Genomic DNA, 72,089 nt, shown 5'->3' on the forward strand with positions numbered 1-72,089 from the left:
TCGGTGTTGCATAACACTGAGGCTTTGGAAGCGGTAGATAATAATGACTCCTCGGATCATTTAAAAGTTACATCTGTTAAAGCTGTTGAGGTGAAGTCTGCTCTGACGGAGCGTGCTCAAGTGGAGCAGACCACGGTAGAGCAGAAGTCTGGGAATTCCTTTGCCCCTTTGGTGACGGCAGAGCAATCAAGCGAGATGGTTGACCATACAGTTTACGGGCCGGATACGGATGTTTTGAAGCAGATTATTCAGCCAGCTAATAGTGACGAGGAGGTGGACGAGGATCTTGAGATGGAGACCCCGTCTGGGAAGAATGTTAAGGACTCTCCTACTCCAGATTTTGCAAGTCGTATTAATCGGTTAGAGGAGCAGGTTAGCCAGGGAATACAATTACTTGTTGATCAAGCACCGACTAAACGACGGGGATGTCCTCCAAAGGGTATGGAACGCCCGCGCGTCCCACAACCTTTGGAAGATAGCATAAAGAATCGACTCCGTCATGCGGAGGAAATGGGTTATAAGCCGAGGGAGTTTGTTTTCAATAAAAGCAGAAGTGATAGTATCTGTGTTATGAATAATATCTCCAAAGGACGTTGGTCGGATGAAATGGAGATGGACGACTTCTGCAACAATATGGATCATTGTTGAGATTGAGTTTCTGTACGCTGAAGTTTTAGGCTTTCTGCGTTTCCTATTTTGGTTTTTTTCTTTCTTTTGACGAGCTCCTTCTCGAGCCTCGGGGCCCTTGTTTGCGTACTTGTGCTTTCACTGGTTTTTCCTTTATCTTTTTAATAAAACTTCAATTTAATAATGATAGTATAATTTCAGTTAGTAATCAACCAATGTGTCAGTGTGTGACATTATTTTCACTACTAAAGTAATTTAATTTCTTTTATGTTTGGTTTTATTTTGATATATTATCCTTTAGTATATTTTTATTGAGTTATCGATCGATGTGCTCAACGTATAACATTATTCTCACAATTACAGTCATTTATTTATATTTTAAATTTTTTATTTTAATTTGACTAATTTGTTTGATTTTTTCATTAACTTGTACTTTTATGAAATAATTAGAGAATGTGAATGATGTATGATATTATTCTAACCATTTTTGTTATTCATTCATATTTTAGTAGTACTTTTTATTTAATTGCTCATAATTTTTTGACTTATTAACTTATAATTATTTTAGTATTTATTAATTTAAACAAATAATTAATCAATTCAATAAAAATGAATCCACATGTTATTATCTTAAAAACATTCGCAAATATTCTCTTGTAATGTAACAACTTTATGCTTTTCTTCTATACATAAATCATACTTGATCCATATATAATACTCCATCCGTCTCACATAAATATGAACATTTTGCCGTTTTGGGGTGTCTCACAAAAACATGAATATTTCTATTTTTGTACACTACCATACCAGAACCCTTTACTTTTCATCTCTACTTTTTATAAAGTGTGACTCATTTTTCACTCACAATATATTTTTATCTAACGGTTTTTAAAACTTGTGTCATTTGCAAATGTTCATATTTTTGTGAGACGGAGGGAGCACTATTATTAGCAATACATTGTTATTGAGTTTTCAATTGATGTGCTGAACCTGTGACATTATTCTCATAGTTATAGTCATTCATTTATATTTTAAAATTCTTATTTCAAATTCACTAATATATTATTGTTTCATGAACCTACTCTTTTATGAAATAATCATATAATGTAGGTAATATATGATATTATTTTAACTATTATAACAATTCCTTCCAATTTATATTTTTTAGTTTCAAGTTCATTAATTTATTATAATATAATGTCCTGTAGTATAATTTTATTGAGTAATTGATTGATGTGCTCAACATATAGTATAATTTTCATAATTATAGTCTTTTTTTAAAGTTATTTCATATTCACTAATTTATTAGTATAATATATTATCATGTTGTATATTTTTATTGAGTTATCGATCATTGTGCTCAACATATGACATTATTTCCACAGTTATAATAATTCATATATACTTCGTAATTAAAAAAATCACTAATTTATTTTACTTTTTTCATTAACGTATAGTTTTATGAAATAATCAAAGAATGTTGTTAATGTATGATATTATTCTAATCATTGTAGCAATTCATTCCTATTTTATATTTTTAATTTAAATTCACTAATTGAATACAATATAATGTCCTTTAGCTATAAGAATAATTGCGTTCTTCATTGTACTACAAATGTTACCGTCGGACAAGGTGGCAATCGGCAAATGACTATTTTAAAATTTGGGAGGTTGAGTATTCAAACTTCTTATTATTTTTTTTATCTTTTCAATTTTTTACTTTATTGCAGTATATTTTCATTAATATTGATATATTTGAATTTTATTTTGTTATTGTTTTTAATGTTTTTCTTCTTCTTCTTAAGAGATTCTATATATTTGAATTGCCGCATCACTGGACATCAGGTGGAAAAGTGTACAAAGCTTAAGCGGAAGGACATCCAGGACAGTAAAGAAGCTCTGATCGAGTCTGCTACTGATTATGAAAAAAAATAGCAAGAAGGTTAAGCCTAAAGCTCAACTAGCTGCTAAACCTGCTGCGGCTTGGTCAAAGGTTACCGAACAGGCGGTAAAAAAACAGATTGTTGTTCAGGTTCTTGAGAAAGAGGCTGTTGAGACGCGGAACGCATTTCAGGCTCTTGACTTGGAGAATAATGCGGAGACTGTTTTGGATATGGGCGTTGATCCTATTTCTGGAACGTCTTTCGGGGTTCATTTATCTGGCCCGGATTTGTTGGATAAAATCCTGGTTCCGGTTCAGGGGGTTAAAGATGTGATTATTAAAGATAGTGACTTAGTCATTAACGAGGAGGACTCGGATGTGGAGGAAACTTTGGAGATGGAGGCTCCGAATGGCGCGGGTTTGAACAGCCCGATTATGGACGACACAGTTGTTGATCTCGAACGTGACCCAACTTTGGACAAAAGAGGGGGTGTTTCGCATGAAGGTAACAAGGATTTGTCCGCTCTTGGCCCGGACAATATTGCTAGTCGCATTAGTCGGTTAGAAGAGCAGGTTAATCAGGGGATGCAAATGCTCTCGGACAAGACGACCAAGCGGGGACGTGGCCGCCCAAAGGGCACGGGAAAGGGCATGGGAAAGGAGCCGATGCAAGCGGTTCCGGAAGGTAGCATAAAAGGTCGTCTCAGGAATGCGGGTGAAATGAGCTACAAGCCGAGGGACTTTGTAGTTGATTGTAGCAATAGTGATAGCATGAGGGCAATGAATAATATAGTAAATAGACGTTGGTCAGATGAGATGGACGACTATCCTGAGTTATGGGATTGCTAGTGTCTTCAGGATTCTCAGCTTAACGATCTCTTTTCGAGTTTCGTGCCCTTAGTCTGCGTTTTGTGCTCTCAAGGGATTTTTTTCTTTTTCTTTTATAATAAACCTCAATTTAATAATATATATTTGATGTTAAGAAGATGTTTGCCAACGCCTCATAATATTAATATATTTGAACTTTTTATACATCTGTTTGAGAGAAAATATGATTATCACTTAAAATAATAAAAAAAAACATTCAAGGGATTTTTTATAAAGCATTTGAATTTTTTTATACATCTTTTTGAGAGAAAGTATGATTATCACTTATAATAATAATAATAATAATAATAATAATACTAAAAAAGCATTCCCATAGATAAAGTCTTATGAGAAAAAACTGGTACGAAAATTTTGACTGAAGTAGAAATTTTATAAAAAATGAAAAAAGAGGATCAAGAGAAAAAACAAAAACAAGCGAAAGCACTCGCGAGAAACCACGGACAACTGAAAAAAGAAACCAAGGGTATGAAAATTTTGGCACAATTATAGAATGAAATAGATTTATTACATGAAAAGTAATTAGAACGAAGAAGAACTACTATATAATCGATGCTAATTTATATTTCCACAATTATAGCAATTCATTTATATTTTCTAATTTTTATTTCACTGTCACTAATTTATTATGATTTTTTAATTAACCTATATTTTTATAAAATAATCAAAAAATGTAGCTAACGTTTGATAATATTCTAACCATTTTAGTTGTTTCTTCCTATTTTTTATTTTAAGTTCACTAATTTAGTACCATATTTTGATACTTATATAGAATTAGTGTAATTTCACTGAGTAATCAATGAGTAATCGATCAATGTGAATGTATGATATTATTTTCACAATAATAGTAAAAATATAGTAGTACATTTTATGATATATTATTTCGAGTTCAATGGTTTACTATGATATATTATCATGTAGTACATTTTTATTGAGTTATTGATCGATGATCTCAGTATATTACATTGTTCTCACAATTATAGTCACTCGGATACTGGAGAGTGTGATTTTTTTGGTCAAGGGGCGGCCTCTAGCTTTTGAAAAAGCACAAGCTTTTTGTCCCCCACGCCAAACTTTGGCAGCACGCCGATCCAGGTCCGGCCTTCGCTTCACGCCTCCAGGCCCTCAGGCGACCGGTGACCAGCGACCTGCACAGCGCGGCCGAGAGCACGCCGCGACTCCAGGTCTGCCGCTTGCCGATCCAGACAAGAGAGAAATATATGGGATTTGGAACGAGAACAAGAGAGTGAAGAAAAGCTGGCAGCACGCAGCGACTTTGGCAGCACGCCGAGTTGGACGGCTCCACCGCTTCTCCAGCTCCCCACCGCTTCTCCGGCCGGCCGCGCTCCAGGACGGTCTCTCATCTGCTCGGATTCTCGATCCGGTGGACGACGCTGATAGCACGACGGGCCTGCCGATCCAGAGGGCTCTCACCGCGAGGGCTCTTCTCCGATCCAGACTCCAGACTCTCCTCCGTCGAGGGCTCTTCACCGATCCAGACTCCAGACTCTCCCACCGCGAGGGCTCTTCTCCGGCCGGCCGCGAATCCAGACTCTCCACCGGCGCTCCTGCCGGTGATGGATTCGAGTTCGCCGGAAGTCCATCGTGACAAGGGGGGCCTCAATCTTCCCCTGGTCTCTTCTAATTTTGACAGGTCTCGATCTAATTCCCCTGCCAATGTTCCGTCTCAGCACCCGCCTCTCGTAAAGCCGGGTTATTCTTTCGGCGCAGTGGCTGTTGGGCAGCGCTCGTCGGGTTTTTCACCGGCGCAGAGTTTGATCGGTGAGCCTCACCAGGCCATCCCTGGTTTGATACAGCCGCTGCCGACTTCAGTAGCGCAGGTGCCGGGTTCTGCTCCGGCTGTTTCTTTCGCTGCCAAAGTAGCTGATAAAGTCCAACCCAAATCCCTTAAGAAGCCGGATGTTGCAGCATATGGCCTCCGAGGCCTTCAAATACAGCGACAAGGAGAGGTTGTCACCCTTTCAGTGCCCAAATCGGAATATCAAACAAAGTTGGAAGAGTTTCAATTTGCACTAATCGGTAGACTTATCCAACGTAAAGGGGACAGGCCACGCACGTTCGCCGACCTCTCTCATGAACTTCGAACCATATGGCAGTGCGCCGACTGTCAACTGGTGCCCATGGCTAAGGGATTCTTCGTTGTTAAATTTTTGACGATGGAAGCGAAAAAGAAAGCTAAGGGGAGTTCTTTTCTCCAACTGTCAATCGGCCACGTACGCTTCCGTGAATGGACTAGGTATTTCGATCCGTATAAGGAAGTGTCATCTCTGGCTCAGGTATGGGTTCGGATATATTATCTCCCTGTGGAGTTATGGACTCGGGTGATTATTGCTGGTATAGGTCGTGTGCTTGGTCATCCTATGCGAATTGATAATGCCTCCGCAACTGGTCATGTGGGACACTTTGCGCGGGTTTTGGTGGAACTTGACATGGCTTTGCCTATTCTCAACTCGATGTACATTGATGACGGCGATAGATCGTTCTACATTGAGTTTGGTTTTGAATCTATGCCCCTTTTTTGCTCGCGTTGTAAACTTACAGGTCATTCAACGGATAAATGCCGGAGAGCTGAGAGAGCCACGAGCAAGCAAAAGATCACTGAGCCTCCTGTTGTGGTTGTGAAGAATCTTGATAAGGAAGAGGGTCCGACTCCTGCATGGCAGCCCAAAGTTGATATTCTTAAACCTCTATCAGGTCCTGATCTTCTAGACGCGGCACCTTTTAAGAAAAATGATCTCCCTCTGGCGGGGGATGCTTACCGATATCAAGCGCTAGATGAGGATGAGGAAGAGGAAGTGGAGGAGACTATCATTGCGGACTCCAATTATGAAGCAGAGCCTTTACATGAGGAAGAAAATGTTGGGTCGCCTCACACGGACAAGGCTAGTGATAAGGAGGGCTCGAATGTAGAGGGAACTTTGGAGTTGGATTCTGGAACGAATAGTGGAGCTGTGGCAGAGCAACAACCGGTAGTTGGGGCAGAAGATTCAGCGAGCCAGCGGGTTAATTCGCCGATTAAGGAAGTTGATTTTGATAATAAATCCATTTCTTCTCCGGATGACATGGCGAGTCGTATTATTAGGTTAGAGGAGCAAGTTAATCAGGGGATGCAGTTGCTCTCGGAGCAGAAGCGCGGACGTGGTCGTCCAAAGGGCTCGGTAAAGGGACGAGACCCTATACATGCAATTCCAGAAGGTTGTATTAAAAGTCGTCTCAGGAATGCGGAAGAAATGGGTAACAAACCGATGGAGTTTGTGGTTGACGTTACCAATAGGCCTAGTATGATTGCAATGAATAATGTCGTCCATAGGCGTTGGTCGGATGATTTGGATAATGATCCTGACTTTCCTTTTTGAGTTCTTCTCCTTCGCTTTTTAAGTTTTTGTACCCTTAGTCTGCATTTTGTGCTTTCAAGGAATGTTTTTTCTTTTTCACTTTTTAATAAACCTCCATTTAATAAAAAATAATAATAAATAGTCACTCGGATACTTTCAAAATTTTATTTTAATTTTACTAATTTATTATAATATTTTCATCAACCTATACTTTTAGGAAATAATCCAAGATCGTAGCTAACATATGATAATATTCCAATCATTATAGTTATTCCTTCATATTTTTTATTTTTTATTCCAAGTTCACTAATTTATTATAATATAATATCCCAATCGATGTGTTTAGCGCATGACATTATTCCCATAATTAGTCAATTTCACGAATTTGTTATAAATTTTTTTATTAACATATTATACCTTTATGAAATATTCAAAAAATGCATATTATTCTAATCATTTTATCTGTTCCTTCCTATTTGAGTATATATTTTTTTCTTTATATTTATGATATCGTATAACTATAAGAGTAATTGTGTTATTCATTATTGCAAATGCTATTATCAAACAAGGCGTTTGAAACCTTGAAAGGTTGTGTATTAAAATCTCTTTTTAAAAACCCCTAAAAAATGAAAAAATATCCTTTTAAAAATATTACTAATTAAATCGTTATTCTTTTTTTAAATCTTTTTTGCTTTAATTTTTTTTATTGTGATTTATTTTCATCAGAGATATCATATTTTATCTTGTTAATATCTTTTTTTAATGTTTCTTTTTTCTTCCGATATTCTACATATTTGATATTAATTACGATTCCTACAAATCAAGTTTTACGAGGAAAAAAAAGAATGATAGAAAAATTGTTACAGTAATAAAAAAAAAGCTTTTGAATGAAAATGGTAAAGCCATGTAAAGCACAATATCATGTAAAACACAATATTATCAATGATTCAATTCTAAATTATTTGTAGTGCTTGCTATGGATAACACGACAATGTTTTCGGATTTATGGAATTGGTTCGTATTGAAGGAAATAAATTTTTTAATTATTAAGGAAAGATTATGAATAATCCTTTCCTTAATAATTAGCATGGGGTAATTATGTAAATTGTAAATTTAATTAAAATAAACTTAATTTATAATTTATAAAAATATATAAAATGACAAAAAAGTCCAATTATGTGTGCACATATTATGTGCATTTATCATTATTCATTACTTATTCACTTTAGTACCAAATACACTTAGAATACTAATTTTTTAAATCTCGTTTTAAAAAGAAGTTGCTCAATTTAGATGAAGCGGAGCAAGTAGATAAATTGACATCTCGTGATCATTTATTATAGTCTCTTTACTAAGGGGGGTGTATTCGTTGTGGATTTCCACAGACTTTAAAAAGTCCATGGATTTTAAATTCCATGGAATTCCAGACGACTTTCAAAGAATTCGTGGTTGGATTTCACCCCGATTTTCACTGATTTTCGAAGAATTTGGGGGATAATTCTGGAATTGAAATCCATGATGCCAACGCCCGCTGAAACCCAGCACCGCTGGAAACCCAGCGAGCGCTGGGACGAAATTACTGCTATATAAAGGGCCAGCGAGCGCTGGTGCCCTAATTTCATTCTCTCCTCTCCAGCGCCGCTCCAGAACACCCCCTCCAAAAAATCACCTTCAACTACAATTTTTCCATACCACTACCCTCTAAAATCACCTTCAACAATATAATGGTCCGAACGAAGAATGTAAACGTCGGTAGAGAGGAGCTTACTTTGAGCCAAAGGTATGAATGTCCATTTGAATTGCAAAGTGAATTAGAGGGAGAAATATTTAAGAAATTTAACGAGAACTATATTACTCCTCCGCATTACTTGGATTGGGAGTTAATTACTGATTTGAATCTTGAGGAGCAAGTTGAGTTGTATTTGCAAAATCTAGGGATGAAAGAATATGCTAAAAATATTGCTTTTTCTGGGTATGATCCTCTATGTTATGAGTTCATGACTACTGTGGAAATGGCTGGTGATATGAAATGGATTAAAGCTAGGATGTATGAGCGAGAGTATCGCATTAGTTTGGCTAGAATGAAAGCTGTTTTTGGTTTCAGTATTGGTGGATTATCTGATAAAACTCGGGGATGGAATGTTAATCAAGCGTGGAATCGATTGACTGACTGTGATAATTGGGATAGTTCGGGTATGCCTAGTGAGTACATTAAGGATCTGGCATTGGCTATTGTTCATAAATTTCTTGCATATAATGTGTCTGGAAAGGAGCAGGCGAATAAGGTTAATGCAGTTGAGGTATTTTTGCTGGAGTGTGCTTTAGATGGCACAAAAGTGTGCATCTCAAAGTTTATTTGGGCTGCTATGATTCGGGCGAAGAAGCGCACTACTGCCCATGCTTATTTCGCTGCTATTATCACTGGTTTGGCACACAAGAATGGAGTTCTTGCTGCGACAGAAGGGTCTATCCATGGTCAGGATGAGCTGGATGCTGAGTACATTGTTTATAATGAGCTCAGAGCAGCTCAATTGATTTCTGACCAATACACGCTGGTTCCTCATGAGAAGAGGACTTGTGTAGTTAACTACATACACTCCGAGATTGCAGCAGGCCGTCGTCCCCGCATTGATCCTGGTGCTGGTCCATCTGGGACCGCCGGTGATGATGAAGAAGAGGAGAACGAAGAAGAAGCTGAAGAGGAAGCCGAAGAGGCAGAGGAAGAAGACGAGGAGAATGGAGAGCGAGCAGCTGGTTGTTCAATGTCGAGAGACTACCATCAGCAGGTTCAGAATGATCTCACATCATTCCGTGCACACTTTGATTCATCCATGGGAGCATTCCGAGCTCATTTTGACTCATCGATGACATCAATGAGGAATGATATGAATGCTCGCTTTGATGCACAAGACCAGCAGATTGCCGAGCTGCAGCGCCAGTGGAATTCTTGGAGACCACGTTTCTGAGTTTTTATATTAATGTTGACATTGTTTTATGAGTTTGGATAATTTTATCTTTTGAACAATGATTAATGTTTGTTTTCATGAATTATGTTTGCATTTGATTCATGAGTTTCATGTTTTCATTACATTTTAATCATGTCAAAGAATTTTTATGATCATACAATTTTACATGAATATAACGTATGATGAACTGAAAATTAAAAAAAATACACAAATTCTTAACATAAGCAACCCAAAAAAATATGAATTCCACGGAATTGAGCATAAATCAGGGGGTATTTGTTTGGGATTTGATTAAAATCCACAGAATTCGAGCATTCTGAATTAGGGGTCCAGCGGCCGCTGGAAGGCAGAACACGCTGGGAACCCAGCGAGCGCTGGGAACCCAGCGTGTTCTGCCTTCCAGCGGCCGCTGGAGCTCCTATTCAGAATGCACGAATTCTGGGATTTTACTCAAATCCCAAACAAATACCCCCTAATTCATGCTCAATTCCGTGGAATTCATCAAATCCCCAACTAATACACCCTTAATTATATAATTCATGCTCAATAAAATCAACCAATATCCATTAAAAAAAAACAAAATAACGTCAACATCCATAAAAATTCCAAATTGAAAAAAAAAGCATTAATTCAACGACATCCATCAAAACACCTCCCTAACTATTATCTTCGGTCTCCGCTTGTGTGTCTTGATCGGTTTCAGTTATGTGTCTATCTTCCCACATAGCATTAGCAATACTTGCTCTCCATGCATTAGCTTCATTCCTCTGAGACAGCTGGCTTTGAGAAAGATAATCCAAAATGTCCGCATCGTTCTCAACATCTGCTGCAACATTTCCTTCTTCAATATCGACTGGAAATTCATCAGAACGACACTCATTTCGGAGAAAGTTATGCAATCCAGCACAAGCCAAAACTAACTCTGCTTGTGTCTGAAAAGGGAACGGAGGAGCTGTTTTGAAAATTGTGAAACGTGATTTGAAGATTCCAAAAATGCGTTCAATCACGTTTCGCAATGATGCGTGTCGAAGATTGAACAACTCATCTGCATTTCTTGGATTACGACCATCACCACCGAAATCTTTGAGATGATATCGAACGCCACGTAATGGAGCCAAAAACTGACGACGATTAGCAAATCCACAATCTACTAGAAAATATTTACCTTGAGGCACGTGGAGTCCATTTGGTCTAGACAACGCATCACTTAAAATTTTGGAATCATGGGCTGAGCCTTCCCATCCACTAAGCACATAGATGAATTGCAAATCAAAGTTGCAAGCTGCCAAAACATTTTGCGAATTCACCCCATGACGGTTACGATAACAGCTCACGTCTTTACCTATTATCGTGGCCGGGATATGAGTGCCATCTATAGCCCCGATACAATCCTAAGATAATAGGTGAATGTGTTATACAAAAACCAAAAATATTTAATATAATACAAGAGCAGAAATATTATACCTTGAAGTAAGGATAAAATCTGGTACTTTCCCGAATTTTAGCGGGTATTGCGCCAGTCGGCTTAACCATCATGTCCGGTGCTATGGTGTTCAATGCTCTCAAGATTTTGTTGAAGTTCTGACTAGTAGCAAAATGCGAACGACCAAACCTTTCACGAACGTTACAATAACGATCGTTGTGCCCTACAATGATGAGGAATGTTGCCAACATTTCTTCAACAGTTGTATATCGTGTATCATCCACATGGGCTTTCTCCCTAATGATCTGGCATAATTTGATGAAGACGTCAGGATACATTCTATACAACTGTCGAAACTGGCTCGGATCTCCATCCATCATTCTCGTAATAAAACGAAATCCTTCCCTAGTCTTTGGTCGTCGCATCAGAGCGTTGTCAGCAGTCGGATGTAGCGTCATAATATTTCCCAATAGAGTGATAACTACCTTAGCTGCTTCCATCAGTTGCCTAACAAGATCATAAAGTACAATCTCCATCTCTGTTTCGATTTCATCCTCAAGTTCTTCATCTATGTCTTCTTCAATTGCAATGTTAATTTTATCTTCATAATTCATGCTGCCATTTAAAACAATGAAACAATAATTGAAATAAGAATAAAAGGGACTCACAAAAAATAGCCTTTTAAAAATACTCATAAAAAACCATTCATTAATCAACAGAATAAAGTATTAAAACATAAAACCAACAAAACAATGTACTCATAAAAAGATGGTGAAACAAAAATAAAAACATAGTTCAAAAAACATGACTAAACTACCCTCTATTTCCTAGTCTTGAATTCTATCCATCTTTTGCGTTGAGGAACAGTCATTTTCATAAATCCATCTTTTTGTGACTTTGTAACAAGCAAGTCAAATGCTGTGTATTGGTCATCTTCACTCAAATCAGGAATTTCTAAGATAGCATCCCAAGTTGTAAAACTTTTTTCCTTTTCTCTTTTCTCCATCATAGTATCTCGTTTCACGAAGAGGCTTTCAACTCGATCCATTGTGCCAGTGACTTTTTTAATTTCTACCATGAGCTCCTGATGCGAACTATTTTCAGTGTGGCCTGAATTTGTCTCAAACTGGCCTCTGCTTCTTTTGGCGGGAGCTCTTCTCTGAGTGGACTCCACAGGCACTTCAGTGGGCTCCAAAGGTGATTTGGAGGCGGATAACGGTGGATCATCTTCACCCAGTACTACAAACGCCTCAGTAGCAGTATCGTAATTCAACTCCTCTATGAGCGGACCTCTACTTTCATCAACTCCTATTGTCCTAGCATCAGTAGCACTGCCCACTCCAATTGCGTTTCTTCCTACAGCTACACCGTTCCCAACAGCAAGCCTCAATTCATCATAATCCGAAAAACTCCCAGTGCGTAAGTATGCATCTTTTGGGTGAGCCTAAAAACATAAATAAGAAAATTATTAAATAACAATATTATTTAAATTAAATTGTGTTTAAAAAATAATTGATAACAAATTTACCTCTATATACGCATCCCATACTTCATCTGGGGCCGTGAATTTTTTGGTGTCGTTGTCATAACCAAAACCAGAGTTAAACTTCAACAGTGTTGAATACGCATTCCAACGGCTCTTAAACCATTTGATACGACTTTGGTAGTGATTATAATTTTTATTGGACCTAAGTTTTTCATTGAGAACAGGCAATATCCTTTCCTCTACTGTTGCTTTGCTAAATATACCACTATTATCGCGCCATCCCCTAATTGCAGATTCAGCCAGAATTCGTAACAAGGCATCACTTTGTTCCTGCGTCCATGCTTCATACACTGCCCTTTTTTTGGAATCTTGTGGTTGAGAGTCTCCCATAATAATATTACTAGACACCGAACAGTACTATATGAATAAATAAAAATAAAAAATAAAAAACATCAACAAAAAACTAAAATCAACTCACATGCAATAGAAACACAGCATACAGTTGCTAACAATTTATAAAGGTACAAGATTCATGCTATAGAAAAATTGCATAATTAAAATACTATGAAGATATAAAATTTATGAAAAAATACCTGGCTAAAAGCTAATATAGAACCCTGAACTGAACTTGTCTTCTTTTTTTGAGGGGTGGTAGGCGTCTGGCGAATGTGAGAGGTTAAAAAAATCGAAGAGGGGTATTTAAAGGCGTTGCTGGGCTGGGCTGCCTGGGCCCAGCGACCGCTGCAACCCAGCGCACGCTCAAACCCAGCGAGCGCTGGCCTTTCTCAACGTGTGCTGAGTTCAGGCGCTCGCTGGCTTCTTGGCCGCGGGCGCTGGAACTCAGCGCACGCTCAAAACTCCGTGGATTTCAATTCTCGTGGTTCTTGGCCGGATTTCGTCGTGTGTATTTTTTGGATGAAATCCATGAAAGTCATTACGGATTTGAAGTCAATGGAATAACGAATACACCTAGATTTGTATGGATTTTAAAAAGTCTGAAACGAATACACCCAGATTTATATGGACTTTTAAAAGTCTGGAACGAATACACCTAGATTTCTGCAGACTTTTAAAAGTTTGGAACGAATACACCCAGATTTTTAAAATCCATAGAAATCTATTAAACTCCACAACTAATACACCCCCTAAGACCAGTTAATTTGGAATTTTGGATAACAAAATTATTTTTTTTTAATTGCTACTTGCTGTTGTGGTAACATTCGCATGAAAAATGTATACAGTTGATTTAACATCTATAGTTAGATTCTATTTAAATTTTGTGATACAAGAATTTCACGTGTTGGTCAATGGATGTTTGTCGGGCTAAAATGTCACGCTTCCTAACCAAAACCCCACAATTCCCATACCTTTCCTCCATTTTCTCTCACACCTTTCTACCCGCGCTTACATTCCTCTATTTATTTTTGAGATATTATTGGGTATAATTAAGTGTATTGTATAACTGAATTGATTCGTATTCAGATCCTAACACATATTTTGATTCGAATACACATTCTGATTTAAATTGTATAAATGATACTATTCGATTATACAAATGATATTGTCTGTGATTGATACTATTCTGTTATACAAATTACAGTGCGCATAAATGACACTGTGTCTAATTGACAGTATTAGAAAATATAAATGATATACTTCTTGTAATTGATACTGTAAGATTGTAAATGACATTATAATATTTTAAATAACACTATAAAATTGAGAATGACACTATAACATTTTAAAATGTTATAGTATCGTTTATATAATTGAATAGTGTTAATTATAGGCAGTGTCATTTTTATAATCGAATAGTGTCATTTACACGATTTGAGTTAGGATACGAGTTCAGATCAGAATGCGGGTCAGAGTCTGGGTGCGAGTCAATCTGATTGTATGGTACACCTAATTGTACCTAAATTTTTGTGTTTATTTTTTCATTTCATTTTTCAATTTCTGATTTATCTTACTCCTAAATGCAGTAAGTAAATAAATATCGATATATTTACACACATATATAATACTCCATCCGTCTCACTCCAATAGACTCACTTCTTTTGGGCACAAAGATTAAGAAAACTTACTTTTTAATTGGAAAATGGTAGTAAAGTGATGTGGTCTACACCAATTAAGTATAATTTTTTTTACCCAAAAAGAAAAATGAGTCTATTGAAATGAGACATTTCAAAAAGAAAAATGAGCCTATTAGAGTGGGACGGAGGGAATAATATTGTAGTGACATATTCCTACAACGTTTAAATTTTTCTTTATTCATTGGCGCGGATGCACGAGACTAGGGGTGGCACGGTACGGTATACCTTATTAAATCGACCATACCTTATACCTTACCTTTACCTCCGGTATGGAGAAAATTCATACCTTTACCTTACCTTTACCTACGGTATACCTTAGTTCGGTATACCTTAAGTACGGTATGGAGAATATACAAAACCTTTACCGTACCTTTATTTCGGTATACCTTACCGAATTTCGGTATACCGTACTTTCACGGTATACCGCACTTTAATGGTATACCAAAATAATCGGTATTATCAAAATCGAAAAAATTCAATTGGTATACCGTACTTTATATTCACATACTTGTATGCATTCATGTAATATATAATAAATTATATAAATGTTATAAGTTACATATAATTTATATGTTAGAAGTAATATTATTTATAATATAATACTAATATTATAACTATGCTATTATATATGTAACTATTATAAGTTAGATGTATAATTTATTGTAAAACAATAATTTTAGTTATATATTATAACTATACTATAATATCAAAATAAATAATTTTATTTTATTGTATAACTTATACTATATACTATATTTTATTTGTTTTTGTATCATTTGATGATATTTATAAATTTATAAGTTATATAGTATATAGTATATACTATATAGATGTTATAAATTATATGAGATTTATAAGTTAGATGTAATCTAAGTTATAATATAATATCAATATTAATTATAGCTATGCTATTATATACATAGATATTACACGTCAGATGTATAATTTATTGTAGAACAATAATCTTAGTTATATAATATAGAATATTATATTATAACTGTACAATAATCTTAGTTATATAATATATAATATTATATTATAACTGTGTTATGATATCAATATAAATAATTCAGTTATATTAAATTATATAACTTACATACTATATTATATTTTATTCACTTTTGTATCATTTGATGATATTTATATTCGCATACTTGTATGCATTCATGTAATATATAGTAAATTATGTAGATGTTATAAGTTACATATAATTTATATGTTAGACGTAATATTATTTATAATATAATACTAATATTATAACTATGCTATTATATATGTAACTATTATAAGTTAGATGTATAATCTATTGTAAAACAATAATTTTAGTTATATATTATAACTATACTATAATATCAAAATAAATAATTTTATTTTATTGTATGACTTATACTATATACTATATTTTATTTATTTTTGTATCATTTGATGATATTTATAAATTCATGTACAATTGTATATATTCACATAATATAGATTATATATATCATTTTATAAAATTTATAAATATTTTTTAAAATATAGACATAAAAATAAATATTATATATTTTAAAACTATAAATTTTGATACGATATATACCGCAATTTTCGGTATACCAATATATACGGACAACTGCGGCATATCAGAATAAGGTATTGTACCTTATTATCGGTATATACCGAATATTAAGGTATACCAGAATAAGGTATGATACCGCATCACCGGTATATGCAGTAATATTCGGTATACCAGTAATACGGTATCATACCGTATTCTGGTATATACCTTTAATACGATATTTATTGATTTTTTCGGTATATACCGCGGTATCGGTATACACCGGTATACCCCGGTATTTGGAAAACCCATACCTTTACCTTACCGTAAATATTCGGTACGGTATCATACCTTACCAAAAAAACCGGTATACCTTAAATTCGGTATTTTGCGGTAATTTACGGTACGGTATGGCCGGTATACCGAGTTTTCGGTATATTTTTCCAGCCCTACACGAGACTGGAGCTCCAACCAACCAATTTTTTTTTTAATTTTTTTTTGTTATACATTTATGCTACTCTTTGCTAATTTGTCCAAAAACTTAGGCGGTAACTCTCATCGCCATCGAATTGTTTAAGGCACGAAAAGGACACTGCCGACTAAAATTGAGTGTGAAATTAAACAATAATATAGTCTTCAACTATTTGTATTTGAGTTTCTTTTTCATTTATATATACTTAAGAGAAGAAATAGTCATAGATACACCTCCTTCGTTCCAACTAATTTCATTAATTTTTTTTAATTATTTTAATTAAGTTAATCATTTTTTTATATTAAATAATTTCTTTTTGTATTATCAAAGACACTAAATATTAAATATTAAAAATTAATTTCTTAAATTTTGTATCGAAAAAAACTTGATCAATTTAAGTGCAACGTAAGCGGTAAAAGATGAAGTTAGTAATTTAGAAAGTAATACTATGAAATACTCCCTCCGTTCCATGAATCTTGACACGTTTGATTTCAGCACGAGAATTAAGGAATTGTAGATTAATATTTTAAGTGTGGAATATAAAAGTGATAAAGTATAAGATAGAATGTAATAAAAGTGATAAAGTGAGAGAGAGAATATAATAAAAGTGATAAAATATGAGAGAGAAAATAATAATAATTATTCCCTCTGTTCCACTTTAATTGATACTTTGTGTGTAAAGAAGATAGGGACGATATATTATTTTTGGAAAGAGTCAATTGAAATGAAACAAAGGGACAAATATGTCAATATTCGTGGAAGGGAGGGAGTAATAACCAAAACCAAAAGCGTTTATTGAAGACAAAAGCATTAAATTGGAAATGGGAAAATTGCGGCGTGAGGTCCGAAATGTGCAAAACCGCTTTGCCACAATGTTTGTCTACTCTTTCGAAGTTGCCCCCATTAAATAATTAATCAAACTTATTCGATCCACTCCTTTGCACTTTGGTCCGCAATCATTTCTTAGACTCCCCTCTCTCTCTCTCTTTTCATCTCATTGCTTGTTCTCTTCTCTTCATAAGAGACAGACGCAGAGAACTACTGACCGTCCAATCAAAATCTGATCTGCAACACAACACCTCTCCGTGCAACAGCAAACCGATGAGAGAGAAAAAATGAGCCACATAGATTTTGTGAAGAAATTGAAGTTGTTGAAGCCTGAAGAGCCTACTCATGCAGTTCTTGGATGCTTCTTTTTCAGCCTCTGCTCAATCTCTTTCTTTCTCCTTCTGGATTACAGATTCCTTAGTGGGCAGTTGCTGTTTGTGAGCAGTTGGTTGAAGTCGAATGAATCGGCATCACCCAGAGTTGGATTTCTTGAAACCGATTGCGACATATTTCGAGGGAATTGGGTGTGGGATGAGACCTACCCTCTTTACCAGTCCCAAGATTGCATGTTTCTCGATGCTGGCTTTCGATGCAATGAAAATGGGAGGCCTGATCATTTCTACACCAAGTGGCGTTGGCAGCCCAAAGATTGCAATTTGCCCAGGTGTTGTTGATTCTTTCAACATTGATTTTCATGTTTTCCTTGTTTTAGATTGAATGAAAAATGTGTAACTGCCAGAATTTATGTGGGAAATTCAGTGTTTAAAATTTGTATTGTAATGCAGATTTGACGGAAGAATGATGCTGGAAAAGCTGCGAGATAGAAGGGTAGTGTTTGTTGGAGATTCAATTGGAAGAAACCAGTGGGAATCCCTTCTTTGCATGCTGTCTTCGGCCATTCCTAATAAAAGCTCAGTGTATGAAGTGAATGGGAGGCCCATCACCAAGCATTCGGGCTACTTGATCTTCAAGTTTCCCGATTTCAACTGCACCGTGGAGTACTACAGAGCCCCCTTCCTCGTCCTGCAGAGCCGCCCGCCTCCGGCCTCGCCCGAGAAGGTCAAGATGACCCTAAAGCTCGACCAGATGGATTGGAACTCCGCCCACTGGAAGGGAGCAGATGTGCTCGTTTTCAACACCGGCCATTGGTGGAACTACGAGAAGACCATCAGAGGGTCTGTGTAGTGTAGCTTCTCATCATTGAATATGAATATGAATATGATTATGATTGACAAGTGGTGTTTGTATCAGGGGATGTTACTTCCAAGAAGGGACGGAGATCAAGATGGAGATGAGCGTGCAGGAAGCCTTTGAGAGGTCCATCCGGACTGTGTCGGAGTGGATAAGCCGGGAAGTGAAGTCGTCCAACACTCATCTCATCTTCCGAGCCTACGCTCCCGTGCATTTCAGTAGGGGAGACTGGCAGCACGGCGGCACCTGCCATCTGGAGACGCTGCCGGATTTCACCACGCCGCCTTCATCCCAACACTACACGGAGCTCAAAACGGTAGTGGATGGCTTATCGGAGCATCTCGCAACTGGGAAAGTGGAGTTGCTCAATGTAACACTGATGACTTCTCAGAGAAAAGACGCCCATTGTTCCCTCTATTATTACGGCGGCGGACCGGCTCCCATCAACCGTCAAGACTGCAGCCATTGGTGTCTGCCCGGTGTTCCTGATTCCTGGAACCACCTCCTCTACGCTGCCTTCCTCAAACGACTCTACACCAATTCAACATAACAAAACCACATACTACTTTTTGCATACAAATATACGATACACGCGGGGAGGGAAAATTGTATTTAGGGCTCCAATTTTCAGCAAATTGTATAAATCAAAGCTCTGATTGTGTTCATTGTTATCGAGAGAGAGATAAAAGGTACCAAAATTACCCAATCATGACTGAGATAAGAGACGATTTTATTAAATTCAGATAATGATGAAAATCAATCATCGAAAGGGTACTGCTCATATCTGACAAGGCAATCGTAGAGCACACCGCGGGCGCCGATCCGGCCGTCGCAGCTGCCAAGCATGGCGGTTTTGGCTGCGGCGAGGCAGCCGCCGCAGTCGGAGCTCGTCAGAGTTTGGTTGCAGGCGGCGTGGCCGTAGGCGAAGGCGTTCGGGTAGGGGGAGATGTTGCGGAGATCGTAGCCGCGGCGCGACGGCGTAGCGCTCTCCAGTTCGGCGAGGACGTAGGCCAAGCTGATGGTGAAAGGGTCGCCCTTGGTGTAGGCGCCGGAGTTGCAGAGCACGCTTTTCACGGCGGTGTTGGGTTTGCCGGTGGAGATCCGGCAGAGGGCGAGCAGCAGAATTGATGCGAGAATTCGAATGATTGGTTTAGCCATTATTGCTTGCTGGTCTTGTTTGACTTGTTGTTTTTATCAAGGAGAGGCGTTTCTCCTGTGTTTGTCTTTGCTTGCTTTGGCTGGGCTTAGGTACACTATAATTATTGTCGCCGTCCAAGCATTTTTTTTCAAAGATAAAATAAATATTACTAATATAGATCGAGGAGTATAAGAGCACCTCCAACGCTGGGTGCGAAGGCCGTATCGAACCCGGCCTATCGCACCCGCCGGCGTTGCTGCACCCGGGTGCAATGGGTGTGGGGCGATGGAACGCACCAGCAGCCTGTGGGAGCGAAGGAAGGGGCGTGTTTACACGCGCCCCTTTTCAAACCAAAAAAAAAAATTTAAAATCGGCAGTAGCCGTTTTCTTCTATCCGTTGGCTTTTTTTTTTTTTTTAAATTCTTAGCACCTATATATATATCAACAAATACCTCAAACATTCATCATTCTCCTCATTTTCTTCTTCATCTTCTACTTATATTATTTCAACAAATAGCAATGGAAGGCGATTGGAGCAACTATTGGCGTGAACACCCTCAAAATCCATCCCCCGGCGAATCAAATGCTTCCAGGCAAGGATTCTCGCCGTTCACGCAAGAATCGAATGCCTTTCAAGCGGCGGCCACCAATTTGAACCCCCGCTTTACCGCCGTTGCCGACCCCGAGCCCGACGTGGAGGAGATTGCTTCTATGCCGGCGGCCACCAAACGTAGCAACTATTATCCGCCAGAAACGGTGCTAATTTTCCGTTTGTATCTCGAGCACACCCACGACTCTGTGGTGGGTGTCGACCAAAAAGGGGCGAAGTTTTGGGGCTCCCTCTGCACCCAATACAACGCTGAAAAGCCCCGAGGATCTATTTCATGCGACGTCACGCAAATCAAATCTCACTTTCAACTGGTGGCGAAGGATTCGAAGAGGTTTGAGGCCATGCACAAAAAATGTCACGATCAATGGAAATCAGGCATGAGTGATGGTCAAATCGTGGAGCAAGCAGAGGCAATGTGGCTAGCCGAGTACCGTGTTCCGTTCCGATATCCGCATGCATGGAAGATCTTGCGCGAGTCCAAGAAATTTGCAAGTCTCGGCGAGGATGTCCACTCCGATGTCCATTCGGACAAACGATCAAAGGGCTCCGGCGGTCTTCCCACAACGACTTCTAGCGACGCGAGTATCTCCACCCGGCCCCAAGGGCAAAAGGCGGCCAAGAGAGACAAACGGAAAGGCAAGAAAAATGCCGAAGAGACGTCGGAGGATAACCAAAAAGCTCTCGGGTACATGGCGAATATGGTGACTGCAATGGAAACGTTCTCCCAAGTTCAACGTGACCTCGCCGATAGCATGTTGATGAGCCGGGACACCTCTCAAATGAATCCCGACGAATTGACGTTTCACATGTGCAAGGTGGCGGAGATCAAGCAACGAAACAACATCCGCTAGATTTTTAGGATTTTTTATTTTATGTTTGTTTTAATTTAAGTAATTTAGGATTTTAATTTCTTGTATTGCAACTTTAATTCAATCAATGTAGGATTTGAATTTGAATTCAATGAAATTTTAATTTATCAATTATTGTAAATTTAAAATGGAAACTAGAATAAAACTATATCAAAAATAAAATAAAATCCATTGCACCCAAGTGAGTGCAATACCATTGCTGGAGTGGGTGCAATAGAAGTGGGACCACTTCTATTGCACCCACTATGGGTGCAAGGGTTGTTGATGCTCTAAGGGATACTCAAACTCATGAATGGAACATATAAATAATCATCGAGAGCTCAAGACCACTTCAACGGACAATAATAAAAGGGGTGGAATTAAATCTACTCACATCAATAAAATGTCTTGCAAAACTACTCACTTTGAAAGTCAAAGCCGAAAAGTACACTTGATGGTGATGGGTTGCTTGGTTTTTTGTAAAAGTTCTTACACTTTTCTTACACAAGTACAATTGTCTAAGAAAATGTGTAAGATAGGTAGTTAAAAATGCACAAAACCAGATAAATGTGCAATTATTGTAAGATGATTGACGTATAATGCCCTAAGTTTGAAAATAATGAAGGTAAGTTTGTGTATAATAAAACAGTAATACGAGGATGTAAAAAATTGTACTTTAAGTATATTTGGAAACAAAAAAAAAATTCTGAACCTAATGTATACATTATCCGCCAGTAAACAATAGCCTCTCTCAATAGCCGCCTGGTTTTTTATCCTGACGGCTATTTCTAGCGGCTATTTTTTACTGGCGGATAATATATACATTAGGTTCAGAATTTTGTTTTGTTTCCAAATATACTTAAAGTACAATTTTTTACATCCTCATATTACTTTTTTATTATACACAAACTTACCTTAATTTTGTATTCTTTTTTTAAAATATATTCTATGAAGTAGAAATACATAATAGGCTTGTATTTAGACAAATTTGGATCATAGTGGTGTAATAAGTCTCGAATTTTTGATTTTATTTTATTTAACATGAATTAATATAGCCTAACACATAAAATAATAGAAAATGTTGGATAAAAAAAATATATAATCATATATTATGAAATAGTAAAATATTATAGAGCCTATCACATACGTATCCGCCAGTAATTCGTATCCTCTAGAATTAGCCGCGTGAAAGAAACCCTAAGCGGCTACTTCTAGCGGATACTTTTTACTGGCGGATAATAGTACCATGTCATTTATAACTGGTTTTTATATCACAATATATATAAATTTTATTTATTAGAGTTCATATTAATGGTTGTTGTATTTTTTTCAATTTTGAAGAGCTAAAGCTAATTCAATTGTGATTGGACAATTCAACCGACAACTCTAGTATGGGAATCTATAGGCTTTGCAGAAAATTGTAATTCACGGGTATTGGAATAGAGCGGGCACGGCTTTTGTGGGATTTCTTTGACCACATTGAAGATTTGATATGGTCGAAATCTTGGGTAGGGCCCATTAGGGTAATTTTTTATGTTAAATTAGGGTAGAATTTTTGAGAAGCAGCCGCACCATCATTTGTTCAAGCGGATACTGAATTTTTTCGTGTGAGAGTGAGAAGCAGCCGCTGTTTCATTTTTTCAAACGAGGAGTTCATTCGGTCTTTCTTCAAATCCATTCACGCCATGGCTTCTTCTTCAAACCAAGTAAGTATACTACATTTTTAAGTATTATTTGGTATATGTTCGGCCAAGTAAGTTTATTTGTTATTTGTTTTGTATATGTTAGATATATTTATATGTTAAGAATCTATATGTTTTGTATATGTTTCGAATTTTGTATATTTTTAAGTAAGTATATGTTTTGTATGTTTCGAATTTTTATATGTTTTGTATATGGGTGAATTTTTATGTTAGAATTTATATGTTTTTATGTTAGAATTTATATGTTTCGAATTTTTATATGTTTTGTATAGTATTGAATTTTGATTTAGATATAGTATTTGTTAGATTTATTTATATGTTTCGTATATGTTAGATATAGTGTAGTTGAGTGCTGTTACAAGTTTGAGTATAGTTTCAGTGTTGTTAGAATTTTTATTTATATGTCAGATTTATTTATATGTTTCGTATATTTTTACTAGTAAGTTGTCGGGCTGACCAAAAGTTTGTCTCACATTTGAGAGGAACCACTTCCATGACTCATCATTCTCGATCGGCCCGACACCAAATGCCAACGGAAAAACTTGCTCGTTTGCGTCTTTTGTCACGGTGACGAACAAAATGCCATTGTTCTTCCCCTTCAAGTGTCTGCCGTCGACCACAATCACTGGCCGAAGCGAAAAGAAGAAAGGTGTGATGGAAGTCGCAAGAGCAAGAAACAGATGTTTGAACCGGTTGTTTTCGTCTACTTCCAAATCCATCACGGTGCCTGGATTCGCTTGACTTAGGGCATACAAATATTTGGGCAGAAGAAGGAACGAATCATCAATTCGACCGTATATCTTCTCTAAGCTGAGATTTCTTGCACGCAGCGCGACATCATATTTGATTCTGACGCCAAATTCACGTAACAACTCCGACATAATAGATTTCGGCTTAATGACCTCTCCGTCATCGTGTATTCTTTTTTCCACATAAGCTGCAACCACATTCGAATGTGCCTTTATTCGTTTCAAAATGCCCAACTCCCATTCGCAAGAGTGCTCTTTAAACTTATGCACTCCCCACATCCCTCCGCCGTGATAAGATGCACGCACATCGAACTTGCACTTATCAGAGTGCTTGCACTTGTAATAGAGGCGTCCCTGATCTGAGCGTACAACTTTTGCCTCAGCCCCTTGCTTCATATTCCAGAAGCCAACAGCAAGGACCAATTCTTCTTTACTGTTGTAAAAAGAGTTCTTCCCCAAATCAGCAACTCTGGACAGCTCACTCTCGCGAGCAACGAGCGAAGTCGTGGCGTCCACTGGAATCAACGGAACTATCCAATTAGATAGATCACCGGTCGAGTCCGTCGGATTTCCGTGACGGGTTCTACTTTGTCGGATCCAACCTGCTCGCTCGGTCGCCGTGAACTCTATCAGATCATCGTCTAATAAATCCTCAGAGGCGGCATAATCTGTGCCCGACTCGTTCGTTGGATCGTATTCTTCGTCTTCTTCATCAGAATCGTCATCAGGTTCTTCAGCTTCGTCTTTAGGTTGTACGGCTTCATCCGTCCGCACCTGGTTGAATCTCCCGCACATTTCATTCAGATTCCATGCGGATTCATCCAACGGTTGCCCATCCCATGAAAAGTACTGTGTTGGAGGCGCGCTCTCGCGAGCATGATACGACGTCTCATACTGACTAGATTGTGCTTCATCATCTCCGTATCCCGAAGCCTGGCCAAAATCAAAAGTAGGGATGTACGCTTCTTCGATCGGGTCGTTGTTGTGCTCAACGTACACCATGGGATATTCTGCAGTTTCCAACAAGCCTTGCACATCATCGTCGTCACTTATTACGCATTTCGTCTCCCTTCCAAATCGATTGGTCGCCAAATAATACAATTGATAGTTCGGGCTCAACGAATGCATTGTCAGCACATTGTTGATGCTGTATATCAGGCTCGCAACTGTTTCATTTAAGAGGGGAAGGACCTCCGTAGCCCCGCCAACATAGTGTATACCATCGACGACTCCGTTGTATCTCACATATATGTATCTCACGAATTCCATCTATAAAACCACATAAAGTATAGTATTAAAATACGCTTAAAAAGTTTAAAACATCACAATAAGCTCGAAAAATGAAGTATCCGCCAGAATATTGTTATCCGTCACCAGTAGCCGCTGACCTTGTGGGGTCGGCGGCTATTGTCGGCGGCTAATGAAATTCTGGCGGATACTTTATTTTTTTTGTTCAAAACATTCAATTATATTAGAAACAGGTTTAATATTTCCCTAACATGCTTTTAAAGTTCAGATAATAAAGAAATTCATTAAAATAACGTAAAACATGCTCTCAACGTTAAAAACAACATACGATTAAACATGCAAACTATAATTTATACAAACAATACATGAGAATCACCTTTTCGGGCTGAAATTCAACACAAATTGCCTGCTCTCGCACAAAACCACTCAAATCTTTAGGGTATGCCTGAATTTCTGAAATTCAAGGTGAGTATTTCAATTTGTGTTTTGGTCATTTACAAATGCAGCCTTATAAGGACTAAACTTGATTCCTTACAAAAAGTTCACGTGAAGTCTAGTGTTCATTCAATACGGCTTCAATCTATTATTGCATGTCACCTCACACATGCATAAAATTAGCATTAATGCCCCACTACAACCAAAATTTTTGCAGAGTCACCTTCTCAGTATGTACTTTTAATATTTTACTAAAAAATTAACAAAAAAAACAACAAATACAAAAGAGGAATGCGTATATATGTTATATTTAAACATTCATAACAAGCTGAAAAATTAAAACTTATACATATTTTGAGACAAAATAATATTTTCTGCCTCAAAGACCCAGTATCCGCCAGAAAATCGTACAAAGGACCCAGTAGCCGCCCTACCTTTTTTGTTAGCGGCTACTGATAAAGAAAATAATTTTATGGCGGATACTGTAGTTTTTGGCTATAGAATATTATTTCATTGCCGAATATATGAATTTCCAAATAATTGGTATATAATTTCTTATTATTTTATGTGCAAGTCTATTATTTTATGTGTAGTCAAATCATGCATAAAGTGAGTGTTATTACCCCCACTATAATCCAAATTTTGGCAGATTCACTATCTCTCATATTTCCCATCCATGTGTACTTCTTGTACTGTAAATATTTCACTATCTCTCATATTTCCCCTTGTAAAATTAAATAAAAATCTAAAAATATCGGTGCATATGTAACAATAAAAAATCACGAAGGATAAAAATTCACAATCATGTTAATTATGAACAAATTGTTTTTTTTGAAGCGAATAACACAAGTATTCGCCAGTAATTAGTAGCCGCTGAATAGTAGCCGCCGGTCACAAACTTCAGCGGCTACTGCGGCCGGCTACGAATTACTGGCGGATACGTGGTTTACTGGTTTCAAAAAAAAAAATTTGCTTAAGAATTGACATATTCGTGATTTTTTTGGCCTTCGTATTAGTGTTTGTAACACACAAACGTCCCCTAATTTATTCAAAATTTGCAAACTATTTAATCTTATAATGCATGAAAGTGACGTGAGTTCACATTTTCTCACATTTTGTACCAATTTTAACTGTTTTCTTACACAACTCTTACACAATTTCCATCATCATCAACTTTTACACAAAAAACCAAGCAACCCATCACCATCAAACTTGCTTTTCGGTCTTTGACTTTGAAAGTTGATAGTTTTGCAAGACATTTTATCAATGTGGGTAGATTCCCCTATTAACACATAATAAAAAGGATCCAAAAATCACTCGTGAAACGAGTAACATAAACTAGTTTGTTGGAGAAGAAAGTCATTAACCATCTAGCTCCACGTACAAATGATAATACCATAAACCGTTCTAGCAATATTAGAACTTCTATCTTTGAACACTCTTTTTATTTTTGACTTTCCAAATCTTCGAACATATACACTCTTTTGTTTCTGTCTTTCTCAACAGCCTCGTAACAATGGTCCAGATTCAGCGAAGAAGTAATGGGAAAAACTTGTAACCACTTACAAATACACTTTCACACTAAATAAAAAAAATGGCACAATAGAAGGATATGATAAATGTACTCCAATTAAGAAAATCGGATGGGGCAATTGTCGTCATTCTCGAATAAAATTATTCTCTCTTCACAAAATTGTGTCGCGTTGGGATTCTATTTTTTAAAAAAAAGTTAGGCAAAGGAGGAGACTTTACAAGGGACGCATTTTAAATGTCTTTGAAGATAATTGGGGTGTTGTCCATGAAGAAGAGAGCTTTATGAGTGAGTGAATACATCTCTTTTATTGAGAAGTTTCCGATGCTTAAGCCGTTCCACGAGGAGTCGTCTAGGGATAATTGCCTTATTCATCAGAGTTTGAGGGTTTTTTAGGACAGTAATTTAGATTGATTTGGAAATTAGGACAATAACTTTCGAACTTGTAAAAATAGGACACTAATTTTTTTTAGAGTAAAACAGGACACTAATTAATAAGTGTTGCATCCGCAGGACATTTTTTAGCCAATTATCGGCTGAGAAATGTCCTATTTTTACGACGCTTATTAATTAGTGTCCTATTTTACTCTAAAAAATAATTAGTGTCCTATTTTTACAAGTCCGAAAGTTATTGTCCTAATTTTCAAATCAATCTAAGTTAATGTCCTAAAACATCCCCCAACTCTTATTCATCATAAGCAGTTTTCTTTTTGAGACATATTTACCCTCAACCTGTACAATTCAATCTTATAATCATTCTTTATTTATCACACCTCTTAGTGCTTAACTTTTGTAATTAATTCTATATGCTGGGACCTTTTACTCACTAAAAATATATCTACCAACTATTTTTTAAAACACAATGTCATCCACAAAGTGCTACATTTAACTTATGATATGATACATAACTGTTCGTTTGTTCGGGCATAAAATCTAAACAAGAGTGTAATTTGGTTAATTTAATAATAACTAGTAAGTGACCTGTCGAAATTCGATGGAATCTATTAAAATATAAATTTATAAAATTATTATTGTATTTTTTTGTTTCATGAATTATTTTTCACAAAAATAGAGATTTAATAAAATTATTTTAAAATAAAAAAGTTATAATATTTATTTGAAATTGACCTAATTTAAATGTCTTATAAAATTTAGGGCAAATTGCATGAAAATATCCCAGTTTATACCAAAATCTGATTTTTTGACAATCTTTTTAATTGTAGCAAAAATTTTAACGACGTTTCAATTGATAGCAATGTCCGTCCGGAATAATTTCCCGGTCAAATTAAATCTGAGTTGACAGCCGGAATGCCAACGTGGCATCAAAAATGTCAAATCACACCACCCTCCCCCTCCCACGTCACTCTTCTCTCTTCCCCCTCCCCCTCCCCCTCTGCCCTTCGGCTCTCCCCTTTACTCCACCTCTGTCGGACGCTTCCCCTTCCCCCATCCCCCACTGTTGCACTTCCTCCGCCCCCGCGTCAGTTTTCAGATGTCGGAATTTTTTTCGGGACATAAATAACTAAACTTTGAAACGATGGGTATTTGTATGCACTTATCCTTAAGTTGGGACATTTTTGTTAAAACGCTTATACGATGGCCCGATGGGACAAAATTGAATATTTACCCTAGTTTGATTAAATAACAACTTGACTCATTCACAACTTTATAGGCTATTAATTACGTTATGGATATAAATAATTTTTTCTTAATTTTTGAAATATTAATATAATATTTTTTAGATATTTAATGGTTTTTATATATGGAAACTGCTTAAAATTTAGAAAAAGAAAAAGAGTGAATGAGAATTGAGGAAAATTAGAATGAAGTGATTATACGACGTCACATAGGATATAATTTATTTTGTTGAAATATTAATATAATGATTTTTAGATATTTAATAATTTTTAATATATCATAATATTTAGATATTTAATTATTTTTAGATATGGAAATTGATAAAAATTTAGAAAAAAAAGAGAATGAATTAGAATTGAGGAAAATTAGATTGGAGTAATTGGAATGAATGAGAATTTATAATCTGTCATCTTCATAAGTGAATATTAGCGGCTAGTGCATCGGAGGATAGAAATCACAACCAGAATCTGGCCGGACACCGACGGAAATATTCCGTCGGTAACCATCAAAATTCCGTCGGTAAATGGAGATACCGACGGATTTCACCCGTCGTTGAAACACTCGTCGGTAAATGATTTATCAACGGATTTTTTCTGTCCGTTGGTGGATACCGACGGATTACCGACAGAAATGTTCGTAGGTAAGTCTCCGATGCCGGCGTTGGCCGTGGTAGGTGGTGCGGTTACCGACGGAATATTTTTAATTATTAATTTTCAGAACAATTTATTTATTTATTTGGAAATATTATCGGGAGAAAGAAGGGCCAAATCCTTATATATATATACTATTATTCATCATCTGAGAGATTGTTTATTTTGAAGTATTAAAATTGATAGATAAAAATAGTAAATTTATTCCCTTGTTTATTTAGATAGATTGAAATTTTAAGATATCTCAAAGTCTTTGATAACTTCTATCATTTGAGCTAGTTTCATTAAAAGAGTGTGATTGAAACAATCCTATTAGAAAGGATATAAAAATACTCAATTATTCACCTTATCAATCATGCAAAGTAAACACTCTCATAATATTGAAAATATTAGAGAAATTGAAGCGAGTTTTTAAATTAATTAAACTCAACATATTTCATTTCTTAAAGTCATTTTTATTTTGAAATCAAAGAAAGAATTTAATTTATCAAAAATCAAAGAAAGGTACGTGATGACGGTTCATTCCAAATTTTAAAATTTATCGTACAAAAATATTTCTCGCAACTCTCGCTAAACTAGAAGTGATAGCATTTTCAATTTTCCAAACATTTTTTTTATTCTCTTTGACAGTAGGAAGCATAGGCTCCCAACTCTTTAATATTCACTTTACAATCAGACTCTAACCATCCATGCATAAAGTAAATGGAAGAGCCTATCCTATACCCAAAATTTCCCCTTCAAAGCGAATTGATAATGCCTATATATCCCTAGAGTTAATTATCATCCATGAAAATGGCATCATCTCCACACCGGTAGATCATAATAACAAATTAAAATTTAAAAATTACATAAGAGACAAACATTCCCATTTTTGGATTTATTCTCATATTTTCTCAAGTGGTGTAAAAATCCCATATATCGAGCTCTTGTAAATATTTCATATACGCTACATGTAATTTTAAATAAAAAATATATAATCTCTCTTATATCATCATTACTCGTTATATGTATTTCTTTAGTTTAGTATAATTATCTTGGAAGTAAGGCTTATATGTTAACAAAATTAATTTGTCAAGTATTTACATATATTATACATCCATTTTGGTGGCTCTAAAATTCGCAATCTCCCCCAATTCTTCCACTTTTGCTGCCAATATTTCAACCTTCTCCACAACTTCCAACAGCAAGAAATTCAAGGTGGAAATGGCAAGATTTTCATCAGTTTCGACAACTTCGATCTTGCAAGAGGAGAACCGAGGGGGGCTCAATTGTAATTTCATCGACTGCAGTTTTGGGTTTATTGAAAGCTTTGTTTGGCACTTCTCCATTTTCCCAATGCTCTCTCCAATCTCCTTCAATATCCACACCATTGATAACAAGAAATTTTCACATGCTTCCTTTAGGATCTGCCTTTTCAATGGTGGCGGCTGATTACAAATAAAATAAAATAAAATGATTAATTCATTTATTCGTATCTCTCGTGTTCGCACATATATATATATATATATATATATATATATATAGGGAGAGGTTTAGGAAAGAACCATAAATAAAAAAAGAACGGAGAACCATTTTCAGCCATTCGATCATCAAGATCTACGGTTGATACATCATCTTGTTGGATGAATGCAGATCCTGGGTTCGAATCCTGAAGGGAGCAATTTTTTTTATTTTTTTGAGTGCATTAATTTTAACAGCGAATGCATTGATTTTTACAGTGAATGCATTAGATTTGATGGTTCTCCCGTTCTCACAAATAATGTAGTTCTCTCTAGAACCACACCCTATATATATATATATATATATATATATATATATATATATAGGGAAAAGCTAAAATAAGAACGCTTCTTAAAATATAAATTAGGAACCATTTTCAGCTCTTAGATCATCAAGATCTACGGTTGATTCATCACCTTGTTGGATAAATTCATGGTCCTGAGTTCGAATCTCAAAGGTAGCAAAAAAATTATTTTTCGCAATTCATGATATCGACAGTTTTATGCAAGACAATTTTTCTATGAGACGGGTCAAGATTCAGATTCAAATTCATATCTGGTGGCATATTTATAATTACAAGTAGCAAATATATTACAAAATATGCCATTGAAATATGAATTTATAATTCCAAGTTTGAACCGTCTTATGATAAGGTACAATTGTGATTATACATGTATATATTAATACCTGTTTGGGGGATTGAAGACATCCTTTAAGAGAGATAATAGTTGCAGCAAGTTCTCTTAGATGCTCTCCAATTTCTAAATATTTATCCCATGGATAATACAGTCCGAATTTTCCATGCCAAGGCTCCCATTTTGCATGATTTGCCTGCAAATAATTCAATTTATTTAGTATTATTTTGTGAATATACAATTTTTAATTTAAATTAAGAAATAAAATCTTTAATTAGAATATGGTGAATTACCAGTGCTTCATCATTGGATTTGGAGTTGATAACTATCTTGCAAGCTTGAATAGATGCACTACCATCTCCCACTTTATCATGATTTTCCTTGTCATGACCCAATTTGAAATATTCATCAAAGCATCCTAAAATACCAAAAGATGTTGTTAGAACTCAAATTAAAATTTCAAAAACATATTATCACAATTAAATAATTAACAAAATAAAGCTACCACTCAACTTTAAATGATCATTTCCCTTTAATCAACTATGCATACGTGTGCCTAATTGTTTAATTTCTATCGAGTTTTTGAGAGACTCTAATTGTATTTAGTTAATTGAATAAAACTCTATCATACAATTCAATATTAAAAGTACGAAACTAGACGCATTCCTAAAGGACTCGGAAATCAATTAGTATGCTACCAAAATATTCTGAGCTACAAGAAGCACTAAGCATTGATGGAGAACCTGTAGCACTAAACAATATTGCATAATTAATTAGTAGAAAAAGAAAAAGACTCCGGGTGGGGATATAACTATATATTGACCATTAAAATGAATGAGAAAAACCTCTCTAACTAACCCAATTCCTAATATTGAATTCAATCACTCATAAATAACATAGCATAAAAAAAAATACTACATATGTCTCATTAATAATGACTCACTTTTCTTTTTTGTCGTCTATCTCATTAGTAATAGCTTAGTCCAGAAAAAGGAATATTATTTTATCTCACAAAATATTGTCGGCTCCACCACTTTCTATCACTTTTTATCCTTTAATAATTCTTCTTTTTAATAACCGTGGCAAACAGTTATGAGCCGTTATTAGTAGGACAGAGGAATTATGAAATACTTGCCTTGGATACTATTAGCAAGTTTATTAAACTTGGATGCCGTGGAGAAATGAAGTTCGTTACTAGCCCAAATGGGATATGCGAACAAGTTGACGAAGATGCAAAGTGTGAAGCCCATGCCGATGGCGGCGAGGCGGTCGCGCGCCACCTCCACCACTTTCTCCGCCCGAACGCCGGAGACCGCCACCAGATTGAAAGTTAGGATCGAAATCATGAATCCATAATCGTATCTCTTCTTGATTTTTGGCACCATTCTATAATATGTCGCAACAGTGCCTAAAATATAAATAAAATCCAAATTTATTTAATTAGTTTGGCTGAGATATTGAATAAACGAATAGGTTTTCTCAATTAATTGTGTGTATATAAATTAGTTAGGTCGATCGATGACGTACGGAACTGAAAGATTAGTTGCGAGATGGATTGAAGAATTTGCATGTAATCACTACATTTAATTATATATATTTAGGGTAATTAATTAAGATCAAAGCGCGATAACTATTATTACAAAAAGGATAACATATTATATGTATAATAGTGAAATTCAGATTAAATACTATTTGATCAAGAGTAAAACTTATTTATTGTGAAATAATAAAGGGAGTGTGAATTTTAATCAGAAAACCTTTTAAAATTACTCAATTGCAATCATTTTATAATTTTACTACCCAAATTCGGGTTTTTTTTTTTTAAAAAAACATTTTATTTTCGCGAACGTTCGATATTCCAATGACATTTTGAGATTTACTAAAAACAATAAAAAGTATATAATCTCAAAACCAAAAAAAAAAAAGGAAGAACAAATCTTCATATATACATTATTTTTTGTGAAGATATGGGACGTGTCAAAAGAACCTTAAACATTACTAACATAAAATATACATAAGAGATTAGATATGTCGTTGAAATTAAACAAATATGAAAAAGAAGGGAAATTAATTAAAAACGCACCATAGAGAAATAGTGAAGTAGCAATGGTTGTTGGTTTAGCAATCCCTTCATTTTCAGCCGCTAAAACTGCAGCCAAACACCCCATTCCTCCTCCTACCAACGTTCCAATCCCTCGGTTTATCCCTTTGCTCAATGTAGCTCCTGCAACAAATTACATCAAGATTTAAGATTTTAATGTCTCACGTCACTTACTAAAAACTAATTAATAGATAGTAATCTATTATTAATCGGGCTTCTACTATTTGACGTGAATAACAGTTTAATTAAGGGGAATTAAAAAGCCTTGTAATGCATGAAGCTACATCGTCTCAAACCCTGATTAAGCATCAAATTCATGGAGAGAGAGAGAGAGAGAGAGAGACCTGCATAGAGCTCGAACATGACGACAACGGTCATGATAGCCCACATGGCATTCTCTCCGATTTGTTTGAACATGGAATTGACCAAATACAAGAGCGACACAAGAACCAAAGCCACTCCTACTTTGATGCTGTGAATAATCCTCCTTTTGTCACTTTTATTACATATTTCCTTAATAATCGAAGCAAAACCTTCAAACCAAAATGACCATAAACATGATTCCTCATTTTTATCTCCCTTCTTACTTCCATTTGCAGCAGTAGTAGAACTCATGCTTGTACGTAACAACCAACAAAAGTAATAAAAATAAAAAATGCTTAGGATAATTTGATGACACTCATTCAGTTTCTTTGATGCCATTTGAGTTTGAGTTTCTAGTCTTATATATAGCACGTCATTTCTTAATTACCGCGGGGGTGGGGTGGGGTTGGGGGTGTTGTCTTTTTCATCACGTTTGGTTTGCCAAAACAAGAGGAATCATGGAAATAAATTGCAGAAGTAGTATTAATTAGGTATACATTTTGTCCATTCCTTCTTTTGTGGTTGGGGTCTTATATCGTGGATTTTATTTTTTATTGCATACTATATGTATGTGTGTGTTTATATGGTTTTGTGTATGCAACGTTTGTTAAGTGATAATATTAAAAAATTAAATAAAAATAAAATAATATTCAATTTATAACAAAAAACATATATTGTGAAAGTACTTTTTAGTTGGTGGCTTTAGTGGTACACGCTGCCTAGCACGATTGCATCAGACAAAACTGTGAAGGATGGGATTTTTTTCTAATTTATTATTTAAAAGTTTTAAAGTTAAATGTCGTGTAATGTACGGTGTGGAGGTGGATGCAAGAATTTAATTTGTTGGAGAAATTCCTAAATTTTCATGCAACTTTGATAAAAAAAAATATCCGACATGCACCTTAAAAATTATATTTATAACTTTTATCAGTATTTCGGGAGAAAGAATTAATAGTATAAAAAATCGAACGCGTAACCATTTTTAACTCGTTCTACATTGCTCGCCAGACTCCGCGTAGGCGCTGATGAGTCAACAATATTAAATACTCACTCCGTCCCTGAAATAAGTTCCTCTTTTTCCATTTTGGGACGTCCCCCAAATAAGTTCCTCTTTATTTTTTTCTATTTTTGGACAACTACCCCACCACTAATAATATTTTATTTATTCTTACTTTTCACTTTTTCACCACTCCCAATACTATTAAATTGCGATTTTATTGAAGAGGAAAAAAAGGAAAATAAAAACAGAAAACCCTTGAAAGCACAGGGACGCAGACTAAGGGCCGAGCCTCATTAAAACCTTCTTACAGAAAACCCTATGGGAAAAACCGTAAGAAGGAAAAAGAGTGCTCGTAAATAAAAGAAACCGAAAAAGAGAGCGGAAGAGAAGGTTTCAGGAACTCCGGCCTAACCATCGTCCCCAAACCAACCCGACTCAGGCAAACCAAAACTAAAGCAAACAGGAGGCCGGTGAGACGCCGTCGCCAACTGACTTCAGAAAAGCCCAGGAGCCTAGGGCCAGTGAGACGTCGTCACCCCAGACTCCACAGAAGAAACACGAGCAAAGGGCCGGTGATACGCCGTCGCCCCATGCCCAAAAAAAGAAGAAAAAAAAAACGGGAAGCTTATGGCCGGTTATACGCCATCGCCATAAAGAATTCCATGAACACCAAACACAGAAGATCCAAAATAGGCCGGTAATACGCCGTCGCCTATAGCGAATCAAACCAACAACAAGATCAACAGAAAAGAAGCAAAAAAGAAACTTCTAGATGAAGCCCAACATCAACGCATGCTCCAAAACATGGAGGATCAGCATCTTCCCAACACCGCCGCTCTCAAACTGGTGCTCTACCCAACGCGAATGCCTCGCTGCCGAAGGGAGGGAGCAGTTCCTGGTGCCCGATCTCTGCCTCACCGCTCACAAACTTCCCAAATTCGGACGCCCACCACCTGTTCGCCAAAAAGCGGGACCGCATCCCTCTAACAACCAACTTAAAATTTGCATCTAACATGGCTATGGACAGATAAATCTCGCACCACAGCATCTCGAATACAGTCTACTCCCAACGGCCACCATCCCTCCGGAGTGTGAGGACTAGCCATGATATCCGCCGGAACGTTTCCTTCTGAAGAATCGGCTCCCAATACTAATTATAACACTTTTCACCTTTTCACCACTCCCAATACTAATTATAACATATTTTTTTTTCCACTATCAATACACTTTACCATTTTCCTTAAAACCCGTGCCGTCCCCAAAGAGGAACTTATTTTGGGGACGGAGGGAGTATAAAAAACTCCATATTTTACTTTTATTAGATTTTAGATTAATTGCCCATAAAATACTGAACTTTCATCTAATTCTAGTTTTGCACCCAAACTTTGAATTGTGGCGTGATAATTACTAAACTTTTGATTTTATCTGATTTTGCTACTAATCCAAATTCCGGTCAAATACCAAGCTAATATGTAATATGGTGTACCAATTTTGACGTGGCGTATTTATTCTTGCGTGACAATTAATTGACAAAATAATATTTTTATTTAATTTCTTATCAATAAAAAAAGAACACAAAGCAAATAACTCAAATTGTCAATAATTTAATATATCAAATCAAATAATAGTATTTTTTTAGTTGAATTAATTAATTGAATAAATTCGATAATAGTAAGGGGATTCTTCGAATTTAGGTGTGTCAATCAAATAACATTTTAATTATCAATAGCTTAATATATAAAAATTTATTTAGCTAAGTAATAAAGTTTATTAAATTTTCATTATCTAAAGATTAATTTTTTTTATAAACTATATATGAATATACTATTTGAATGACTTCTATTTTATATAATGGAGTAATCAGTTGTGTAATAGTGAACTAGAAAAAAATTGATTTAAACTTGAGAATTAAAAAAAATACTATTATTTGATTTGATATACTAAGTTATTGACAAATTGAGATTTTTGTTTGGTGTTCTTTTTTTATTTATAAGATATTAACATTAGATACGTCACGTCAAATATTAGCACGTCATATTAGCTTGGCATTTGACCGGAATTCAGATTAGTAGCAAAATAAGATAAAATCTAAAGTTTAGTAATTTTCATGCTACATATCAAAGTTTGTGTGCAAAATCAGAATTGGACAAAAGTTCAGTATTTGATGAGCAATTACGCCTTAGATTTTATACAATTTCTCATCTTCCATGCATCTTCTCACACAATCTCAATGTCTATAGATTCTATTTTGGGGTAATTGTAAATTAAAACTTAGCAAATATATTCTTGTCTTGTCTAAGTAAAATCTTTCAAGATAAACATCTACCTGTTATGGAACTTGCTGACCACCCGATGAAGAAATTGGAGATACAAAGGCTCACAGAGAGGCCGCACCCTCTTACTGTGAAGCAGAAACCATTCCCTCATATCATTCTTCCTTATTAATTGAAATCAAGGTTGTATCGGCTCTTCGTATCATGGCCTCACAAAAGGAATATAGCCCAGCTGATAGCCGTCATCTCACTAATAATTCTAGATGACCTAAGTATATTTTTTAGATCTAACATTCATCTTCTTGTAGTCCAGTTAAATCATTAGAATGAGAGAAATCTGACATGTTGTTTGGGCGGAGATATGCACAACCCCAGACAAACCGAAGCAGAAGTGGAAACCAACTCCATGCATTTGAGAGCATCTCTCGATGATAATGCTGATCTCCCAGTGCCTGACGCTCAAACAAATCTTGCATCAAGGACTGATCACTATTTTATTAGCGACAATAACTGCAACTAAACAGTGTAATTGTAGTACTCCCTCCGTCCCGGCTTTTGGTATCCAGTTGAGAACAGCACGGGTTTTAATAAAGTGATTGATGTGTTGTGAGTGGAATAAGGGGCTCATATTTTATATGAGAGTTAAAATAATTAAAGTGGAGTAAGGGCCCCACCAACTTTTACTAAAAATAGAAATGGATACCAAAATGTGGGACAACCAAAAAAGGAAAGTTGGATACTAAAAGCTGGGACGGAGGGAGTAATAAATAGCAAGCAGAGTATCGTCTCCACAGGGACTGATAACCGAAATAACTCTAAGTACTTCCAAATTAAATTATCACAGTAGACATGCAACCAGAACAATAAGGAACGATTAAAGATAAAAAAATAGAGCAAATAAAAATCAAATATAAAATTCAAATGATAAACGATTAATCCCAGGGTTGTAAATTCGTTAATCAAATTCACATAATCAACCTATTAATCCTAATTACCAGTTTAATCCAGCTATGATGAGAGATCACACAATTAATCAATTACTCTCGCTAGAGCAGCAACGATCGTTGATTAATAAATTATCTATCTCCGCCAGGTCTCAAGAAAATCTACTAACTCCCAAAAGTATCTAAGAATAGCTCCCTATGATCCACTTATCTCCCCCAGGTCTCAAGTTTAAAATCATATCACATATTGCTGAATCCGCTAAACAGTTATCTCTGCTAGGTCTCAAACTGAATAGCTAAACATGCAAATTATTGATCAGATAATTCACAAGAATTCAAGCACCGGAAATTATGAATCATAAACTGGAAGACAAAATGTATTAACAAGTTAATCACATAAATCTAATCAACTATTTACAAATCCTAGAATCAGAATAAAAACTTAGCCAAACATAATGAAATAAAACATGAACATAATTAAAAAACAACAATTGAAAATAAGCTTGAATTAAATAAAACCCGAAAAACAATCGTGACAACTACTTGAATGTTGAATTCTTCAATCTTGCAGGAAATGAAATCTAATCTATGAAAGCTATAAAATTCTAATCTAAAAGTGAAAAATAAGAAAAGTGGAAGAAGAGGGGTGAAAAAAGGTGTCTAATAGGTCAGGAAAATGACCTATATATAGGCACAGGAGATACATACAGTGTAGAACTCGAAAATACTGATAAAATCTCAAAATCCCGCAAAATCCCAAAAATTCGGAAATTCCTATCGGGCACTATTCACTACTGCGCTCGAATTTCTTGCTTCGACCACATCTTTCTGGTCCGAACTCGGATTTGCGAACTATTTACGCCTACCGAGACGAAATACAACTTTCATTAAGACCACCGGTCCAAATTCAGACTACATATTTTTGTAAAATTCATCAAAGTACGAGCAAGTATCATATTTCACAAGATAAAACAATTTAAGCACAAAGTAATCATCAAACACTTAATTCCCTATAAAATTAACATCATAAGAACATTAAAAACCATGGAAAAATGAGTGTTATCAGGGACTAGTCATTGTGCAGCAACAAAGATCTCCACACCTTTCCAAAACTTCAAACGGACTCTATTTTGATAATGCTAAAAATGAGGAAAGTATTATATATGGTAAGAGAGAGAGAAAGATCACAATCAGACTCCGCAATAAGTAGGAGCGGCCATCCAGATGAGCTCACTGAACCAGCTCGTGACAAAAGCTGGTGCTGATGCGGTCAGAGTAATGCCTTCCCAAGAGCAAGCAGAGCATATTACATTGAAGGATGAAGCTCTCATGGGGAGAAGAAAAGGATTCAGCTGTCAACATCTAAGAAGGAGTTGGGTTGAAGTGTTGAAAAAACTGATTAGACTCAGTAGAATAAGTGTAGAACAAAGTCCAGTTTACTTTTGTTTTATATCTTTGACTGACGTACTCTGAAACGATCAATAAAACCTTTTTGTTGATACAATACTTCAAACTGACTATCACAAACTCCTTGTACAAAGCTTTGTTCTTCATAGTAGCAACTGTCAAAACCATCGATTTTCAAATTGAACAGACAAGCTATTAATTCCAACTCTTGGCATCAGACTTCAGCTAAGTCACATTAGTTTGGGTTCATGTTTTGGCATCATCAAAAAGGAAAAAATTGTTAGAAAAATTCTATGTTCTGATTAATGCCAAAACTAACGATACAAACCCTGATGATAACCAAAACCCAGGTGAAGGATCAGGAAGTTCCTAGCTAAGCTGCAACAACCTGAAATCTAAGTCTAAGAAGAAATAACTTAGAGAAAAGTTACGGAGAAGTAGAAGGTTGTTGAAACCTAGTTTAAGATCAAACAGTTAAGAAAAAAAAACCCAGCAGACGATTCAGATGAAGGAAAATCGGACTGATGAAAAAATCTCAGTTTGAAGGATCTGCAAACAGCCAACAAATTCAAGAGATCCCAACTTCTTTCCTGGTGTGCTTCTCCTCATTCTCCCAACTCTCAAGGGTCGAACAACTTCGCTATGGGTCTTGAAAGCATCAATTTAAACGACACTTAATTCGTTCAAGAGATATAGAGATTTATTCTCTCCCCAAAATGACAAGGTCCGCACCAGCCACACCTCGGCTAAGACCGAGCTCGTGTGCACGCTGTGGGCGGAGGCGACCCACAACGCCATCAAGAGTGCCGATCAAAAGGCACTCATCTATTGGGGGTAGATTACCCAAAAATTCAACGAAGTTGAGCCTTCTGGCACTTCAAATCGTGACAACAAGCAGATAAAGTCACACCTTCAATGCGTCCAAAGGACGCCAAGCAATGTGAGTCCATTTACAAAAAATGGCGTGCCAATTGAGGGAGCGACATGAGTGATGAATAAATCACTGAACAAGCTCAGGAGAGCTACCAACTCAACTATGGGCCCAATTCAAATATTTTAAAGATTGACGAGTTCTCCGTGAATCTCAATGTTTTGCATCGATTGGCGAGGAAGTCCACTCTTTGAAGCATTCGAAGGGGTTCAATGGAGCGTACACGACAACATCCTTTGAGTCAAGCATAATAACAAGGGGAAGGGCAAGAAAGTGGAGTCCTTGACGGCCGAAGAATAAGTGAAATACTACGATGCAATGGACCGGGTCACAAAATGCATTGAGCTCTTCAGCAACACTCAACACGAAGCTCTCGACTTCCAAAATCTCCATGCGGATGAATTGTCGGGCACATAAAACTCGTCGAGGAAGTCAAGAATCGTCAAAGATGAAATTAAATTTTTTATTGTAATTTTATTTTAATTATTGTAATATTTTTTTAATCATTTTATTTTAATGAATGTAATGTTGAAATTTTAAATTTAATGAAATGTTCGATTTTAAAATTGAAAAGGTCAATTTGAATGAAATGGAAATGAAACTTTTAGATCCCATTTTAGAGCCTATTGATGTGGAGGGGTGACTCTAAAGTAAGGTCCACCCTCTTAGAGGCCCCAAAAGGGCTCTAGGGGTGTGGATGCTTTTGATCTCATTTCACACGATTTATTTGAATGAATATCAATTATAAAATTTTAATATTTAATGATCCAAATTCATTCCTATTTTTTTATTATAAGAGCATCCGTAGTGGAGAGCCCATACGAGCTCTTAAAAGTGATCCCCACCATTTAAGAGCCTCTTTTCCATAGTGGGGCTCTCCCGAGCTCTCAATTTTTTTTAATGTTATCTTTATTTTTAATTCTTTTCTATTAATTTTAACATTAAAATTAGGGTAAATATTCGATTTTGTCCCATCGTATTAGTGTTTTAACAAAAATGTCCTAACCTAAGGATACGTGCATACAAGTACCCATCGTTTCAGAGTTCAGTCATTTTTGTCCCAGAAAAAAATTTCGACTCCGGAGTGCTGACGTGGAATGCCAGAATTCCACGTCGCAATTCTTATGTGGCAAACTTTGCTGATGTGGCATTTATTTTTTATTTAATTTTTGTTGTTTTGTCCCATCGTGTTATAGTTTTAACAAAAATGTCCCAACGTATTATAGTTTTAACAAAAATGTCCCATCGTATTCAATTTCCTCATCTCAATTTAGAAAACCTGTTATTTTTCTTGTTTATCATTTAGTGACAAACATACAACTTGAGATGTAATTGTTTCAAAATTTTCCATCAAAACATTTCAAGTGTCTAAACATAATTACATCAAAATGGCTAAAATTGAGTCTGACAATACTCCCTTCTTCCTTTATATTGAAATAGTCTAATTTGCTGTGAAGCTAATTGAGTCTGACAATACTCCCATCGTATGACAACAGTATTTTCGATTCACAGCAAATTAGACTATTTCAATATAAAAGAAGAAGATCAAGTATTGTTAGACTCAATTTTAGCCATTTTGATGTAATTATGTTTAGACACTTGAAATGTTTTGATGGAAAATTTTGAAACAATTACATCTCAAGTTGTATGTTTGACACTAAATGATAAACAAGAAAAATAACAGGTTTTCTGAATTGAGATGGGGAAATTGAATACGATGGGACATTTTTGTTAAAATTATAATACGTTGGGACAAAACAAAAAAATTAAATAAAAAATAAATGCCACATCAGCAAAATTTGCCACGTAAGAATTGCGACGTGGAATTCCGTCATTCCACGTCAGCACTCCGGTGCCAGAATTTTTTTATGGGACAAAAATGACTAAACTCTTAAACGATGGGTACTTGTATGCATTTATCCTTAGGTTGGGATATTTTTGTTAAAACGCTAATACGATAGGACAAAATTGAATATTTACCCTTAAAATTAATAACATGAATTTCATTTAGATCAAAATTTAACACTACAATGATTGAAAATTAAAATTACATTAACGTTAAAATTTAACACTACAATGATTGAAAGTTAAAGTAATAAAATATTAAAAATAAAAGTCGAAATTAATCCATTGCAACGTTTCACTTCCCCAACCTGCGTCAACTGCACGTCAAACTCGTCGAGATTCATTTGCGACGTGTCTTGCTCATGATGATTCCATCCGCGAGGTCCCGTTGGGTTTGGGAGAAAATACTCATGACTTTCACCATGTTCTCCATGGCCTCAACAACCTATTTATGCTCGACGGACTACTCTACCTTTTTCTTACCTTTTCCCTTGTCTTTTTTCGCCGTCTTTTGGCCTTGGGGCCTCGTTGTGATGCTTGGATCGCTAAAAGTCTACGTGTAGCGACAGTCCGAGCCCTTTGAATGTCTGGCAGAGTGGATATCCTCGTCAATATATGCGATTTTTTGAGTTTCGCGGAGCATATTCCAAGCATTGGGATATTTGAATACACCACCATGCTTGGATGCATACAACTGCTGCGTTTGAGCGATGATTTGATCACCGCTCATGCACGAGGCCCAATTTACTCGGCATTTGTTGTAGATGGCCTCCCACACCTTGATGTCATTTTGACGCGTTGGTAGTGCAACTTGATTTGCTTCACGTCGCGTGGAATGGTGCTTTGGGATCGTTGCTCATTGTATTTGGTGACGATGCCGCCCCAATGCTCTTTTGGTCGGCTCCCTTCACGGAGTCAAACGCAGCCTCCGTATACAAACGACATACTAGCGTCGTCTAAGCGGAGTGTAGCTACCTCTTTGTTTTGTTGACATGGCAGGTATCTCCTCCACCTCATCGTTCGCCACTACCGCCTAATTGACATTCAAGTTAATTCCCTCAAAATCCGTTGTAGGAGCGGCGTTTGATTCTTGAGAGAATGGCGAGAAAACTCCGCCAGACGAATTTGGATTGGCCGGAGAGGGATTCTGGGGGTGATTGTTTCACCAATATTTTCAATAGTCCTCCATTTCTAGCATAATTTAAATTAAATGAAGATAAAGTAGAAGAAAGAAGATGAGGAAGAAGAAGAATGTTGTGTGAAATTAAGTTGCGAGATAATAGTATTTATAGAAGTAGAAAGAAATAAAAAAATAAAAATAAAAAAATAAAATAAAAGAGTCGTTGCAACGACTCTCTCCAATAAAAAAAAAATATATGCCAATTTTCCGCCAATTTTCTGCCAAAATAGTTGTTCAAAGTTTTATTATTTATATATTTTTGTAATGCTGCGAATTTTTTGATTGGACCTTACATTGCACGCGCTCAATCCTGTCTCGATGCACGGCTGAGCTTCAGGAGCGCGGTATTGGGGTGAGGCTCGGCCAAGTCAGGCGCGCGAGCTCTACGAATACTCTATGAATCTTTTTCATTAAATATTTTTTCTCTCTGTATATATACCTGGGCCTTTCTATTTCTGGGCCCTATGTGTGCGCACTCCCTACCTAGGCCCAGGACCAGTCCTGCAAAATAATTACAGTATAATAATAAAAGGTTCCGTCGAATTCACTACCTCTGTAATAATGTAAGGTAATTATTAGTATTAAATTAGAAGTTGCAGTTTAATTAATAATTACTCAAGTTACTTTAAACTCAGAAATTTTAATACTTATATATGGCAACCCAAATTTCTGGTCAGTTAAATTGAGAGAGACATTATTATTCGAGTGGAGCAAGTGTTTGAAAAAGTCGGACGTCTGAAAATACATGCGGTATATCATTTTGGTCCGCCATCAAATTAATTTCCCTCTGCTTTTCTACCAGGTAAAACTTCTATTCGAATTATTTGTCCTACTCCCTCCGTCCCAAACGAAATGATCTATTTCTTTTCGGCACGGAGATTAAAAAATGTGTATAAAGTAGATAAAGTGAGTTGGTGAAAATTATTTAAATATTAAGTATAGAGAGAGAGTGTATTGCCAAAAAAAGAAATACTAGGACATTTCATTTGGGACAGCCCAAAAAGGAAAACAGGACATTTCGTTTGGGACGGAGGGAGTACTATTTATGAGTCTCACTTGGTTACTATTAAAAAAATTGTTATTTCAATATGATGTACTATAAAGCTAAAAATTATTATAGTACAATATATCTTAAAAGTTATTAAAATATCGTGATAATATTATAACATCTAAAGATGAGTAGCTGTTATGTGCATCGCAAAAATTAAAGCATATTAGTACAAAGTTTAGTAATATTTGAGGGGTAGCTAATTTTGTGTCATGTAAAAGTATAATTATTTTCTGTGACAATATATTTATTATTAGTTCTCGAAAACACTTAATTTTATAATAATTGAAGTAAAATAGTAAATTTTAGTGTGTGTGTGAGAGAGAGAGAGCGCAAAAGTATATATATTATTGTGATACTTATATGTAATATAAATATTTTAATTTTATTTGTAGAAAATTTAGTTATATAGGCAGATGTTACATTTTTAAACGCAACAAAATTTATTTATATTTTTATATGTAACAAAAATATATAAATACATCTAGCTAAACTTTGTTACATCTACATACAATCGTAGCCAATTTTACAATATGTTTCTTAGTGTCAGTAAAATATGTCACTATTAGACGATTTTATTATAGTGATAAATGAAACTCGTCATAATGTAAGCGAAATGGAAAAAGATCATAATTAAATTTTATACATTCGGATTACACGATTGATAAAATAATTCAATTTATGCAAGTGTTTGATTTGCACAAATCAAATTTTGATGAATAATTCAACACATTTCATCATTCAATACAAATTGCATAATTATTTATTACCCAAAATTTAATGAATTATTTGATCGATCCTACAACTGAGAAATTTATTTAATGCCAATCCAATCAGTATTTGGCATTTTAATCTTGCGAGCTAGCTCATCATATAGATATACTGGGCTAAGAAATTAATGCATAATAATGATAGGTTTGCCACTAACAAATTAGTTCCACATTTGCCATTTAAATTGAATTCTTGTATCTTTCCATTAAAGATATTTTGTAGGAGTATATGGTAGTGACACATAAATTCGCTATGGTTGGTTGTATTAATAAGATAATAAGGGTTGAAGAATTTGTCACCCAATATTTGGACTATAAAAGGTTCACATCACTGATACTTAAAAATAGACTGTTCCTTACAAGAAGACAAATAATGTGTTATAAGGCAATGAGGCCACTAAAATAACCGAATAGCCTAAAGTACAAATTTATAAATACTGGAGTAATTTCTTTTACAATAATTATTTTTAGACACCTAGGTGTAAACCGTTTTTTTGTGTTTTTTTAATAGGGCCGGTTTTTTACTAATTTGTGGTTTTACCAAAATATCTATTACTTAAAATTCTCAACTACTTTTAATCTTATCCTAAATATATTTTATTTACATTTTTATTTTATCATAATTTTCGTTTTTTTGCCAAAAAAAATTTCGAAAATAATTTTTAATTTTCGAATTGTTTTTAATTTTTTTTTCGATTTTATTTTTATTTTACTTTTAAAATATTCTTTCCTTAAATTTCTCAACTACTACTTTTTATCTTATCCTAACTAGTATATTTTATTAACATTTTTATTTTACCTTAATTTCCATTTTTTTGCCAAATTTTTATTTTCGAAAATTATTTTTTATTTTTGAATTGTTTTTGATTTTTTTTATTTTTCTTATAAAATATCATTTTCTTAAATTTCTCAACTACTTTTTATCTTATCATATACTATATTTTATTTATATTTTTATTTTACCTTAATTTCCCTTTTTTTTGCCAAATTTTTTTTCAAAAATTATACTCCCCCCGTCCCTGAAATAAGTTCATCTTTTTCCATTTTGGGACGTCCCCCAAATAAGTTCTTCTTTCTTTCTTTCTATTTTTGGACAACTACCCCACCACTAATAATACTTTATTTATTCTTACTTTATACTTTTTCACCACTCCCAATACTAATTATAATACTTTTTCATCTTTTCACCACTCCCAATACTAATTATAACATATTTTTCTCCACTATCAATACACTTTACCATTTTCCTTAAAACTCGTGCCGTCCCCAAAGAGGAACTTATTTTGGGGACGGAGGGAGTACTATTTTATATTGAAATTGTTTTTTATTTTTTTTCGATTTTTTTATTTTTCTTTTAAAATATCATTTCCTTAAATTTCTCTACTAAATTTTATCTTATCCTAATTATATTTTATTTACATTTTTATTTTACCTAAATTTCTATTTTTTTTTCATTTTTTTTTTGAAAAGTATATTTTATTATTGAATTGTTTTTTATTATTCTTTTTTCCACTGATTTATGAATTGTTGCATAAATAATCCTAGATTTCTTTGCAGATATTTTTTTTTCTTGTTTCGAATTTATTTTACTGAAATTAATTTTTGTTTATCGAAATTTATGTTATATTTTTTGTCGGAATTTTTTTATTTGTTTCAAAAAATTTTTGTTATTATTTTTTATTTCACTAATTTTGATTTTCTTCAAAAAATAATTTTGATGTAGGAAAGAGTTTTTCCGAACCACGTAAAAGTCTCTGTGTTATTTACAGCTTTCAGTTTTACTTTCATAACTGTGCTATTTCAATTGATAAAACTGAACACTGACTAACAGCTAGAGAAACCCTAATCCAACTATCTGCTCCACCGAGGCTATTCGAAACTAAGTTTAATTTCCGCTGCGTATGATATTAATGTGACTCACTATCCTCTGATAGTAAGGAAGAGAGATATCATCTTCATCTTTGCAAACACGACTGAAGCCCTTACGTGGATCAGTTAAGTTCTAGTGACTTAACTGATAACTCTTTACTGAAGAGCTTTCAGTATCAGTCGTCAACCCTGTTGGTCAAAAGTAATTTCGGTTAAACAGGTGTCTGGTTTGCATGAAAAGTTTCTTTTCTATCTCTGACTGAGATCCCTCTGATTGAGGTTGGTAGATAGATTAAAAAAATAGCCTATAGGTGTATTCCCCCCCCCCATACACCTATTCGAGACCCCCCCCCCGGACCTAACAATTGGTATCAGAGCAGGTTGTTCGCAAGAACTATCTGTCTCTGACTAGTTCCTACTTGAACTAGATCATTTCTTAAAGGTCTCGAAGAAGTTTTACTCTTTCTTATTTTTGTGCTTGCTATTTGCTCTATCTGCTGTTATCTGTTCTCTCTTTTTTGATGGAGACTAACCACAGCAGATTATCTTCTCTACCTATGTTTAGTATTGAAAAATACGACATATGGAAGTTTCGGCTTGAAAGCTTCCTCATCGCCCAACATTGCAGAATGTGGGAAGTCATCACCAGCGGTCCGATCATCATCACCGAAACTGTAAAAAGGGTTCCTAATGACATCCATCAGGAACCTTACGATGAGGACCAGCCCAAGTCAAAGGCAGACTTCACCACAAAAGAAAGGAAGCAAGATGAGTTAGAAAACCTCGCCAAAAGCATCATCTCCGGCACCGTTCCTGACAAGCATGTCATGAAGATCATCAAGTGCAGAACATCAAAGGAGATGTGGGACATTCTGGAAAGAATGTGCGTAGGTTCTGAGGAAATCAAGGAGAATAAGCTATCCATAGCTTGCCAGAAATTCGACTCCTTCCTCATGCTCAAGAATGAATCTGTCGAGGAAATGGAATAAAGATTCAATCTTATATTGAATGAAGTTCAATCCATTTCCAAAGACAAATACACTCAACGAGAAATCAACCTGAAGATTCTTCGAGCACTGCCACGTGGAGAATGGCAGATCTACTCAGTCGCTCATCAGCATAAGCTAGGATTCAGTCAGCTCCCGACAAACAAGCTTTTCTCCGATCTCATGGCAAATGAGTTCGACCTTCTGAGAAATCTTGGTAACAAGAAGGCTGGAGGATCAGACGAAGATGGTCCATAAACCTCAAGAAGAGTTGCACTGAAGGCCTCGACCAGAGAAGGCAAGAAGCAGATCAAGGAGCCAACGGAACTCAACCCTGAGGACTTCTTCAGTCAATATGCCTTGTTGACTGACAGATTCAACAAGATGGAGTCCAAGTTCCGGAAGTACAGAAGGTTCCACAAGCAGCACTACAAGGGAAAAGAAAGAGAAGGGGACTCCAGACATTCCACAGATCAAAGCGGAGAAAGGAAGTCAGCCGCTTACGACATCAAAGAATTGGAATGTTTTGGATGTAGAAAGAAAGGGCACTTTCGACATGAATGCCCTGATTTGACTCCAGCTGAGCGCAGGGAACTGAAAGCGAAGAAAGATCGCAGATCTTCGAAGAAGAAAGCGATGGTTGCTGATGATGCTGATTCTTCCAACGACACATCAGAATCATCCGACTACGACAGTTCCAGCTCAGATGATGAGAGCCGAGCCCTGATGGCCAACGAATCAGAAAGTGTAGCCGACAACAGCTACGACAATGGAACGAATGGCCCAGAGGTAAAATCTCTCACAAAAACTCCATATACTGATAACTTCCTGATGCTTTCAGGAGACCACTCAGAATCTGGAGATAGCTCATCCGTTGAAACTGACGAGTTTGATCAGCTCCTGACTGATCACTGTCAGCTGAGGAAAATGTTCGAAGATCTCCTCAAGCAGAATCAGAAAATGGACAAGGAGATCAATGATGAACGAGCTAAACATCAGACAATCATCTACTTTCCGGATGAAACTTGTCTTGATCAGCTAATCATGGAGAACAGCCGACTGGAAGAAGAGCTCAGAGTCTCCAACTCAGAAGGTGAAAGTGCATCTCATGAAATCAAGAGGCTCAATCACAAGCTGGAAGAAACAGTCAAGAACTGCATGATGCAGTCTCCCATGATGAGCAACTTTCCATCGAAAGGACTGGTCAACAACATCGGAGGAAAGGTTGCAGCTGCCAAAGGAAAGGATATCATGATCATCTCTAAGAATGATCCTTCTGAAATCACAACCTCAGAAGAATCAAGAGACCATGGTATGGATGAAGTTCACAAGCGCAGACTGATGGCCAGATCAAATGTTCCACCTCCACGAAGCTACAAACGAGCTAAGGAGGCTCCCAACCAGATCATCTTATTGAAAAGGCTGGAAAGCAGATTTCAGTCAAAGATCCGGGAAGGAACATTAGGAGCCAAGAAGAATCTTCCTCATCAATCCAGGGGGAAGAAAGGCCACAACAGTCAGAAACTGACATCCTCAGTTCAGTTTCAGAAGGAACAACATCCATGGAGATCAAGCAATGCTGAGTCCAGTCGAGCCATGCCAATTCCTCGACGACAAGCCACTGGACGTCAGACAAATCTCCATAAATCTGCAAAGACTAAAGTATCTCAAGAAAGATACTTCACAGAGCAAAGAAGACCTCAACCACTCATCAGACGGAACTGCTACAAGAGTGAGGCCTTCAAAAGGATTTCTCAACAGAAGAATGCTCACGTGCCACCTGAAGCGCCAACGACATCGATCAGACATCCAACAATGCGCAAAAGATCAGCCAGACCAATTCTGAAGCAGATTTGGGTTCCAAAGGGAACTCGAACTAACATTGAAGGACCCAAAGTTTGATTGGGTGCCTGAAGCAACTCTTCCTTGCAGGTCAATGTCAGGAAACATAAAAAGAAGGAAGAGGCCAAAGCTTCAATCAGAACGTGGTATCTGGACAGTGGCTGTTCAAAGCATATGACGGGCTACAAAGAATATCTATCCCAGTATGTTGAGAAAGCTAGATCCAAAGTTGCATTCGGAGATAACTCGATTGGAGAAACAAAAGGCTACGGTGTGCTCAACATGGGTAACGCCAGTATCAGTAATGTTAGCTTTGTTTCTGGTCTTAAATATAATCTGTTGTCTGTAAGTCAATTTTGTGACAGTGGTTTCACAGTGAAAATCAAAAAGGATGAATTCACTGTTAGAAACAATCAGAAGAAGGTGGTTCTGAAGGGATTCAGACAAGGGAGTCTCTACGTCGTTTCTTGGGAAGACAGCCCACCAGAAACGTGCCTCATCAGCAAGAGCAGCTCAGAGCTCAATTGGCTATGGCACAAGAGACTCAACCATCTCAACTTCAAGACGATCAACAAACTTGCTAAACATCAACTGGTAGAAGGTCTTCCTTCTATTGTATTCCAGAAGAAGCAAGAATGTGAAGCATGCCTCAGAGGAAAGCAGACGCGGACGTCATTCAAGTCAAAGACAGGACACTCCTCTGGAAGGATTCTGCATCTACTTCACATGGATCTGTTTGGCCCGATTACTCCAAGAAGCTACAACGGTAGGAAGTACACCTTGGTAGTTGTGGATGATTATTCACGATATACTTGGGTTATCTTTCTCTTCAAAAAGAAGGAGACACTGGAGGAACTGCCAAAGCTGCTGAGAAGACTGAGCGTTGAAAAGGAAGTCAACATCATCAGCATCAGATCAGATCGTGGGACTGAGTTCCTCAATACTGTCATTCGTGAGTATTGTGATGAACAAGGAATCAGTCATCAAACTTCTGCAGCAAGAACTCCACAGCAGAATGGAGTTGCAGAAAGAAGAAACCGGTTTCTAAAGGAAGCAGCCAGGACGATGCTAGCCGAGTCAAAACTCCCCTTGAAGTTTTGGGCCGAAGCAGTCAACAACGCATGCTACACGCAGAATCGCTCTTTCCTCACTCAGAGACATGGAAGAACTCCATACGAGTTATGGAAGAACAGAAAGCCATCGATTGCCTACTTTCATGCTTTCGGTTCTAAGTGTTTCATACACAACAATGATAAGAAGAGGTTGAACACCTTCGATAGCAAGGCTGATCCAGGAGTCTTCCTTGGATACTCTGGAACAGAACGTTCAAGCAAAGCCTATCGAGTGTTCAATACTCAAACTCTTTGTTTAGAAGAAACACCTCATGTGATCTTTGATGAGTCTACAGATGGTTTCAGGGAACAAGATGCTGAAAAGGGTGTTCAGATCGCTGAAGGTTCCAAAGCTGAAATCCACACTGTCGAGCCCTCTACTGTCTTGGTGTGGGGACCTGGCAAAGATGAAGATACTGAGATGCTTCAGTATCAGAAGATCAACCAACGGTCCGAAGTCCAGACTGGAGCCAATACAGATGGCATCAGTCAAGGGGGAACTCCAGCTGCTGAAGTTCAAGTTGAACGCGCAGAAGCCGCCCCAGCTCCAGAAGGTACTCGACATCCCAGAGCTATTCTGACCGAAGAAGCTCCACCATCCCCTGAAGAGATCAAGAAGTATCGAAGATGGTTTGAACTCCACTCTAAGGAGAACATCATTGGAGAACCATCAGATGGCATCAAGACTCGGAGATCAATGTGCAACCTCGTCTTCGACATCAACCAGAACTGCATCAACGAAGATAAGAATTTCAGCTGTTTCTTATCAACTACAGAGCGCAAGGATATTGAAGAAGCTCTGAAGTCCACTGAATGGGTCATCGCAATGCTAGAGGAACTCAATGAATTCAACCGGAATTCAGTTTGGGAGCTTGTGGATCGACCAGACGATGAAAAGGTGATTGGCTTGAAATGGATTTTCAAGAACAAGGAAGACGAAGAAGGAAACGTTGTGAGAAACAAAGCAAGGCTTGTCGCTAAAGGATACAGTCAAGAAGAAGGAATCGACTACGACGAGACATTCACCCCAGTTGCCAGATTCGAAGCAGTCAGACTCTTCTTAGCCTTCGCAGCTCACAAAGGTTTCAAGGTACACCAAATGGATGTCAAGTGTGCATTTCTTAATGGAGTGCTCACAGATGAAGTCTATGTAGAACAACCTTCTGGATTCGAGGTTGCTGGACCAGAAAAGGTGTACAAGCTGAAGAAAGCGCTCTATGGGTTGAAGCAAGCACCAAGAGCGTGGTATGATACTCTCTCTGAGTATCTGGTTGAACAAGGCTTCAAAAAGGGATCTGTGGACAGAACTTTGTTCACTCTCAAAGAAGGAGAAGATCTCTTACTTGTTCAAATTTATGTCGATGACATAATCTTCGGATCCAAATCCGAACGCATGTGCAATAAGTTTGCTGACATCATGACGAACAAATTCCAAATGTCCATGATGGGAGAAATGAATTTCTTTCTCGGATTGCAAGTCAAGCAGACCAAAGAAGGAATACTGATCAGCCAGTCCAAGTATGCCAAGGAGCTGATAGCTAAGTTCGGTATTCAGCACATGAAATCAGTCAAGATCCCAATGAACACAAACTGGAGAGTTGATCCAGGTTCAGAAGGAAGCTCTGTCTCTTCGAAGAAGTACAGAGAAATCATTGGATCTTTGCTGTATTTAACTGCGAGCAGACCAGATATCGCATTTGCAATCGGGGTTTGTGCAAGATATCAATCAGATCCTAAGGAAGCTCATTTGGATGCAGCTAAGCGGATTCTGAGATATCTCAAGGGAACACCCAATTTAGGATTGTGGTACCCAGCAGACGACGACATCAAGCTCACCGGATTTTCAGACTCCGACTTCGGTGGATGCAAGCTTGATCGCAAGTCAACCTCCGGAACATGTCAATTCTTAGGCAACAAGCTCATCTCTTGGTTTTCTAAGAAGCAGACTTCAGTCGCCACCTCTACAACTGAAGCTGAATATGTTGCTGCCGGAAGCTGCTGCTCACAAATCCTGTGGTTAGTCCATCAACTAAAGGACTATGGAATCGAGGAAAAGGAAGTTCCTATCTATTGCGACAGCTCCAGTGCTATTGCAATCTCCCAGAATCCAGTTCATCACACCAGAGTCAAACATATTGAGATTCGACATCACTTCATTCGTGATCATGTCGAAAAGAAGAATATCTCTGTGGAATGGATTCCCACTGCTATTCAGAGAGCGGACCTGCTGACCAAGGCTCTTCCAGAAGAAAGGTTCAATGATCTTTGTGCAAAAATCGGCCTCATCAACCCTGAAGAGTGATGCTGTGTTTGAAGATTTTCTCAAACAGTCATGCTGACTGGTGGTCAACCAACTGCTGCTTCTACGATCGCCGACTGTTCGCTAATATTTTCACCACGCCGCAAGTATACGGGTAGTTGTAATATATGGAAGCAAGGTCGTATCCCACAAGGATTAGTAGTTCAATCTAGTGATTATCCTAATTCATTTTACTAGACTATTTAGACTAAACGATTGAGTGATTGGTTTGATTATCTAACTAAATACTTAACAAGTGCAAAGACAAATAAAAATCAAATAAGCAAAGTGGATAAATAAGATGATTAAGGCGATTTAGGGACTAGGCATCGATGGTTAAGCAAAGGACTTCAATTATAGCTCAATACTAATCTTGACGAACCTAATTATCTAGAGTGATCTCCCAACTAGTTCTAGCCCCCTCCCGGACGACTAGAACGGTAGATTACGGGTTATAGTTGCCGTCCCCAGTCAACTTCTAACCTATAACTCCCAAAAGCACACAAAGATCGACATACTCTCACCCAACTCTCAACCTCCCGGTTATCGAATTGATATGTTTCAAACACCTTATCTATTGCAATTATCCTCTCCCGATTCAAAGTGCAAATTAGAAATGTATAGAATGTGGCCAACAAACCATACAATAATTAAAACAAGGGTTTGAAAAGATAATGTGCAAAGGAACAAACAAGATTTATATTGAGCATAAATAATCAATCCATTACAATAATCATCTAGCCTAATCCCCAAGTCAAAGAGAAATTTAGCCTATCATGTTCAACAATAACATACCCAATGAAAAGAGAAACATAAATGAAAGAGAGAGAAAAGAATAATCAAATCCTATTGAGAAGCTTGCTTCAATCCTCTCTCCTCTTCAATGCCTTCTTCAAATGGGTAGGAAGGAGTATTAATGGGGGTTAGGGCTTGGATATGGAGGTAGGAATGAGTATTGAATGTTGGGGATGATGAATAGTTTTAGGAAAGGGGGAAAAATGGGGTTTAAGGGCTGAAAAACCCGACTGGGGCCCACTTGGGGGAGGCTCCGCCCTTTTCCCGCGGTCCTGGCCCACGGCCGCGGGTGGCAAACGTGGTGGAGAGTCAGGGGACCCGCAGTCCCAGCCCGCGGCCGCGGGTGGTGACCGCGGGGGAGCCCTGAAGCTGGTGAAGATGCCCGCGGTCCTGGCCCACGGCCGCGGGTGGCGACCGCGGGCGAGAGCTTTCCCACGGACGCGCGACCGCGGCCGCGGCGTCCTGTGCGCGGCTGACTTTGTCGGCCCCGTTCTCCCTCGTCCGAGCTCTGATTCGGGCGCCGTTCACGCTCATGGATTCCTCTCGAGACGTGCTTCGATCCTATGCTCTCACAATTCTCCTATCAACTCTTGATTTGCCCTGAAAATACTCAAAAACTATACCAAGCAAACAAAACTACATAAAACTCAAAATTGGGATACAAACACATATATGCAATCAATTCATGGGGGGAAATGACAACAATTCGTGCGATATTGAGGTATGAAATCCATGTTTGTCACCGACGTGGAAAGCAATGAAGTCCAAATGCTCATCTGAAGAAGAAGTCATCCTGATGATTCAACCAGGATCACGTGGTATCAACTGACTACTATGTTCAGTTGATCAGTAAGTATTTTAAATGCTTACCTTTTAAAAAAAATCAGTTATTTCAGTTTAGAGCTTTAAATGTTTAGTTCAAAACATTTTCTCTAACTGATCAGTTTCTTTCAAAAACTTTAATTGATTGTTGGAATTGTTGGAAAATGGAATATCCAAAAAGGACAAGAATTTTATAAAAGAGAAAATCTGTTTTGATTGAACTTGTCCTGATCTTTTTGCCAAAAATCCTTCCAACCTTTTTGCCTCTGCAATAAAATTTCTTGAAACGCTCATTGACATGACATATGTAATGATGCTTTTCAAAGTCCCTCGCAGTGACGGCGGACGCGAAATTTTTCTTCAATTGCATTTTAGGCACAGTTTTCGAAAAACCTTTTCATCTTCTACATGGTTCACATCTTGTCTATTTATACACCATGCTGTCTTCACGATTTTTCTGCATCAACTAACAACTATCCACAACCTTCACTGTGAGAAAAAGTTTCAATTTTTTCCAAAGTTGCAGAGAAAAATTGTTCCGACTGAAGGAGAAATCTATGACTGCAAAGTCATGGAGTGGAAGAATGACACTCATAGTCTTGGTCTTCACCGGACCCTTCCACTGGATCACAACGTCTCTCCGACGTCAAAGTTTGCTCTACCCTCACTTGTATCCAGCGAAGCGAGTGTCTTCTATCCTCATGCCCGGTGCATCGGCTTGAAGTATCTGTCTGAAATAACACAGACTTCATCGTCTTCACATAGAGGCCACTTGCCCACTGTGAAGCTTCGATGCCAAGCAACAACAATGAGCAGGAGCTCGTTGTCAACCGGCGCAACATCGACCGTGTCTATCCTCACGATAGCCACTCAGTCGATTTTCCTCCTACACACAATTCTTCTCATATGCCTCTTTCTCTTCACCATCAACCCTCCTCTCAACCTGATCCCACCCCGTTCTCCATCTCCTTCCTCCCTCATCTCCTCACTCTTCATTTTTCTTTTTCTAAACCCTTCGCCTTCTCCGTATACCTCTGACCCTCAGCATCTTTCTCTGGACCATTCTGCGATTCTGTTTCCACGCAGTGGTCTTAGCTTCATCCTTCAGTCAAAATCCCGCCTTTTTGATGTTGCCAAAAAGGGGGAAATTCTTAAGAGACTTATTCTCAAAAGACTGAAGACGATCAAGCGAAATGATCATCCTTTCATCCGATGATCATGAGGAAGATTAACCAGAGGATAAGACCTCAATTCAACGGAAAACAAGTGAGAGTGGAACAAGCTTAGAAACATTGAAGACAAGAAGACAGAAGATGAAGATCAAGAAGTTCAAGGCGCAGCCAAGCAGACTGCTGGAGTCCATGGTTTATCCATGATGTTTTTTTTTTGTTTTTCTTGTTACTCCAATGTAAGTCTTGCTCTGTATCTCGACTGATGGCTTATCAGTCCTTTTTAATGAAATGAACTTCTTATTGATCTCACCCTGAAGACAATGACTCTTTGTCCAGGCTCTGATTTATGGTTTTTCTGTCTTCTTTAAAGTTCTGTGTTTAGAACTGTCTTCGTTATTGCTCTAAGTATAAGTTGTTTAGGTTCTATTGTTAAGGGGGAACTGTTTTCTCTCCTTGTCTAGAACTTGTACTGAGAGCTCAGTCTTTTTATTGTCTAGAACTGCTGTGTGGTTTTGGCATCATCAAAAATGGGGAAATTGTTGGGAACCTTGTGGAATATCCTAACCCTTGTTTTGATGATACCAAAATTCATAGGACTTAAATGTAATAGACTAGAATCGTTTTGAACTCAAGTGTTAGAGTTCGTTTCTAGTTTAGTTGCGGTGTCGAAGACTGAAGACTGAAGACTGAAGAATGAAGACTGAAGACTGAAGAATGAAGACTGAAGACTGAAGACTGAAGACTGGAGTTACCAACTGAAGTGTCAGTTGAAGAATCAGTTAAAGACTAATTATTTAATGCGCGCCATAGACTGATACTAAAGTCAAGTATCAGTTGAACATTCCTCCTAGGACTGATCTTCCAATGTTCAGAGGAAGCCACGTACGCTCAAGTACAGCCGCATTAAATGCAGAGATATCTCAATATCTTATCTCTGCAGAGGTCATTCCTATCTGGTGGCTACTTTTCAGAGATGTCACATCTCCTGTCCTTCAAAGAGAGCCGTTTCCACACAGACAAGGAACCTCGAAGATTGAAGCCTCAGCCCAAATTCGAATTGCTCTCCAACGGAAGAAATCTTGAGGACGATTTACGCCAACGGATCTATTCAAGAGTTCTTCTACAAATAGCGCTCGAGGATCACTTCAATCTTCACCGATTCAACGACATAAGCTGAAGCTCTGCCGAAATAGCTACTCAGCCTAAAGCTTAACCGCTCAAAGCTTGAATCGAAGAAGAGAATTCCAAAGCCAAAATCAGTCACTGCTGATTACATACATTCTCTTAGACCCTAGGCATATATTCTGTGTACCCAGAAGCCAAAGGTCAAACTTGCTTCAAAGAACTTGTTCTTTGTAAGCATAGTTGGCACTCGTTTAAACCTCTCCCCCATAAGATTGTTTGAGTGACTCGGAGATTCAGGAAGGTACTCTGAACTCTGAAAGGGAAGTCTGAGCACGAGGTGTGCTTAGCAAGGAAACCCTACGCGAGTTGTGTAGGTGCTGAAATCCTACGCGAGGTGTGTAGGTGGGGAAACCCTACGCGAGGTGTGTAGGTGCTGAAGAGAGTTTATCTTCAGTTTACGGTTTGCAGTGCACCAGGCAAGCACTTGCGGAGTGGATTGTTGGTCTGATCAACCAGCCGTGGATCTAGGAAAGAGTTTTTCCGAACCACGTAAAAGTCTCTGTGTTATTTACAGCTTTCAGTTTTACTTTCATAACTGTGCTATTTCAATTGATAAAATTGAACACTGACTAACAGCTAGAGAAACCCTAATCCAACTATCTGCTCCACCGAGGCTATTCGAAACTAAGTTTAATTTCCGCTGCGTATGATATCAATCTGACTCACTATCCTCTGATAGTAAGGAAGAGAGATATCATCTTCATCTTTGCAAACACGACTGAAGCCCTTACGTGGATCAGTTAAGTTCTAGTGACTTAACTGATAACTCTTTACTGAAGAGCTTTCAGTATCAGTCGTCAACCCTGTTGGTCAAAAGTAATTTCGGTTAAACATGTGTCTGGTTTGCATGAAAAGTTTCTTTTCTATCTCTGACTGAGATCCCTCTGATTGAGGTTGGTAGATAGATTAAAAAAATAGCCTATAGGTGTATTCCCCCCCCCATACACCTATTCGAGACCCCCCCCGGACCTAACAGTTTCCACTAATTTAGAGATTCTCAATCTCCTAAAAATAAAGATAGATTTGTTTCCATTATTTTAAAAATTCTAATTCTCCTAAAAATAATCCTAGATTTGTTCCACTAATTTAGAGATTATAATTCTCCTAAAAATAATCCTAAATTTGTTTCTACATATATTTTATTTTTCGATATTGTTTTTGTTTTAACTTTTCGCCCAAAATAATATTTAGAAGTCGTTTTTATAAAAATAACTTTGCGACCTCCGGCGACGATTCCGACGACTGTAACGCGGCCGGTCGACTCTGCCTCTCTTGTCTCTCTTCCCTTTCTCGGCCGCCGCTGCCCTTTTCCCCTAAACCCTAGATCCCCAACTTCAAACACCTAAATCACGGCCACCTAACCACAGGCCGCCGCCCTCACCGACGCTCTCTCTCGCCGGACGAGCAACAGCTCTGAACCACCGTGGCCTCCCCTGCTGTCGACTGGACAGCAGCAGCTCATGCCGTCTCCGACCATGCTTGTCTCTATCTCTCTCTATCTCTATTCGGTGCTAAAATTGAACAGGGAGTAAAGTTACACATTTAAATTGAACAAGGAGTAAAGTTACACATTTAAATTGAACACGGAGTAAAGTTACACATTTAAATTGAACGTTTTTAAGTTACAAATTATGACGTGTCATTTGGAAAACACGTCATTGCCACGTGGTTCACGTCATTGCCACGTAGTTCTGCCGGAAAACAAATCGGTGTTAAATTTGAACACGAAGTAAAGTTAGCCATATAAATTGGACAAATTGAAGTCCGTGTTAAATTTGGATTTCGGCCTAAGTTCATGATATTACATGCATTTAACCCATATAATTATATCATATCTTAATTAATTAATTAAAAACCCAAACTATCATAATTTCACTCTTTTTTATAACTATATAGTATATTACAAATAATATAACACATTTAACCAAATACTAATATTAATACCCTTATACGATACTAAATATATATCCCAATCAAATATATCAAAATTTAACAAACTATATATTTTTTTTGAGACGGAATCCATAGACTTTATTACTCCAAATCATTCTGTACAATGTCCATAAGCCAACGAGAGAAATCTTGAGTCCATCGCTTAGGATGCTCAACGTGTCGCGCAAACTACGCTAAATTATATATGTGCGGCGCTATTGGTCGTCCTGTACATATGACAAACACCAACCAACAAATTCTCTCTCGCCACCTCCAAAATCTCTTTGATGTCGTCAAGAAAGAATGCGCGCTCCTCTGCCGGGCTGGCCATCAACCGGGCAGCCAGTATGGAGTCAGTGAAGACCACAGTCGGAGCAAGCTCCAGCTCCACACACATAACAATGCCGTGAACATGGCCATGACCTCAGCTACCATCGCACTCGACGCTGGTGGCGGCGTTCTCTTATAGACGATGCCACATATCCTTCCACTGTGATCCCGCGCAATCAAACCCACACCAAACAGGTTATTACCTTCATTGCACAGAACATCCACGTTAACCCTGTATATGTCATATTTAGATGGCTGCCAGGTTCTAGATCCCAAAGTCAGGTCTATAATAGCACTCGGCGTGAATGTGGGTTTTAATTGCCTTCTGGAAAGTATCCCATGTCATGACACATTTATTCTCAGACACTGACCACTGCTGCTCCGTGGCCTCATGGCTCAATATACACGCCTCAACCCATATCTGCTATAGCATGATCACCCAGATTTCATAATCTTCATTCGAATGCTCTTCTCTCACCTCCCATGCAATATGCCTAATATGCAAGCCTTTAGCTCGTGACACTGTAGACCAAAAGCGCGAAGCTTTCCAGATCGGTCGAACCTTCGGGAAAAACAATAGGCCATGTTCAGTAGACCCCTAGTTACTGTGACACCTTCCACAAATACCGTCAAGTGGCACGTGGTGCTCCTTCAAGTTTGCTTCCATTGGGATGAGGTCTGAAAGAGCTCACCATAAGAAAATTTTGGCCTTGGGGGTATCGAGAGATTCCATAACATCCGACTCCACCATTTCATGTCCCGTGAGCTCAAGGATATATGTTCATCATAGTACCCAATAACGAGCAGGTATGTAGACCTCACCGTGAGCTCAAGGATACCTGTTCGTCATTGAATTTTCACCTCTTTTCTTGTAAATTCCACACAAAAATTTGGTAAGCCTATTCAACTTTCTCACACAAGATTTTTAGACGCAGATAAAAATTGAAGCTTTTCATAAAAATTCGTGTTTTATAAAAATTAACAAAAATTTAAATCATTTTGTAAAAGAACTTCCAAATTCGGTAATAAACTTTACTTAATTAAACTAATATAAATTCACAAAATCTCCTGTTCATCCAGGTGTACCGTACACCCAGGTTGACCCGTACCCAAATCCTGACCCGCGTGCTAATCCAAATCCGCATCTTGACCCAAATCGTGTAAATGACACTATTCAGTTATACAAATGACATTGCTTATAGTTGACACTAATCAACTATATAAATGACACTGTAACATTTTAAAATGTTATAGTGTCATCTTCAATCTTTTAGTGTTATTTAAAATATTATAATGTCATTTGCATTCTTATAGTGTCAATTATAGGAAGTGTCATTTATATTTCTGAATAATGTCAATTATACACAGTGTCATTTGTGTAACAGAATAGTGTCAATTACATGCAGTGTCATTTGTATAACCGAATAGTGTCATTTACACGATTTGAGTCATAATGTAAATTTGGATCATGATACGAGTTAAGATCTGGGTATGGGTCAACCCAGGTATACGATACACCCCGATGTATCTAAGACCACCTCATATAAATTTGATCATATACTAATGTATAATGCCAATTTTTAACTTGGGTTCAAATCTTGAACAAAAATAATTAAATGATATCAGTAAAAAATGGTTCTCAAATCCTGATCGTTTCAAGCAATTTTCGCGGTCTCGCGGTTTAATTGGCAGTGGTAATGAGGGATGGAAGCTATTATCCTCAGCATTAGTCTGACGTAAGTGAAGAAGTTGGATATAAAAAATAAAATAGCATCACAATTCACAAGCATATTTCAACATATCATTAAATATGTATTGTACGGCTTCTTGTACCATACCATGGAAAAGCATTACTAAAAGTTTCCGGCCATTAATTATTTTGCTACACATTAAAAATTACTTCATTTATCCCAATTTAATATGATACGGTCTCATTTTAATAAATTATTTTTTAAAATAAAAAAATCAATATATAATAAATATTTCATATAATTCATTATTTACATCATTTTAATAAATTATTTTTTAAAATAAAAAAATCAATATATAATAAATATTTCATATAATTCATTATTTACATTAAATATCACTGTGACCTATAAATAAATATCTCACTTTTTGACTTAGAAAGATCATTTATTATCTCTCTTACTTTTTTTATAAATATATTCTAAAAAAATGTTTTTCTTTCATGTTTTATTATAAATTATTTGTTTTTTTAATATATGTGCCCAGGCCTTATAGCATATTGAATTGAGACAAATAGAGTAATAAAGTTGTATGCATGTTATGTATGACTCAACATTCACTACAATTGAAGTTTTTATTTTTTTTAATACTTATATTTGACGTGCGAATAATATCAACTCTTAAAATAGTGGACCAAATTTATTGAACTAAAATAAATCAAGATAGTATTAAATATTGAGAAGCCCATTTCCCCTCTCTTCTACATCCCCCTCAGAGACACCAGATATCCTTTAGATCCTTTTGTGAGTTAGAAGTTGCGTTTAGGAGTTGACACAAGAATTTATTCAGAGTTGGAAAATGAGAATAAATACGATCCAAGATATCAGAAATATTTCATAAATATCCTATAATCGAATTTTGGAACCACTGCACGTGTTCCTCCTTAAATAAGACAATATGATTGTCGTAGCCTGCTTTTAGCATAAAAAACATTACTTGCTACAATATCAAATAAATGGTGTCTGCCTTCAAAATACAAAGTTATATAGAAAGAAGCTTGAAGATTCTTGAAAGCCATCCATCCGACTTCCATTATTCAGTCTGTCTTCGAACCATTTTTTTAAAAGTAATTTACCTTAAATCGTTGTGATTTTGAATCCCGAATTACAATATTTTATTTCATTTATCATAATGCACATACCAATTATGTTTAAACCATGTCATATGATAATAAAGTAAAATCTAAAATAATGTGAACAAAAAGTAAAATATAAAAGAGCATTAGGTTTGTCATTTGTGAAAATTTTAGAAATATGCGTTGAAATAAAACATTCGTTTGATTGTTTGTACTTTGTCAGTTCTGTAGTATATTATTACCATTAATGAAATAAAATAAAATAAAATATATATATAAGTGGGATTATGTTCATATATATATATATATATATATATATATATATATATATATAGGGAAGAGTTCAATGGAGACTACTCCCCTATATAGAGAATGAAGACTAAATCAGAGCTATTGATCTTATCAAAATCAATGACTCAGATTTATCTGAATTCTTCAAGTTTAGGAAATCCCGTAAATTCCTCATTTTCCAATTCTGGGAACCAACGAATATTATTATGAACTTACGAACATAAGTATGTTCATTTATTTTTATACGAACATATCGACGAACATTAGTATGTTCATTTATTTTTATACGAACACATCGACGAACATTAGTATGTTCGTAAGTTCATAATAATGTTCGTTGGTTCCCAGAATTGGAAAATGAGGAATTTACGGGATTTCCTAAACTTGAAGAATTCGGATTAATCTGATTCATTGATTTTGGTGAGATCAATGACTCTGATTTGATCTCTATTCTCTATATAAAGAAAAGGTCTCCATTGAAGCTGACCCTATATATGTATATATATATATATATATATATATATATATATATATATATATATATATAAATGCTATATATTTAGAAAATGGAGAATGTGTGAATAAGTAGAATAAATTAAAAATTTCTCCGAATAAATTAATATTCTGTAAGAGCATATATTTTTGCCGGAATTCAAATCCTGGAGAAGACGAGATTTTCGCCATAGAAAATATATACGCATGTTAATGAGATGAGCTATGTTGGTAATGAGATGAGCTATGTTGGTTTATTTGTAGAATTTATTGATTTATTTGTTATTCTTCATTCTCTTAATATATTGATCATATAACCACACCCGATGAAACATATATATAGGGATGTCAATCGGGCCAGCCCACTCGGTTTCGGGTCAGCCCATTCGGTTTCGGGTTATTTTCGGTTCGGGCTAGTCGGTTTTTTTATTTTTCGGGCCAAAATTTTTTGACCCTAACCCTAACCCACTCGGTTTCGGGCTAGCCCGTTCGGGCCAGCAAGTTTTACGATTTTTTTTATATGTTTAATTTTTGTATAGATAATCATATTCTTGTAATAAAAATATGTCGTATTTTTTAAATCAAGACATTTCACTTTATTTTAGATACAAAAAATAGTGTTATTTTAACATAAGTTTACATAATACTATCTAACATTAATTTCGTTTCTGATGAAAATTTTATATAGATTTAACATAAATGACTATCTTTCTTTGACTTTTATATCATAGGTGTTTGTTATTAACCGTTGGAAAAAATCAAAACATATTCTACAAGCTTCAAAATGTTATTATCGAATTATAAAGTAAAGTATTAAAGTTTAAAAATCAATTATTAAGAATATGTTCGGTTAATCGGGCCAACCCACTCGGTTTTCGGGCCAACCCTATCGGGCTCGTGCTATTTTCGGTTCGGGCCAATCGGGCTAATTTTTTTTCGGGCTAAAAATTTTCAGCTCTAACCCACCTTTTTTATCGGTCTATTCGGGTCGACCCGTCGGTTTCGGGCTTTTTTGACATCCCTACATATATATATATATATATATATATATATATATATATATAAAATCATCATAAGCTGAAAAAATAAGTATTTTTTTATAATAAAACAAACATATTTGGAGTATGTTTTGTATTTAAGCATGTAATAGTAGTATTAAAACTGGAAATAAAAAATGAATGTAGAAACAAATAGGCCATGAGATCTCATCTGAGCACCAAATCAATACTTTCTAATAATATTATGGTGCAATTAAAAGAATTTCAGCTAATTAATAATATTAGTCAATAATGAAATGAATTAAATTGTACGCGTTACCAACGCGGAATACATTGTTTTATTCCACCCCCCCCCCCCCCCCCCCCCCAAAATGAAAACCGAAGCATATCATACTGCAAAATAGATTATAAAAGAAAATGATACCAATGTTGGCCACTAGTTGTTTGATTAACTTTTGTGATGTAATTGTTTTTCTTTTACCAATCCACTATATGATTTGATGAAAATTAGTGGTGGCTAATACCTTCTTGATTTTGATGGGAACCTGATTGCTTTTGAGACATATTTACATACAAATATCCATACATCTATGTGTGAAGTAATATAAATTCTTGAACTAACATGATGACATATGTTCCACTAGGAAACCTAGAATGTCTCATATTGATTTGCCAAGCTTAGTGCAAAATTTCAAGAAATTTTGAGTAGTTGGAATGTTTATTAATATAGGTTACTCAAAAAATAACTCACTAAATAATTTCCTCTAAATAAAGGTAAAATTTTATGGAGATAATAGGGTCAAATGGCCCTATTCAACATACAACATCAAATTTTGTCCACCATTTGAAAAAACATAAATTTTGGCCATTTTTCATATGTCATGACTATTCTACCCTTCTCTCTCTCTCATCTCTCTTTCTCATCTCGGCTGTTGCTCTCTCCTCTCTCTTTCTCATCTCCCTCTCTCTCTCTCTCCAGCGGCGCCGAGCTTGAAGAATTCGTCGGAGCTCTCGCGGCTTGGGCAGACTTCGTCGGAGTAGAGGATGAGGCGGCGGCGGTGGAGGAGATCCGGTCCTCTGAAATCGACAGCGTGGAGGAGGTCGGTCAGGTGGCGGAGGATAAGGCGGCGGCGAAGGCAGATCTGAACTGATAAGGCGGCGGTGGATCTGATCTGATGAGGCGGCGGCGGTGGATCTGATCTGATCGTTGCGCCGCCTCCTCCATCGGCAGATCTGATCTTCGCCTCCTTCGATTTCAGCCATCGACAGATCTGATCTGATCTGATCTGATCTGATCTGATCTGTGCTGCACGTATGGCACTTATGACACTATTAGTGCCATAAGTGCACACTTCCCCCTAGGGTTTAGATATTCCATTTAGGGTTTAGATTATCCATTTGGGGTTTAGATGTTACATTTAGGGTTTAGATTATCCATTTAGGGTTTAAATGATGTTGTTTCTGTATTTGTGTTGCACTTATGGCACTATTAGTGCCATAAGTGCCCAAATGATCATTTTACTTGGTTTTATTTTGAATTTCCGTTGGCACTTATGGCACTATTAGTGCTATAAGTGCCAAGATGACTATTTTACTTGGTTTTATTTTGGATTTATCTTGGCACTTATGGCACTAATAGTGCCATAAGTGCCTAACCTGACCCGGCACGCGACCCGCGTGCCTGATCCTACCCGGTCCGCCTCATTAAGGGTAAAAACGTCCAAATCAATAAAAATGGCCAAAATTTGTGTTTTTTCAATGTGTGGCCATAAATTGTGTTTTATGCTTCATTTTGGCTACTTCAAAATTTTACTCAATTTTATGTGCGTGATTCAATGCCATGTGGACTCATACACACTCTAAAATAAATTACTTTAAAATATTCTATTAGATTGTTATATTTACAGATCTAATCCGAGTCCGACTATATCCAATTATATTACGTCGATAATATTTTTACTAATAAAAAATTTACATTTATCCATGAAAAATGACACTTTTACTAAAAATACTTCATTCATTCCCCAATTTATGACCTGTTTTTTTCATTTATTCTATCCACATAAATTTGACTGAGTCCATTTTGGTAGGTTTATCCTATACATTTCTCTAATTTTTAATTTTCAATATTACCCCTTATTTATCAATATTATTATTTTAAATCTACCACTTAATTAAATTAATTAATTTAAAATTACAATAAAAGTGAAACTTTTGTTCACAACATACTCCAACAATTTCTTTAAACTCGAAGCATTATAAAAAGGGTCAATGATTGGTGAACGAAGGAAGTGCAATTTTTATTTATATCATTTGCATTTTAAAAAAGTATTAGTTGTTAGGGAAAATATAATTTTATATCATATTTTATGTGTATGATTGGTTTCATTTATTGCTAATACGGTGGAACGGGACAAGGCGACAACGAGTCGGATCAAGTCTGAAAGTGTTGCTTTGTATGGATAAAATGTTATGCACTGTGTTATAGTAAAACACACGTGCACACAAAGAAAAAACAACGGAAAATATAAATAGAAGACACAAGGATATAAAAATTTTCTACAAGTTATAAAGTATAACTTGTTGAAGCCCTATGACAAAATTTCACTAAATATGAGAATGACTTACACTCATGTTCAATACCTTTACAAAGATAAACGTTTTTTGCTTGGTGTCTGGACCGATATGATTTGGTGTATTTGGAAGACGAGAAACAAGTGCAAATTTCAACAAGGCAAGTGGAACATAAATAGGATTCTCGCAGAAGTTAAGTCGAGAATGTGGGGCTGGAAGATGGTTCACAACTTATCGATAACATCCTCGGATTTCAGGAGCTGGTTCTTAGCAGCAAGGCTATCGGACAGTTGATGGTGATGGATCTTTGTTTTTCTTCTTGTTCCTTTCTGTACTCTCTCTTATTTCGGTACTTCCCTTGATTTTTAATTGATATTCCCCTTTTTTGATAAAAAAAAAAACAAAGACTAAGTATTGAACGAAAGATACTCTCTCACTAGACAATAAAATTCGGTTCAAGAGCTAGACTCCAAAACCTTACAAAACAACGAGTGTTACAAGATATGTCAACTGAACATGTAGAACAACACTCGTACACAAACATACTCTTTGTCTCTCAGGCTGCTCAACTTATGAGGACTCTTCCTCAGCTTCTATAGACGTCTCCAAGCTTTAGAACGTGACAACAAGGTTTAGATGGAGTGGACATTTAGAATTAGGTGGTTAGGGTTAGGCCAAGTCTCCACCCTACAAAACAAACACGTGAAGAAGGAAAAACAATACAACTAAATCCCATAACTTTAGGAAAATTTTATGGAGTTAAAAATTAACTTCAACAAACTTCCCTTTATTGCCTTTTTTCATAAAATCAAATCTCCATTAAATCTTCCCCTAAGTATATGAACTCCCCCTGCATAAATGTTTCTTGCAAAAAATAACCGTGAAGAAAGCGTAAAACAAAATGATAATATTAGACCAAATGTGAGCATAACACACACGTTAACACACACTAACAAAGTCGAAGTGCCAAGCTCCAGACCACACAGTACGGACTCCCGTACAAGTGATCAGCTCCCAAATAAATAGCTGCAAGCCTACAATATATAAATGGGTAAATTTTGTATAAAACCATAATAAATTTTCAAATTTTGGTTTTTCCAACAATTTTTCATTTTTGTTTCAAAATTCATAATAAATTTGGGAAGAATTCTTTAAGGCTTTTTGATGACTTTCAATTTCAAGTCTCACATATTTATCGAGAAGGCAACAAGCCGACTGATTTGATGGCCAACTTGGATCGAAACAAAGGTTGGTGGCCTTACACTTTGGATGAGATTAAACACGCGGTGTCTGTTGATATGTCAACGCATAGCACCGTTCGTGTTAAGTTATGAGACCAGAGCAGAACTTATCAAAGGTCAGTGCAGAGTTCAGCGTAGATCTTTGCAGTTGTCAGAGCAGATACCAGAGCATAGCAACTCTGAAGACCAGACCAGAGCAGCTCACAGGCAGAGCCATAGCAGAACAGGTCAGTGGTCTGAGCAGATACCAGAGCAGAACAACTCTGAGGTCAGAGCTGTTACCAGAGCAGAGCAGCTCAGTTACCAGAACAGAGCGGCTCCAAGGCTTGAGCAAAGACAAGAGCAGCACAGCTTAAAGGCTGATCCAGAGCTGAGTTCGGCGTTGCGCGGTCTTTTGGTAGGTAGTAGGGATGTTTGCGGCGACGGCACTTAACCGGCCGTGTAACTACCCTTTCTGCTTACTTGTGGTTTATGTCTTTTCGGTTTGAGCGTTTGAGGAGCGTAAGTTTATGGCGACGGCTTCTCACCGGCCGAAACTTTTGCTTCTAGTTTCTTCGTGGAGTTTGGTTGGGTTGAGCCGACTTCCTTTGGCTTGGTTTTTGGGTTGTGGGGGTGCTTACGGCGACGGCGTATAACCGACCGTATGCTTCCCTTTTCTGTTTGCTTGGTTTTTCGGTTTGGACTTTTGGCGACGACGTCTCACCGGCCTTTTGCCTTCCGAGCTGTTTTGGTGTTTGTTTTGGTTTTTGTTGGCTTTGAGCTGGGATTGTTTGGGGACGATGGTTAGGCCGGAGTTCCAGAAACTTTCCCTTCTGTTCTTCTTTTTTTTACTTTTTTGTCGTTTAGATGAGTACTCTTTTTCCTTTTTACGGTTTTCCCTTTGGGTTTTCCGTAAGAAGGTTTTAACGAGGCTCGGCCCTTAGTCTGCTTTTCTTGTGCTCTCAAGGGTTTATTTAGGTCTTTCATTTTTCTTCTTTTATATATAATCGCAGTTTAATAAATAAATTATTTTTTTTGAAATTTCCCACGATGACAGATTCCAATAAAAAATTTAAATGACGTGCCAATACAATGTAAATACATGAAAATTATGTGACATGACAATCTAATTGCCCCTTGCGTTTTAACGGTGCTTGATCCCGTTAGAGCTGCGCTTGGGGCGGCCGTTAAAACGTGGGAGCGTTTTTCTTCAGTTTTGAAACGTTGAGGTAGTAAACAACGCCAACCCTAACGTTAGGATGTTAAAGGCGATAGGGGTGTCAACGTTGAGGGGGAAAGTGATACTTAACCCTTAAATATGCCACATCATTCAAGTTCGGCGCCACGTCATTTAAAAATTTCACTGGAAAGTCACACTATGGAAAATTCCAAAAAAGTGATTTATTATGTATTTGTAACAAGAATGAAAATTTGTGGGAAAAACCAAAATTTGAAAATTTATTATAGTTTTAAACTAAATTTACCCTATATAAATACAGTACTACCTAAATAAAGTTTATTTAATTTCTCGCATTATATTAACTTTAACGTCTAGTTTCTATTATTAAGTCATACTGACAATTGTAGCTTTCAGTTATTGGGATAATAAGTTGATGAATTTACTTAGGTTGGTTTGTCGGCGCGTGGGGATGTTAATTGGACCAATTCATTGAATTTCTGGTTAATTCAATTAAATTATTGGATTATTCGAGTGCGAATTGATCGAATTAAAATTTTCAATTCTAGCCCTAAATGTTTGAGTTTCGGGCTAGCCCACCAGACTAGTCAGGCTCAAAAATTTATTTTTAAAAAGTTAACTATATATCTCTTGACAATACTCCCTACATCCATTAATAATGGCTCCATTTCTTTTTTCGCTTGTCTTATTGATAATGGCTCATTCCAAAATAGAAAACTACTCTATATCACAAAAAGTTGTGGCTTCCACCACTATCTACACTTTTATTCTTTAATCACTCTTCTTCTTAATTACCATACCCAAAAATAGGGAGTCATACTTAATGTGACGGAGGAAGTATTATATTTGTAATAAATAAATATATGCATAAATAAGTGACATTTCAACATCGACTTACATAATAACTAATTTACAACTTTAGAGACATAAAGATGCAACATTTTATTAAATAGTTATCATGTTTTAATGTTTACATTTAAATATTATATGTTAAGTATTGGATTAAAAATACAGAGAAGTAAAATGATGAGTATAACTTTATAATATTGAACAAAATACATTTCACAAATTTTTGAAAAAAAACTATATTATCATACTAATTTTCAGAAGCAAAGTAATGAAATTGAAATCAAATAATGAGAAATTTTTCATATAATCAGACGAACACATTATTTTCAGGTCATTCCTATAGGATTTTGGGTTTTTTTTGGGCTAACCCTATCGGGTGTCGGACTATTCGGATCATATTTTTCTCGGATTGACAATTTTCAGTCCTAACCCTCTCGAAATGGCGGGCTAATTAGGTCAGCTAACGAGTTTCGGTTGGATTGACATTCTATCGGCGAGTGTTCTTGTAAATGAAAAATTATGAACTTGTAACTCATCAAGATATTTCAAGTCAATTCTATCATTAGAAGATTTGCTTAGTATTTCCATCGTTTCACCTTAAACGTTTTAATTTTTGACAATAGTATTAAAATGTAAGTGATTTAGATATAAAGTCAGCTGTTTAAAAAAAAAACTCTTTAGAAGTATTTATAACAAATTAAATAAGAAAAAAATATAATGAGTAGGTTTAGGGCTATTTTAATGGTAAACGGATATTAGTTAATTGGATAACCGAACAAACAGATTTTTAAATTTTTTGATCGATGTTTGATTAACGAGTTTGTAAAAATTTCAATTCTCGATTAACCGAATTTCACAGTAGATGGGGCAGAATCGGCGACCGAAGTTGGACAAATGTGTGCGATTTGTGCGTGCATCTGTGTTGACTATATATATATATATATATAATCCCTCTGTCCCACCTTTTAGTATCCATTTGAGAGTGATACGAGTTTTAATAAAGTGATTAAGTGTGTTGTGAGTGGAAAAATGGTCTCACCTTTTATGTGAGTGTTAAAATAATTAAAGCGGATGAAGGGTCCCACCTACTTTTACTAAAAATAGAAATATATACTAAAATGTGGGACGACCAGAAAAGAAAAATTGGATACTAAAAGTAAAGACGAAGGGAGTATTATTTAAATTCGATTAATTAATCGATTAATTAGTTAATTGAGTCAGTTATCGAATAACTGAATTTTTAATTGGATTCAGGTTCAATTCAAAATAAAATAAGATTTTTGAAGGGAAACAATCCAAATAAAAAGTTAAAACATTTCAAATAGGATGAAGAGAATATCAACTTACAACTTTTTACATTAGCATTAAATTTACTTAAAGGGGGCGTTTCCTTTGAAGGATTAGCCTTAATAGATAAAAATAGTAAGACTAATCACTTGTTTACTTAGATGGATTAGAGCGTTAAGATATCCTAATTATTTTTATTATTTGAGCTAATTTACTTGATTTTTATGTCATTGAAAGGGTGAGATCGGAGAGATCCTTATCTTGAGATTAAAAATACTCTAGCATGCATCTTGTAAACGTCCCCAAAGAGTATACATATACATAGGGATGTCAATCGGGCCAGCCCATCGGGTTTTCGGGCTAGCCCTATCGGGTTCCGGGTTAATCGGGTGCGGGCTAATCGGGTTGGAGGTTTTTTCGGGTTGTAAATCTCCAACCCTAACCCTAAACGTTCGGGTTTCGGGCTAGCCCATCGGGTTGGAGGTTTTAAAGGTGTAAAAATAAAATTATTATTTGTATTACATTATTCCTAATTTAATTTGCAATTATATTATTTTATCTGCATTTATGTTTACTATCGGAACAAACATATGATAATCCCATTTAATTTGTGTTTTTATGTTTAACACCCCATTATAGTTGCAATTAGGTGCTTTTTCTTTCTATAAAATAAAACAAATAAAAATCCATCTACTTCCTATATTTCTATATTTCAATATGTT

General features: G+C 36.4%; 4 protein-coding genes across 5 annotated transcripts; 2 read left to right on the top strand and 2 right to left on the bottom strand.

Annotated features, from left to right (window-relative positions):
- Nucleotides 1–17,577: 17,577 nt before the first annotated feature.
- LOC131016213 (protein trichome birefringence-like 11) lies at nt 17,578–19,449 on the top strand. Its single transcript, XM_057944853.1, has 3 exons — nt 17,578–18,216; nt 18,338–18,727; nt 18,804–19,449. Exons 1-3 carry the CDS (start codon nt 17,840–17,842, stop codon nt 19,291–19,293), a joined length of 1,257 nt encoding a protein of 418 aa, XP_057800836.1. The 5' UTR covers nt 17,578–17,839; the 3' UTR covers nt 19,294–19,449.
- A 7-nt stretch (nt 19,450–19,456) lies between these two features.
- LOC131016214 (antifungal protein ginkbilobin-like protein) lies at nt 19,457–19,901 on the bottom strand. Its single transcript, XM_057944854.1, has one exon. The coding sequence runs from the start codon at nt 19,899–19,901 to the stop codon at nt 19,500–19,502; it is 402 nt and encodes a 133-aa protein (XP_057800837.1). The 3' UTR covers nt 19,457–19,499.
- Nucleotides 19,902–20,592: 691 nt separating this feature from the next.
- Nucleotides 20,593–21,342, top strand: LOC131018909 (uncharacterized). Its single transcript, XM_057947598.1, has 2 exons — nt 20,593–21,183; nt 21,307–21,342. The coding sequence occupies exons 1-2, from the start codon at nt 20,593–20,595 to the stop codon at nt 21,340–21,342; spliced, it is 627 nt and encodes a 208-aa protein (XP_057803581.1).
- An 8,904-nt stretch (nt 21,343–30,246) lies between these two features.
- LOC131016216 (aluminum-activated malate transporter 13-like) lies at nt 30,247–34,241 on the bottom strand. 2 transcript variants are annotated; one of them, XM_057944855.1, is made up of 6 exons: nt 33,874–34,240; nt 33,512–33,652; nt 32,564–32,836; nt 31,722–31,846; nt 31,481–31,624; nt 30,247–30,720 (listed from the first exon to the last, which is right to left on the bottom strand). In XM_057944855.1, the coding sequence occupies exons 1-6, from the start codon at nt 34,229–34,231 to the stop codon at nt 30,382–30,384; spliced, it is 1,380 nt and encodes a 459-aa protein (XP_057800838.1). In that variant the 5' UTR covers nt 34,232–34,240; the 3' UTR covers nt 30,247–30,381. The 2 variants fall into 2 exon arrangements, with proteins under 2 accessions (XP_057800838.1, XP_057800839.1); XM_057944856.1 differs by lacking the exon at nt 32,564–32,836 and having other exon boundaries at nt 33,874–34,241.
- Nucleotides 34,242–72,089: the final 37,848 nt, after the last annotated feature.

Source organism: Salvia miltiorrhiza, chromosome 3 (assembly GCF_028751815.1).
Source record: "Salvia miltiorrhiza cultivar Shanhuang (shh) chromosome 3, IMPLAD_Smil_shh, whole genome shotgun sequence".
NCBI lineage: Eukaryota > Viridiplantae > Streptophyta > Magnoliopsida > Lamiales > Lamiaceae > Salvia > Salvia miltiorrhiza.

Coding starts and splice junctions, on each gene's coding strand:
- LOC131016213 (XM_057944853.1), top strand. CDS start 17,840: ATGAGCCACATAGATTTTGTGAAGAAATTGAAGTTGTTGAAGCCTGAA. Junction 18,217..18,337: donor AAAGATTGCAATTTGCCCAG/GTGTTGTTGATT, acceptor ATTGTAATGCAG/ATTTGACGGAAGAATGATGC. Junction 18,728..18,803: donor TACGAGAAGACCATCAGAGG/GTCTGTGTAGTG, acceptor TGTTTGTATCAG/GGGATGTTACTTCCAAGAAG.
- LOC131016214 (XM_057944854.1), bottom strand. CDS start 19,901: ATGGCTAAACCAATCATTCGAATTCTCGCATCAATTCTGCTGCTCGCC.
- LOC131018909 (XM_057947598.1), top strand. CDS start 20,593: ATGCCGGCGGCCACCAAACGTAGCAACTATTATCCGCCAGAAACGGTG. Junction 21,184..21,306: donor AAAAAGCTCTCGGGTACATG/GCGAATATGGTG, acceptor CACATGTGCAAG/GTGGCGGAGATCAAGCAACG.
- LOC131016216 (XM_057944855.1), bottom strand. CDS start 34,231: ATGGCATCAAAGAAACTGAATGAGTGTCATCAAATTATCCTAAGCATT. Junction 31,847..32,563: donor ACTTGCTAATAGTATCCAAG/GCAAGTATTTCA, acceptor TTGGTATTTTAG/GATGCTTTGATGAATATTTC. Junction 31,625..31,721: donor AATCCAATGATGAAGCACTG/GTAATTCACCAT, acceptor AATTATTTGCAG/GCAAATCATGCAAAATGGGA.